This window comes from Brienomyrus brachyistius, chromosome 13 (genome assembly GCF_023856365.1).
Source record: "Brienomyrus brachyistius isolate T26 chromosome 13, BBRACH_0.4, whole genome shotgun sequence".
Lineage (NCBI taxonomy): Eukaryota > Metazoa > Chordata > Actinopteri > Osteoglossiformes > Mormyridae > Brienomyrus > Brienomyrus brachyistius.
Window position 1 is genome coordinate 11,269,838 of NC_064545.1, and position 52,814 is coordinate 11,322,651.

At 46.3% G+C, this 52,814-nt stretch overlaps 2 protein-coding genes across 2 annotated transcripts; one reads left to right on the forward strand and one right to left on the reverse strand.

Annotated features, from left to right (window-relative positions):
- Window positions 1–19,064: 19,064 nt before the first annotated feature.
- On the forward strand, window positions 19,065–22,931 carry si:dkeyp-59c12.1 (Ras-related and estrogen-regulated growth inhibitor-like protein). The gene is made up of 4 exons (XM_048972590.1): window positions 19,065–19,270; window positions 19,417–19,470; window positions 19,665–19,741; window positions 20,463–22,931. Exons 1-4 carry the CDS (start codon window positions 19,201–19,203, stop codon window positions 20,886–20,888), a joined length of 627 nt encoding a protein of 208 aa, XP_048828547.1. The 5' UTR covers window positions 19,065–19,200; the 3' UTR covers window positions 20,889–22,931.
- Window positions 22,932–25,396: 2,465 nt separating this feature from the next.
- On the reverse strand, window positions 25,397–45,371 carry plin1 (perilipin 1). Its single transcript, XM_048972574.1, has 8 exons — window positions 45,280–45,371; window positions 44,808–44,849; window positions 44,379–44,577; window positions 43,183–43,265; window positions 42,690–42,954; window positions 40,528–40,715; window positions 35,992–36,129; window positions 25,397–26,457 (listed from the first exon to the last, which is right to left on the reverse strand). The coding sequence occupies exons 2-8, from the start codon at window positions 44,835–44,837 to the stop codon at window positions 26,191–26,193; spliced, it is 1,170 nt and encodes a 389-aa protein (XP_048828531.1). The 5' UTR covers window positions 44,838–44,849; window positions 45,280–45,371; the 3' UTR covers window positions 25,397–26,190.
- Window positions 45,372–52,814: the final 7,443 nt, after the last annotated feature.

Genomic DNA, 52,814 nt, shown 5'->3' on the forward strand with positions numbered 1-52,814 from the left:
ATTTACGTAAAGATGAACAGCAGGGTGACAGTGGCGCTTCAGGGCTCGTACCTGAGGTGCGTTAGGATTGAGGGATTGCGTAGAACGGGACACAAATTCCCCCCAACCCTTGGCAGGTTCATCTAAAGCCAGCTTTGCGAAATGCTGTGTTTTAGGGAGGACAAGCACATGTGCAGGTGGTCCCATCGATCAGAGCAAGCTGGGAGGGTTTGGGGATTCGGCGGCGGCCCACCCTCTGTCTCCGGCACAAATGAAAGCCTCTGCCAAAGTGTGGAGTCAGCAGGGAAAGCAGTCACTTCTGTTTGAAGTGCAGCTTTGGTACCGTGCAAGACAGGCAGCTCCACATCCACGCGCTTTCTCTGTGCGTGCCGGGCTGGACCCATCGACAGTCGCAGCATCGCCGTGCAGCGCGCTGAAAATTGCAACATCTTAACTACTTATATGTCCATCCGTCACCAGTAAGAATTCAAAAAAATCAGGTACGTTATGAAATATCAAGCTCATAGAAGAATACAGTTGGTGTGTAACGTAGTTCTGTACAGGAAATGCAATATGCCGTTTTTTATTAACTTATTGTGAAGTTGCTTTGTGTGCAGATTCTTAGTATCTTAGATAATTCAGTCTATACATTTATCCATCCATTCTCCAGGCAGAAAAGAGGTATGAGGGACCAAGCTCAGGCAGCACAAGGCTGGGGACACCCAGGAAGGGATACCAGTGTCATGGGGAACAAAGTCAAGCACGTACATACTGGGCAAATCAGATGGCAGTTAGCCCAACTGCACATCTTTGGTCTGTGGGAGGAAACTTGTGCAACGTGGAGAATATGCAATCTCCACAAGCAGACACACACAAACACACTCATGTAATCATATCTTTTTGGGGGCTGCTCATTCATTTCTATGTAAAAAATGCTAACGCTAACTACGACAACCTTAATCCCCTACCCAGCCCTAACCCTAACCATAACTAACTGACCAAAATATAGGAGTTTTTGCATGTTTACTTTTTTCATTGCAGTCACGGATTATTATAAGATAGAGTTTTCTCTTGTGGGGACCAGGAAACTGGTTCCCATAAGGTAAAAAAAAAAAAAAACGGGTATTCATCACATTGTGGGGACATTTGGTCCCCACAAGGTAAGGTATAACTGGACCACACACACACATTGGTGTACCTATCTAAATGGAGACGTTCCTAATCCCAATCACGGCAACCTTAACCCCTACCCAGCTCTAACCTTAAGCATAAGTAACTAAACAAAATACAAGTCTTCTGGTGTTTTTACTTTCTTGAATGCATTCACAGATTTTTTATAAAATTGAGGTTATCCAAAAGGCGACCTGAAAAATGTCCCCATAAATAAGGTTAAGTAAGGTTTTACCACACTTTAGGGACATTTTGGTCCACAAATTCGATCTATACAATGTTATGACCAGTGCATATATACAGGTGAGGGTATGGAGTCACAACCCTTGGATCTGTTGGGATTAAGGGTCTCATATGGTAATGGGATTTGAAGCCATGATCTTCCTGACAATGTCTCAAACACCTCTCGCATCGAGCTCCACACTGCCCCCTAGAGGTGTGTGGCTGCAGTGCTATCCATGTTTCCCTCATTTCATTGGTGAATTTGTGCCATGCTGAAGGACACAAGCAGGATCTTCTCAGGATGATTCATCTGCCTTCATGCTCATCACTGCCCAGAATGTCCCTCCCTCCACTGGCTGCTCTGAATGTCAGGAACCTCGCATGTCTTCATGCTCAATGCGGTCGATGACTCTGGCGTTCGTCACCGAGCGCCACCATAATGGGGCTGGACGCAGCCTTTGCAAGTCTCCACCCACCCCCGAAGGCAAGTGCATTGTGGGAGATTTGACAGCTGCGTGTGAACAAGCAGGTGGCCCAGCTTGGCATTTCCTCGGTGGCCCCTAATCCAGACGTTTTTATAAGTGCTTCCTTCCTCAGTTTCATGGCAGAATAATGTCTGTATCCTCCCTTAATTCTCCCCCTGCAGCTGTTAAATTGCCGATTTAGTGCACAAGCTAGCCAATGCCAATAAATATAATGTCTCATAAAGAATTTAATTAGTGTCTATTTGCAAAGCATTGGATAAAGGATGATGATTTGTCTCAACGAATCGCTTATTTATTTCTGGATGAGACTCCCCATTTGCCTTCGGTTTGCAGTGAGCCCTGGTCCCAGATCCTCTTAACTCTGCACACGAACTGCCTGAAACAGCACCGTCTGAATTATTTTTGGTTTTTATTAGCTACACTCGTTTAATGGTAGAAGTTGACATATCTGAAAGAACGAATCAAAAGGAGGATGAATCTCCAGTCGGACAGAGAGAAATAATTACGAGAATGGTTTATGGGTGTGTCTGTGATCAATACGGCTCGTTTTTGACCGATCGCCAGGGATAAACCTACGGAGTAAGCAGGACACCGTAAACGTTAAGTGAGATCCTAAGATTAATAAGTGAATTAAGAAAATAAAGAGAACTCCAGAAGATTCTTTATGGGCCGTTTCTGCGTAACGAATGTATTTATTACATTAAGTGAGCACCTCTAGTGTAGGGCAGACTGGCCATATGGATTGCTTTGCACAGACATCGAAACCCCATGTGGGGATGGCAGGGCATGTGCAGCCCCCCCCCCCCCCCCACCATACACACACACACACACACACACACACTACTGCTGTCCAACCTCCTGCTGATTTAATATACTCACGGGTAACTGCCCAACACCAAATCAACGGAATGACCATCGTTCTACCTGAGAGCCTGAACTTCCTCTGCAATCCTGAGTGTGGCGCCGACTCGTGTTCAGATGAGCCCTGACATATGCAAGAACGGCACTGGGTCGCCACCCCCCAGCACTTTCTAAATACGCTGCTGCTGGCACTACCAGATGGAGGCATTATGCCGGTCGGCTGGGCGTATGCCAGAGGGGATGTGTGGGTGGTAGGGCGGGGCTCACCCGGCGGAAATGTGCGGCAAGGGAGCGGCAGAGGCAGCGCGGCTCAAGGTTTCGGCGCTTCCCAGAAACAGCGAATGGAACGTGACTGAACCCGTCTGTCTCTCAGCCGAATATCAGTCCATCTTTGGGGGGGCCCTGCGCATAAACTGTACTTCGAGTGGCACTAAACCACATCCTAACCGTCGGCCATGCTGTGCTTCTGAAGAACCACACCCTCTGAAGGTTTAGTCCTGTAAAGGCCGTATTCTTGCACCACGACTGAATAATCTAAGCTGAAATGGAGAACCTTGGATTGTGATGCTTGTAATATTTCCCATAAATCCCTGGGGCTCAGTGAAGACAAAACACTGTAGACTATGGCATAATCACCAGTCTTCACTAGGAACCTGCCAACACCACAAGGAAGAAAATATTTCGCTGTTCATGAAAAAAACATTATTTTTCATATATTTATTATATATATTTATTTTGCTGTATAATAACACAATCATTTTTATATCAGTCATTAAAACAAGTCAATCAGGCTGGAGTTCCCCCAACAACTGGAACATTCAGCTGTGTGGATTGAGGTTGCACACACTGCCCCTTCCGGTCACATGACCGAGGAGAGGGTGTTCCGGCCTGTCAGACTGACTCACGGCAGACATGCACACAGTCCTGTAGTAAGAGACAGTTCGGTATCGGAGTTCAGGTTCCGTTTAACCACAGATGATTGGGACGACTTTGTTTGATCATGTGTAAAACTGATGAAATCTAAATACCTTTGCAGAAGAACAACTCAGAAAACCTTTGGTAAATAATGTGTAGCAATCATCCATCCATCTATTCATCCATCCATCCATCCACTCATCTTCTAGCTGCATATCCTGGGCAGGGTCTTTAGTCGGGTGGATGGGCGTGTGGCCTAACACAGGACAATGCTTTCAATTTTAAGATCAAAAAATGTTTTGATTTATTGAATCATGATCTTTATATATTTCCTGGACTTATTAAACAAATTGTGTCATATTTATTTGTACTGTACTGTATATGTTTGAGGTAGAGGTTCGACCTCTTGGCTCTTTAATCCCTGTCCATAACTGAAACTGGAGAAAGTGCGGGGAGAACACTGTGGCGGCTGTGCGCTGACTGCCAGCACCGGCTCTGAACACACAGACACACAGACACACAGCCGCACAGCCGTCAGCGTTTACGGGCCCCGCTAACGGCAGAGCGGCTCGGCGTGTGATGGAGCTCTCAGACGCGACAGAGGCGGCGTGATGCTGCCAGTAGACACATTCATCTAAATGTCAAAATGCTCCAATAACTGATGTAAAATACAATAGCATAACACTGCAAAAAACATACAAATGGTGCTATTATCTCATTAAAGTCAAAGAAAATATGCCCTACTTTAGCATGCCGGAGAGTCATTTTTCATGTGAAGTAGGAAAAATCTGCAAAACACAATGTTAATAGCAGCCTGTCGGTGCCCTGAAACTGAAGGGATTCTCGGGCCTCCGGATTGGCCCAGTCCCCATTATTTACCTGCCCAAAGGGTGACGTAGCGGGCAGCCTGTGTCAGCATCCTGCCCTGGGGTGACAGTAACGTAGATGCAGCAGTATTCACCATAAGGGACCCTGTTCAGGGTAGGGATCCACACCTTACTGTTGGCTCAGTTTGCTCTCCCAGATATGAGAACACGGCATAACTAACGACTCTGCTGTGGTGTATTAATGAGGTGGATGGCGATATTAACTCTTAACCATGCTTTCACTGTTATTTCAATTCACTGGTCAAAGCACATGGCCTCTGCACATGCTCAGTACAAATCTCAGTAACACTTACTCAATGTATTAATTAACCAGAAACGTTAGCGTTAGTTCATCATTAATCAAACATGACAGTTCATGTATTTCATGAATGAGCTATATTAGTTAACAAATTCATTAACAATTAACTAATATAGTTCCTGCATGGAATACATGAACTGTCATGATTGACGGTTCACTACACAATCGAGTCACTATGTAACTAACCCTTAGTTACTGGTTAATTAACATGCATTAAGTCACCATGTACTACTACATTATTTGTGTCCCCTCAAAGTGTGGCCCAAATCGTATCTTCGGCACCCCGGGTGTGAGACGTGCTGCATGTGTGCCAGGTAAACTGTCACGTATCTGGTGTGACACTCATACTTTCAGACTCATGCAAGAAATCTTAGGGGAAAATCCCTATTATTCCATTATAACCGTAAAACTAGCGACATCAAAAGCATTGAGGCAGTTTACAAACCCTAAAGACTCTTTAAACGGTAATAAAAAATGCTTTTTTTTTGTTACATATATGTAAATGCATGTGCAGACTTGTCTAGAATTGAAAATCTCACTCCAGTCAGCTTACCGAAGTTCACTTCCCTGATGAAGCATCTTCAGCTAATAGGCCATGTCTGACCAGAGGGTGTCTTCTCACTGACACAGCACCACATTCCTGAAATGAACTGCAGCTAAACTAAAACATTAATTATTATTTATTAATTAATTAATAAACATTCATTCATTCAGCTGAGGCTTTCTACCAAAATGACAAATTTAGGGTGACAGAGGAGGCCTGGCCAGTCCTGGGAGCTATTGGGGTTAAGGGCCTCGCTCAGGGGCCCAATGGTGGCGTCACTCTGACAACACATGGGACCTGAACCAGCTGCCATCCAAGCACAGCCGCAGACTGCTAAGCCACAGGGGCCACAGGGGCCACAGGGGCCACATTCCACCACATAAACAGCCAGGTGCCAAATGACTATCAACTGGAAAATCCTCAGGTCTCCAAGTCAATCTCTCCCACTTTATGGCTCCCTGTCAGGTTCCAGTTTCTCATTCTTCACTGTTTCAAAGAATAAATGAGAGCAAATACCGTTTCACATCCCGTAGAGTGATTAAAGCTGTGGGACTCAGGGCTTCCAGGTTCCGGGACCCCAGAACTCTCTTCGGTGAACTTTACCACTTTCTTTCAATTTATCGCAGTCACAAGAAGGCACAAAACGCTCTGACACATTATTAAGACCCTATTCTTCACTGCACTCCAACACTGTAGGCTAAGAAAAGTAATTTCACACCACCATCTGTGCAGTGTACACTGCAAGTCTCCCTTCTATTTTAGAGATTTTTTCAATTACCTGAATTTCACATATAGGGATTGTAACATGCAGGTATTAATATCACAGCTTTGCCATTTAAACTGTCGCCTGCCAGCTACATCCTAGCCGTTTTTTTTATTATTATTCATTAGTAACCTTGGTTGCAAGTGAGTCCAAACGAATTCAGAAAACAAATCAAAATCTGTAAAACAGATCAGTGTAACGTGATCCAGGGACTGGATCAGTATGTGTGAAGTGAATCAATATGTGCAAACTGAACCTGTTTATATATAAAGTGAATCAGTATGTGCAAACTGAATCTGTTTATATATAAAGTGAATCAGTATGTGCAAACTGAATCTGTTTATATATAAAGTGAATCAGTATGTGCAAACTGAATCTGCTTGTATATAAAGTGAATCGATATGTGTAAACTGGATCTTTGCATATAAAGTGAAATCGATATGTGTAAACGGGATCTGTGTTTGTAAAGACAATCAATATGTGTGGATCAGTGTATGCAAATAGGACTTTGCAGTAGGGTGTCCTGTGGGCAGTACCTTGTACTGGAGGAAATGTAAGTTTTAGGCACCCAGCGAGCAGAAAATTTAAGTGGTTTTTCTGCTAATAAGAGCATAAGACTGTCACGTTCTGACAGCCTTTTGAGTCTTAAAGCCTCTGCTTCAGATTAAGGACCAGAACTGCTGCACTCAGAAGATAAGAAGCATTTGCCCACATATTTGACTGGCTACTTTACGATTCCTAAGCCAAAGACAGAGACTGGAGCTGGAGCTGTTAATGCCGCATGCACTGGGTGGTAGAACTGGGGCTACTGGGAGGAGGGAGTGCCACGTCAGTGGTCAGATCAGCGGAGCGCGGGCTGTTGGCAGACAAGGGACAAATGAAAGCGGGCTCAGAAATGACCGCATCTAGCCTTTGAAGACTGTGAGCTTTACATTGGTGTTTAGGAATGAGTTCTTTGAACAGCCCATAGGGGGCAGCAGAGGCTTCTCACTGCAGCAGACTCCCAGTGAGTCATGGATGAAGTCATGGCCTTTAATGGCTCAACGGCCTCTTCAGAACATCCATTTCTGTATGTCATTAGGTCACCCAGCTATGCGGGATACGGTACATCTCCCATACATTCCTTTATTTAGCAGGAGTCTTGTATTGTAACTGATGCTGATATCTTGGACTAATGTTTCAGAATTGTATTGTTCAATGATGGCAAGACAAGATCTGTACAGGCAGTATAAACTGCCCTCATCGAATTCCAGCAGAAAGCGGCACTAGCTGGGTCTGTGAGGCCAAGGGAGGAATGTCTAGTTGACCTGAGGTGTTTGACACGTTTCGCCACGTTGCCTTTACAAAACAGGTGAAATTCATGTTTTAATGTGACCTGTGTACAGTCTGTTAGCGCAATATCCAAAAAGGTATTTCCCCAGGCTATTCAGAAGGATAGCAAAATAACCGCAAAAAGATTAAATATTACAGTACCGAAACGAATATAGTACGACATTTTCAACCACGATTTATTCATAAATAATAAATGAATTTAACAAATGAATAACATGACATTGATTTCCAGCTCGAAAAATAACCGCTAGCACCATGGCTGGCTATGGTCTCATTTCCATCCATCTGGTGACCTAATTTCACACAGTCCGGAAGGAGAAGGAATGTAAACACATTGTCTGCTGAGTGCCGCAGTTTCCCTTACATGTAACGTGGAGCGAGTGTAGAACGGCCATGACATGAGTCAACCTGCTGCATGTGCTGGCCTGTCCTCCTCTGACCCTGAGGGGTGAGGAGGTGTGTTAGGGCCTTGACGGAATTTCCAGCTTCTCCTGTGGACTGCCAATGTTTCTGCTTTGAAAGCCACATTTTTCCCATGACTCAAACGATACCACTTTTTTTTTTTTTAAACTTTTTATTTCATGGTGGTACAATAACATTCCACAGGGTCTCGGTAATCTGCACTAAAATCCCTGGGTGGTCCGAGAGGCACGGGACGCCTCCCATCCGCTGCCGGGCCCAGAGATGAAAGCTCCGTGCCGGCCGGTTGTTTGCACACTGGTTATCACATACACACTGCGCTTCCAGGGAAAACACCGGACCCGGAGTCCTCAGAACCAGCACAGCACGCCAGCATTCAGCAGAATCCTATCTGCACTTCATAGCCCCCATCATCTTCTGTGGAGGTTCCTCCACCCAGAGGGCCTGAACTAAACACAAATCCCTTACATGTTCACCTACAGGACTTACATTCCATTCAGCAAACTATTCATACATAGCATAACATGTCCAACTTATCTCTCACAGGCAACTGACCGATGATTATTGCACAGGCTGGGCAATAGACAGCATTACAACAATTTTTTTAGACAGTCAGTATATACACTGTAGTCACTGGCACCAATACTGAGGGGGAAACAAAGTCGGTCAGACTCCCGCCTGACAGTCACATTCCCATGATTCTCTGGGGTGGGGATGTGCAGATGTGACCTCGAGGAGCAGACATAACAGGGTTTGCTGTGGTCTTACCTGAAAACCATCTACAGACATTTTAGGGAGCTTGATTACGTGCTGAGAGTCTCTGCAGTTGACAGGCACTGACCTGCATGCCACCCAAAGCCACAGAGAGCAGCCTGCACAGAGAGCAGCCAGCACAGAGAGCAGCCTGCACAGAGAGCAGCCAGCAGCCTGCACAGAGAGCCGCCTGCACAGAGAGCAGCCTGCACAGAGAGCAGCCAGCAGCCTGCACAGAGAGCAGCCAGCAGCCTGCACAGAGAGCAGCCAGCACAGAGAGCAGCCTGCACAGAGAGCAGCCTGCACAGGAAACAGCCTCTGTGCTTTAAAAGCAAGAATGCATTATACTACAGCATAAATGCATAAACTTCAAAAAACCAGGATATACTTAAGAAAATCTAAAATATAATGCCCTCATACTGTCTACAAGAAAACACATCCATCTATCTATCTATCTATCTATCTATCTATCTATCTATCTATCTATCTATCTATCTATCTATCTATCTATCTCTAAGCGCTACAACTGGCCCCATTTATTCCTAACGAGGTAATTAGTACAATCAGGCTCAGCTGGGCTTCATTAACTGGGGCAAACACTGGCACGTGATTGGCAATAAATCAGCACGGGAGCGCCAAGCCATCAAAGCCCTCACTGTACCCTCAAGGGGCTCACCTCCGTAATCCCAAGGGCACGATAAGGCAGAACTTCTGTCTTTTCATTGAGTGGGGTGAAGGTTAGGGTTAAGGCTCGAGTTAGGGTTAGGTTAGGTTTAAGGTTGGGACATGGAGACCAGAGACGACCAGTGGCTGACAGAGCTCATTGACAGGAGCAACACTCTGTCGGGAGGTCAGGCCTCCGTATTCAAGAAGGAGGTCAGTTTGACCAGCTTCACTCCACCCAGCACCGCTCACCTGTGCCCGGTGGGCGAGTCTGATCAGCCTACCAGCCTCCATCTGCTGGATATCCTGATATTGATATATTCTGTATTGCTCACTCTAATGATGTTGTAAAGTATCACAGCACATCCATGTAAAGCACCTTGGGACGACTCTGTTGTGAAAGGCGCAATATGAAAATTAATTGAATCGAATCGGATATCCCCCCCAGCAAACAGCAGCCCAGAACATGGGACTGACTATGACAGGCTTGATAAAACACATGTAGCATTTTGCTACACACACCAAAGGCCTGTGCCTGCTCTGAGAATCCCTCAGTGTCACCATGCCAGTCCAGCCTGTCACTGGTGTTGACCTCAAGGCAGCTGGACCATACCATTCCGACACTCTCTCCATGGGGGGGTGACAGTGGTCAGGCCCGCTCCACACGTGGTCCACCACCAGCCTCATTTTTTTCTCTCAACCAGCTGCAGGCGGTTTCTCTGACAACCTCACCCCATCCCCCAAAGAAAACGCATACTGCTGCACTCCTTCAACGATACATCCCATAATCACAGAATCATCGCAAGAGCTTTGAAGCCGACAGTCGCCGGAGCTGTAGCTGAGGTCTGTGGTGTGCAGAGTAAGCAGGAAGGTGACAGCACTGTCCCTGAGACACCCCCGTGCTCTTCGGCACGTCAGATAAGAACACAAAAGTAAACGAGAGGAAGAGAAGCAGCCCTGTCGTCCTGTTTCATTACAGCACAGACCCATATCAGGAGCTCGGTGGGTACTGCGGTGTGTGTGGAGTTTGCTGGTTCTTGTCATGATGGGGCAGGATTGATGACGATCCACTCTGCAGCTTACAAGCAAAGGAGTTCATTCGTAAACTCAGAAGAACTGGAAACGAAAAAGAAACAAAGGCAGGCAGGCAATACAAGAACTTAACGGAGGCTAAACACTCGGAACAGGTCGCATAGTGGGGAACATCCAACAGCAAGCATATTTAGCCTCGAAGTCACAATGATTAGGGATGCATGGTTCTCAGCCACATAGCCCGTTCAGCCACACGGTGGACCAGGGAACAAGGGAACCTGTGAGGGCAATGACTGGGACAGCACCTGAAAGAGCATACGGATCAGAATGCGATGAGCAGAGACCCCCTGCTGGCCAAACAGGGAACTACAGACAGGGGAAAACAGGGAATTTAGGGAGATGAAGGACAAAACGGGACAAAGCAGGGACCAATCCTGACAGTCCTAACTGGACTTGCTTTGGTTTCTTCCAGGTTTTCTTCTCACCTAATCATACAACCTCATTCCAAAAAAGTTGGGACACTGTAAAATGTCAATAGAAACATAATGCGACGATTTGCAAATCATATAAACCCATACTTCATTGAAAATAGAACAAAGACAACATAAAAATTTTGTTTATCTCACATTTAATTAGGTTAATTGGCAGTGGGTCAGTAAGATGATTGGGTATAAAAAGAGCCTCCCAGAGAGGCAGAGTCTCTGTGCAGTGAAGATGGGGAGAGGGTCCCCACTCTGTGCAGTGAAGATGGGGAGAGGTTCACCATTCTGTGCAGTGAAGATGGGGAGAGCTTCACCACTCTGTGCAGTGAAGATGGGGAGAGCTTCACCACTCTGTGCAGTGAAGATGGAGAGAAGTTCACCACTCTGTGCAGTGAAGATGGGGAGAGCTTCACCACTCTGTGCAGTGAAGATGGGGAGAGGTTCACCACTCTGTGAAAGACTGTGTGGGAAAATAGTGCAACTATTTAAGAATAATGTTCCTCAACATACTACTGCAAGGAGACTGGGAGTTTTATAATCTACGGTACATAATATATTTAAAAGATGCAGAGAATCCATATAGGTGTCAGTACGATAGGGACATGGACAAAAACCAGTGTTGGATAGCCATGATCTTTGGGTCCTCAGGCAGCACTGCATTAAAAACAGACACGATTCTACAGAGGAAACCACTGCATGGGCTCAGGAACACTTCAGAAAACCACTGTCAGTGAACAGAGAGTGTCGCTGCATCCACAAATGCAGGATGAAACTCTACCATGCAAAGAAACCATCTCTAAAGAAACGCCACCATCTTTTCTGGGTCCAAGCTCATTTAAGATGGACTGAGGCAAAATGGACAGCTGTCCTGTAGACTGATGAATCAAAATTTCAAATTATTTTTGGAAATCATGGACCCCACGTCCTCCAGGCTAAAGAGGAGAGAGACCATCCAGCTTGTTATCAGCAGACAGGTCACAAGCCGGCATCCGCGATGGTATGGGGGCGCATTAGTGCCCATGGCTCGGGTAGCCTGCACATCTGGGAAGGCAACATTAATGCTGAACGATATATACAGGTTTTGGAGCAACATGTGCTGCCATCCAGATGTCTTTTTCAAAGAAGAGGTAAGGAGCATGTACTGAGTACAGAACATTGCCTCACCCACCACATGACAAACCAACTCAGCGATGAGAACCTGAGTGCAGCCATGCAGCAGGTGATATTTCAGCTCCGAATGGACCAGTCTGAGTTTTTTTTCCAGTGGCTGGAGTGCCAATCCAACCCGCAATTTCTTCCCTCTAAGTTGGAGGATGTAGATTAACATCATGCCCAGGATGAAGCAATTGCAGGTTAAGGGCCTTTGCTCAAGGGCCCAACAGAATAGAAGCACTCCAGGCATTCACGAGATCTGAATCACCAATCTTCCAGTTGCTAGCACAGATCCCTAGCCTCAGAGCCGTCACTCTGCCCTCAGAGGAGGTTTTGTATATTTCAGCAAGACAATGCCAAACCCCATTCTGCATGTATTACAATGGCATGACTCCGTAGTAGAAGAGCCCAGGTGTTAGACTGACCTACCTGCAGTGCAGACCTGTCACCTATGGAAAACATTTGGTGCTTCGTGAAATGAACAATATGACAAAGGAGACTCCGAACTGCTAAGCAGCTGAAATCCAAGAATGGGACATGGACCAATGACTGGTCTCCTCAGTTCCCAAACGTTGTTACCAACAGTGTTGGTGAAAGAAGAGGTGATGCAGCGCAGGGGTAAACATGCGCCTGTACCAACGTTTTTGAAACGTGTTGTTGGCATCAAATTCAAATTGAGCGTATATTTGTTATAAAACAATAATCTTTCTCACTTTCAACATTTGATATGTTGCCTTTGTTCTATTCTCAATTAAACGTGAGTTTAGATGATTTGTAAATAATTTCATTCTGTTTTTATTTATGTTTCATACAGCGTCCCAACTTTTTTGGAAACGGGGTTGTTGATTGCTCTCTTTCTGGTTTCCCCGCATGCTTTGTGCCTGGGATCCTGTGATAGGCTCCTTTGTGCCTGGGATCCTGTGATAGGCTCCTTTGTGCCTGGGATCCTGTGATAGGCTCCTTTGTGCCTGGGATCCTGTGATAGGCTCCTTTGTGCCTGGGGTTTGTAGTGACAGACTCAAGGCTCACTACAGCCTTACACTGGATACGCAGCAGGGAAGATGGATGGATGGAAGAAAGAAAGGGATGGATGGATGGGCAAATCTTCAGAATTACATGTCAAATAAAATTAACAAAATTCTGGGGAATTCCTCCAGTGAAATAAATTGCTTCAATAAAATATTGTGGTGTCAGACAACCAGACCACGCAGCTTGCGATCCTGACCAGTCAACATCAGCAGGATTGGGACCCTCCATCTCCCAGTGATCCTGTGGGCCTGTAGGACAGAGGTCCAGGAATCGATTGGGTTCACGCCATCTATGCTGATGCTAGAGTGGGAGCTGTGTACCCCGGTTGAGCTAATTTTTGGCTGTCCGCCCGAACCAGAGCCAGCCACCACCTGCGGGATCTAAGGCGATGCTTGGAGGCCACCCACCGCCTCAACGGTGACCACCTGATGACAGTGGGTCTGAAGCAAAAGAGAGCATACGACACCCACTGTCGGGGGGCTCCGCTGGGTGCTGGGATGTCAGTGTGGCTGTACAATCCGTAAGAAGGGCTGCTCTCCAAAGCTGCCCACCTGCTGACAGGGACACTGTGTGGTGTTGAGTCGGCTGTCAGAGGTGGTGTATCGGGTCCGGACTGGCCCTGGGTCTCATTCAGTCATTGTGCACCGGGACAGACTGGCCCCATAGCACCCCAAGGCCCGCCTGTTCCCAGAGGCCGCTAGCAGTCCTGCTTCCGCAGCCCCTGCCAGTGGCCCAGTACCTGTGCCTGGCCCATCGTCCCCCAGCAGCACTGCTCCGCGGCGGCCAAGGAGGTTTTTGTGGCAGCAGCCGTCACACCTACAGGACTTACTGCTGGACTAAGGTGGGACTGGCTCTAGTGGTTGTTCAGCCAAGCGCCGTCTGGTCGATTTGCGCATGTCCCAGCAAGCCCCACCTGCCAGTTGTAAATAGCCCTTGTGTTGTTATCGTTATTGTCAATGGTTATATTCCTTATTGTTGCGCGTGTGTTTGCCCGTGTCTTGCGTGTATCCTGTCCGATCCTCATGTGTAATTAGTTTCCGTAAATCTCCCACCATGTGTGAATCTTAGAGTTCAGCATCTCACAACCCTGTGTTTCTTATGTGTAGTCAGTTTGGTGCTTGCTGGGTGCCTGATGCAGTCCTTTTCAGTACTACTAATAAAAGAGCTTTAATTAAACTGCATTATTCACGTGGCAACACTACTGGAGTCAATAGATACCACGATATATAGTTAGACAAATAATTATTATTTTAGATAAAGGCACGACTTGTAAAAGTGCTCCTAACCTGTCCTGCTCTGATTGTTTATAAACATGCAGTTCTGTCTTATAAAAAATAAGCCTGCACCGTTTCCACGGGAACCGCCGCGCGCCCAGTCATCCTCGCCGCTCCGTTAGCTGCCACGTGTTTATGTAAACAACTGCTTACGACAAACTGGATCAAATCGATTTAGGCCAGAGTATTCTGCTCATTTTCCGGTGATGTTCTGCTATTTCGTCACTTACAAATGAGCCAGCCGACACTACTGTAAAATCAGTAAGATTTGTAGATATTGCAGGTTCTTCTTCAACCCATATGGTAATTTTACCATTTGAATATGTCTGTAATGATTTGCCTGTCACGACCAACCCCGGGGATCCCCTAGTAACGTCAGAAGGACCTCGCCCCCGGGGAGACCCCAAGGAGGATTACCTTCCTGAGAATGGAAACTGCCCGGTTTACATGCTTCTCCACCGGCTTTCTGGTTTTCCCAGTTCTTGGACTGTCTGACCTCACAGCTGATTCTTAGCGGTTTAATCAGTGGAGCTTATTTTAGTTTGCCTGACTGGAAGCTCCGACGCGAGACCCTCATGGCCAGTCCTGAGTTTGACGGTTTATTCCTGTCAATCTACCTCGTTACTTACACCCTGTTTGGCCCTCAGATCCCGAGACTTGCCTGTTCCCCTCCGATCTCCGACACACATCGCCCAACTTCTGCCTCCCCATTGACCACCAAATACCTGCCTAAGCCCTCTGGTCTCCAGCGCATATCGCCCGACCCCGGCTGTTTGACTACGTTCTCTGTCAGTCAGCTTGAGAATAGCGCCGGGTCATTCTTCGCTCCCACAGCAATTTTTGAGAGTTTTTCCATCTGAAATAAAGCTTCTCCTGGCTCCTGATTCTTTTCTTCTCCGTACCCATAACAAAGAACTATTTCCATTGTGCTAAGGCATTAACTCTTCCTTGTCCTGGTTTAATGGCAGCTTTTTTAACCATTATACTTACCTGTCAACTGCTATATGCTTCGTTCCTGCCCTTTGAACAGTCCCTCCATGTGTGAGTCACTGCAGGTCATGCACAGGCAAAAACCGAAATGTACTCTGATGTACAGTACAAAGAGCTTTTAATGCAATACTCTAGAAAACACACCTCAAGCAAAATATTAATAGTTGGGAGACTTGTGGAGAAGCATTACATTGCATAACCTACATGTACTTTTACTCAAAGGAATTTACAACAATTATCCATCTCAGCTGTGAGGTATTTTACAGAATAATTCGAGTAAATTATTATTCTCAACTGTACTGTCAACTACAGGGTCCCTCTTGGATCTCGACCCAGGAATCTGCATGCCTACTGCGCATGCCTACTGCGCATGCCTACTGCGCATGCCTACTGCGCATGCCCTGAACTATAGCATGCAATGTGTGCAACATCACTGTCACCTCACTGGCAGACCTTTAGGCAGTAGGACATGGTCACAGGTGAAACTTTGCCGGCTCACACATATGAGCTTCGTATTCTGCTGTAAGTCAAAGGGCTGTTCCTATTTTTCCAGCTCGACCGAGAGAGAAATGTAGAATAAAAACCTGAAATACGAGAGGTGCCCTCTATATTCTTTCCAGTGGTGTATGTTAAAATATAAGGAGAGAAAAATATGAAAGAAAACTGTCCATCTTTGAAAATAGATCTGAGTCTGTCTACCTCCTTGATTTAACCTTTATACGTCTTAAGGCAACTAACCGCCAGATGGCGCACTCTACAACGAAATCCAGGTGCTTTCCTTCACACGGACCTAATTTTACAGCATCGACGTGTTATGCTAAACTGCAGGTATTTATAATTGGACACAGTATCATGCGCCTGTAAATAGCTTGGATAAAACATAAGTATTTTAAGTAGTATTTGTATTTATAGTGATAACTTAAAATATCTGAAATGGCTCACATAGGCACTACGCAGACTTTAGCTTCAAAGACATTAGTGGCGTTGACAAATGAATTTGCTGCTGGTTCGCCGTGTTCGTTTGCCCAGCTCTGATATGGGAGTATGAGATCTCCCTGACTGCATTACTCTGGCCTTTGCATGAGGTCCAGAAGTCCCTTACTCCCGATTTTCTTACCGTATATCCTTCTTAGTGTAAAGCGCCTTTTACAGGTTGGGTAAACTGCTCATTGCACATCAATCCCATGGTCCGGCTCTTAAATACGGCATTTTAATGAAATCCACTCTTTTTCATTCTAATTAGCTGCTGAGATTATGCGAGCATCACAGCATCCATTTAGTAATAACAGCGTGGATCATACATGGGACCAGACCGACGCACTGCTTCAAGCCTGAACATGACCGTATCAGGAGGCATGTTCTATCATCTTCTCGGGAAACCCCGAATTAGAACAACCAGCTATTTGGGTCTTTTTTCATAGCATTTTCATATTATTCAACTGACAGCCCACGCCGACTTTTAATGCCGAAAACCATTTTAAATTACACTGTGCATTACCAGTTAAAAGTGACGACCTATTGTCCCTTCTTTTAGCTTGAGGCAAGTATTCAAAACACGTGGCCCCAGAAACCAAATATCGTATCTTATCTGCAAAAAGACAAACAGCATGACAGTTAATATGAAATTGAAACTTTTCACTTTTCAATTCTGATCAATCCCGCTGTACAAGTTTAGCCAATTGAATGTTCAGGAGTGCATGTATGCATAAAATATTGCCCCATGAGTTATTAATATATACAGATTAATAGGCTGTGTACCTGAGCATTACTAAACGGTGATAGGATGTATGCCCTCTTCTGGAAGCTTGTAGCCATAACACTTACCATTTCTTTGATTAATCCTTCCATCCACAACCTGGATGGAATGTTCTTTGTTTTTACCAATGTTATACTGTGTCGTCCAAGCTAAACACATCAAAAATGGAAATCAGAGGGGTATTAAAAGTCGTGCTATTTTAAAACTCGATATTAAAGTTAGCATCGCGCACCTGCGCACATTCTCAGTTAATTAAAGTTGCAGTTAAATCGCTTTGGGAAACCCTATCGAATTATACTTTCTGAATTTCACTGCTCTGTATCGTAAAAAAATAATTATGGCCTGTGAACTGGCATGCATCTTTCATTAAAAGCAGCATTTTATATTCAAACGCTCAAAATCACGTAGTACATCCATATTCATATAGTTTAAAAATGTTTTCCAATTTGCGTTAAGATCATATAAATTTACTAAATAATATCGAAACGGCGTCGCAGGGTACTCGATGTATATATTGCTATCTTTAACTGTCTCACAAAAGTATTATGCAACATATATTGCAGAGAAATTATGTATGTCAGATTGCTCTTGCTGATATTTCTTGCTGATTTATTCTCTGTATTTTATGATTATTTGCTTTATTGTACGGTTTCCTTGGGTGCTAGAAAGGCGCCTTTTAAATACAATGTATTATTATTATTATTATTATTGTTATTATTATTACGTCTGTCCGCTTATATGTAACAACAAAGCACTGGCGGTATCCGGTGCTCGTGCAATAGGTGTATTGCATGGCCATTGCGCGTGCTTTTTCTCGCTGCTGTTCATCACCCCTCTATTCGATCTGCCTGCTGTCTAATATTTATAAGGAGCAGGTAAGCTTGACTCAGACCCCTTTAGTTTGGCGGAGGGGGTGTCTCTTTCTGGCAACACAAAGCAGTGTTGCTATGGTCACACAGCACGCCCGTTTTGCCTTCTGTTTAAAGGACGTGTAGCAGACGGGTTCTTTATGAGCTATATGATACAAGGCGTGCACATTTGTATGTATCTCACAGGAACTGCTTAATATATACAACATACGTATAAGCCTAAAATTATGTTTAGCCGCTCCTATCAAATATAAACATAATTGGCATTTTATTGTATTTTGAATAAAGCATCCCACCTTTTCTTACATGTAGGTATAAAAAAACCTAAATAAAATACATCACTAAATTAAGTACCGGATGAATCTCATGTCGCCTTATGTATATGCTTCCATCTAGCGGTGAAAACGAAGTAAATCCAATAAAAACAGCTCAAGCACCCTTTGATACGGGGGGAGGGGGAATGTATTAGAATACGTAACAGCCTCCCTTTCCTCTGTAAACATCAAATTAGACCTTGGCTAAGCACATTGAAAGAACTGAATCGTGTCATGATAAAACGTTTTCGCTTTCTTTCGAGGGAATTTGATTCCCCATGTGTGTTTAGCAGTTCAATATGTACTTAAACGATTTATTACCCCAATAAATCGTAATGCGCTTTACTTCGTCATTAGATACTTCAGCGATTTGTGCCTTCCGCAGGCTGAATGTAAATAGGTTTATGTTTATCTGCATAAAAATGGTGAGATCAAGAGGGAGAAATGTAGAAAAGATTCAAAACACGCAAACGAAAATGCACAGGCGTATGCATGTGGTAAATTTATGTTAGACGCAGTAGCCTGTTTTTTTTCGAATACTGATTCCTTTCTTATGAATAAATATCTATATATCATTAGAGGCCATCCCTGCAGTTGACATCTCTAGAATTCAAACGCTGTCTGAAAAAGTCAAACTGAGACATTCCCGAAATCATTCAGCTTCTTCCTGTGGAAACACAGAAGCACGTGGCACCGGTTGTTTTCAGGTAGGCGGCAGCTACCATTTACCGTTTTCCTTTATTTCAGCGTATTCGTCATATTAATTAAAACATCTAATGGCAGCAACCATACAATCTGCTCCGTATTTTTTCATATATTTTGTACAGTAAGTGATATACACTAGACAACAATCAGATGATTGTTAATATTAATTAAATTTCGTTCAAGCACCCCTCCCTCTAAAATAATGGGACGTCCCCAGAGTCGTTTCGCAAAACCTCAAGGAGGATAAATAGTGACTCTTAGTAAGTCTGGTGAGTCTGCCGTTATCCGCGGAGGTTTGCGGAGACATGACGGGACCAGCTTTGAAAATGGATGCCAATATCGTGGTCTTGGGAACAGACAACGTTGGCAAATCAGGTATTATTATTATTATTATTATTATTATTATTATTATTATCGTTGTTGTTTTTCTTTTTAACTCTGAGTGTAGTTACATGCAAACAATAATTCGTGTATATAAATATAACTCTTTTTTTACTCTGTTTACCCGTTCTCTATGTTAGCACTTATAGTCCGTTTCCTAACGAGAAGATTCATCGGAGAATATGGAGATATCGGTAAGTTCATCCAAAACTCCGTTTAATTTAAACTGCCTGCTATAGGACAGCATGACAGTGTATATTACTGTGTTGTAATACAAAACTGATATAGGAGATGTGTAGATTGTTCAATAGGGTGTTTGCCCGAATAGCCAGATTGAAATGCTAAAGCTTTTATTTGTGGCTAATGTTACTTTTACTTTACTGTCTAGAATCCATTTACAGCCACAATGTGATAGTAGACGGACGGGACATCTCCTTCAACATCTGGGATTCTCCTTTTTCACAGGTAATACATGTGAGCCTACTTACAGGGCAGGAGAAATCGTTGCAGTAGGATAATCGCCCTTAAAACGTCCTGTGGCTCCCTCGTTTACTGTTCTGCAATTCATCAAATCGGGTTGCATATATCATTGTGATGAAAGCTGCTGAGATCCCAGGATTGACCTCAGTATGGTCTTCTCTTGTTCATAACTTCAAATATAATTTTAGGGAGCCTTGTAAAATTTGTACTATTAAATTGTACTATTAAAGAGAGGATCTACATTTCCAGAGGGGAGCCTTTAACTCTGGAAATTCCTCGAAACAAAACGGCACGAGGCTCATGCCGCTGTGTTCGCTGTCACTTCAGTGCATGTGATGTGCACGGCATGCTGTCTCTCGCGCACAAACAGCAGTCACTCAGCCAGCGGCTAGACAGTGAATCCCCTGTGCGAGACTCTAAATGAGTAAGGCTGTTAAAAAGCCCTTAAAAGGCTTAAGTATTAAGTACTGTAGGTTTATGTCACATTGTAGGGGTCAGAGATTTTTACAGGCGCATTATTGATGCATATTCTTTCATATAGTTACGGTTCCAGTTTTTTTTTTTTGCTGCTATAGGGTGCTGATTATAATGTGCTGCTGTTAATCTGTCACAGAAGTTACAGGTGATCTACTTTGTTGCGCTCAGTCAGAGGGAAAGTAGCTGAATTTCATCTAGAGTGACAGTCTGTTATATCTCTTGATTGAAGGACGCATCTCGCGAGAGCTCGACGCAGGACAAGAGAATTCAGTGGGCGGATGGCTTTGTCCTGGTGTACAGCATCTGCGACCGGGTCAGCTTCAACAATGTTGCCAAGCAGCTCCAGCGTATCAAGGGCGCGAAGGACTATCTGGGGGGGGACAAGGTGCCCATTGCCATCGTGGGCAACAAGCGCGACCTTCACCACCGCCGCACTGTACCCAGCGAGGAGGGCCGCATGCTGGCGCTGGCCGCCGGATGCCAGTTCTACGAGGTGTCGGCGGCTGAGAACTACCACGGCGTGCTCATGGTGTTTCATGGCCTGCTGGAGCGGCTGCGAGAGGCCCGCAGTTTGACCAAGAAGCCGGCCGGCATCAAGGGGATCGTGAAGAGCGTGTCGGCCGTCTTCAGCAGGAAGAGGACGGACTCGGTGTGAGAGGCTTCACCCCAGGAGCTTAACAGTTGGCCTCTAAGAAGCCTGCTTTGAGTGGGATGCGCTCTCTGGACCCGCCAGGGTGTTCTGGGCGCCAGAGAGAGGGATTAAGGAAGCTCAGGTGAGCTTCAGCTTCTGCCTGTATTGAGAGTGAAAGGTCTGGGACGATCTGGCGGAGAGCAGCTCTCATTTGGTGACCTTTTACACCGCAGGGACATCGTTCTGGACAAGCGGCCTGTGATCACCCCAGTGCTTCACGCCATTGCATTTTCACACTTAGTAAGTTTACATGCACACATAAGTCGAACTACAGTTATAGCCATTTAATCAGAGGACTGTCCTTGTCACAGTATACATGCATGGGTGGGGAATCGATTTACTGACCGAAGTATGTTTGACTCTGATACAATGGGTGGCGATATGGCTCCTTTCAGCTTGTTAGTATTGGGCGTTTTCTGGTTGAGCTTTTACGTTACAGATGCAAAAAAAATAAAATGCATAACAATGGATGCATGAACAAAAGTTACAAGCTTCAGTTGTGATCTTGCCAGAAGAACAGATACAAGAAGACCAGAATAGCATAGCAGAATATTTTGTATACTAGCACGGTATTGGAAATATTTCAAATATTACAATGTGATTTTGTTGTAATAAATGTTGGGATATTTATGAAACAAAAAAGGAGTGATTTAAAAAGCGGGGGCGGCATGGTAGTGCAGTGGTTAGCACTGTTGCCTCACACCTCTGGGACCCGGGTTCGAGTCTCCGCCTGGGTCACATGTGTGTGGAGTTTGCATGTTCTCCCCATGTCATCGCGGGGTTTCCTTCAGGTACTCCGGTTTCCCCTCACAGTCCAAAAACATGCTAAGGCTAATTGGAGTTGCTAAATTGCCCATAGGTGTGCGTGTGTGAGTGTGCCCTGCGATGGGCTGGCCCCCCATCCTGGGTTGTTCCCTGCCTTGTGCCCATTGCTTCTGGGATAGGCTCCGGACCCCCGCGACCCAGTAGGATAAGTGGTTTGGAAAATGGATGGATGTATGAAAATAATTATTATTGTGTTGGAGAATGCATGCAACATTCATGTGGAGTATATGCAGAGCGTATAGGTCAGTTTGAGTCCGATTGAACGTATACATGCAGTAAATCGATTCCCAATCTCATTATTTGGGTGTTTTAGTCTGACTTCAAGAAATTCGATTTTAGTACAATTTCAGTCGGACTAACATGTTTACATGTACTTTAAAAGTCCGGTTTTAGTCAGACTAATACAATAATTTGATTTTCTTAATGTGCATGTAAACGTACTGACTGATTAGAAGGTTTAGGTGCCTTGGTGTCATCGGCTTATGGAGGGTCATTTATATGGTGATGAACCAGCCTGACAAAAAAATAAAAAAAAGAATGAAAATACTGCACCTAAAATTATGACGGTTTCTATGGATTTTACCACCTGGGAAGACCTCCGCTATAACATGCAAAGTGTCCTTTAAAAATGGGGTCAGATAGTCTGGGGACAAGTGACACTCACCAGAACGACATTAAACAAAACAATCCCACCTTCTGCTCCAACATGCCTCCTTGGAGTGAAGGAACAGCCCCCAGCTACTGCCCCAGTAGTTCTGTTCACTGTTACCAGGCCACAGAAATATTTAGTCTTTTTATAGCAGTGATACAGCAGCTCCCCACTGCCAGGCCGAGTACAACACTGCTTATTGTTCCTTTGCCTGGGAGGACGGCGCTTTCCAGTTTGGCCCAGTGGCCCAGGTCAGCTTCCCCGACGCAGACTACGGCGTAAATGCAGGTTTAAGTCCCGCAGTCACCAGGACGTGTTGGCTAAGTGGTAATGGTGATTTTCAGAAAATTCTAGAAGAAAAAAAAAATGAAATCAGCAAGCACTTTCTGCTCAGTATTTAATACTTAGGTGGTAGACAAAACAACAGGGAATGTAATTTATATGTCTGTTGTACAGTTTTACCATGCCTTGTGCATTTGAAAATAGATTTGTTAAGTATGTCTCAGTAAAGCTGAATAAACATGTGAAGCCTCTTTGTGTCGTACTTTATTTATATATCTGCAGTAGACTCTTGTTCCTTTACATTTTTCCCACCACGTGTACCATCATGCCCAGCCTCTCGCAATACAAACCAGTCTCAAACCCTATCCTGAATAGTTCTAGAATACAGATTCATAACACGGCTCATTCTGACAGTTTGCTCTGTTACTAGGCTATCAGTCTACATAGGGAAATGGCTTCTTTTAAAAAATTTTTTTAAAAAAGCCAATAAATTGTCAAACATTACTGTGCTGTAAAGTTTGACTCATAGTCAAAGAGCTGTTCCCTTCTTGGGGTAAGACGGCTCCATGAAGACTGAATAATATTTACGACTTTGGTGAATGTGCACTTGGCCATAAAAAGCCTTTATTAATAGCCTCCGGTGTCTGTTTAAATTAAGACGGAGCACTCATGAACTTGGCTGAAAGAGCTGAGCTTGCTGACAGATCATCAGAGACTGTGCGCACAACACAGACCTTCTCCTTTCTGGGCGGAGGAATTGTGGGTAATCGGCAGCACAGAATCGCTCCTGGAGTTATTTATGGATGTAAAATTTTTGTGCGTCAGCACAGAATAATTCATTTTATTTTTCCGTCGTGCCTTTCCCAGCAAAGTGCTCCGCAGTACTTCAGAAAGAATCAAAAATGTTATCACCATAACAGAACGATAGTGAACATTAATAGTGAACAAAACAAACAGAAGAGGAAATATTTCAAAAGTAATGTGTGCGGCTTTATTTATAGGTCAGCTCTTTATTCAGCCCTCTACCCACCCATAGCACTGCCAGGGGTCTGTCAGGTTAAAGACATGAGCTCAGCTGATAAGAAGGGAGAAAGCCAGCGGGTCTGGTCAGATGCCGATACCAAAACCAGGTACAGGGGAGGACGACACGAAAGGCAGAACAGATGCCAATAGCCAACCCGGGTACAGGGGAGAAGGACAGGGTGGGTCAGTACGGGTGCCTGACCCTGGAACAGGGAACCGGGACACAGTTGGTGAGTAAGCATACTGAGCAACACCCAACCCGTGTATAGGAGAGTAGGACACAGTGGGTGAGTGCACATGCCAACCGATACCCAATCAGGGTACAGGGAACTTGGAAATGGTAGGTGAGTGCGCATGCTGACGATACCCGACCTGGGTACAGGGGAGAGGAACGCGATGGGAGTGTGCGCATACCGATCAATATCTTATCCAGGTACAGGGGATTGGGGCATGGTGGGTGAGTGCAAGTGACTGTGCATGCCCGTTGGTACCCGAGCCAGGTACAGGGGAACTGGACACAGTAGGTGAGTGCGGACACTGATACCCAACCTGTGTACAGGAGAGAGGAACATGGCAGGGAGTTTGATACCCGACCCGGGAGTGGGACATGATCGGTGAGTGCAGGCGCCAATACCTGACCCAGGTACAGGGTAGAGGGACACGGAAGGCGAGTACAGATGCTGCTACCTTACCCGGATACAGGGGAGTGGGACACAGCAGGTTAGTGTGATAATGAGCCAATACCCGACCTGGGTACTGGGGAGCGGGACATGGCGGGTGAGTGCCTGTGCTGACCAATATCTGATCCAGGAACAGGAAACCGGGACATGGCTGGTGAGTGCGGACGCCGATCAATACCCGGCCTGGGTACAGTGAAGCGGGACATGGCCGGTGAGTGCGGACGCTGATCAATACCCGGCCTGGGTACAGAGAAGCGGGATATGGCCGGTGAGTGCGGACGACGATCAATAACCCGGCCTGGGTACAGAGAAGCGGGATATGGCCGGTGAGTGTGGACGACGATCAATAACCCGGCCTGGGTACAGAGAAGCGGGACATGGCCGGTGAGTGCGGACGACGATCAATAACCCGGCCTGGGTACAGAGAAGCGGGACATGGCCGGTGAGTGCGGACAACGATCAATAACCCGGCCTGGGTACAGTGAAGCGGGACATGGCCGGTGAGTGCGGACGACGATCAATAACCTGGCCTGGGTACAGAGAAGCGGGATATGGCTGGTGAGTGCGGACGCCGATCAATACCCGGCCTGGGTACAGTGAAGCGGGACATGGCTGGTGAGTGCGGACGACGATCAATAACCCGGCCCGGGTACAGTGATGTGGGACATGGTGGGAGATTCAGGGTGGATCCCGATACATGAAACAAAAAACAGTTTCATGTACATAACCAGCAGTCTTATTCTACAGTGCAGCTTTAAATACTAAGGGTGAGAGGGCATCCCTCACATGCCGAAATACTGGAAGCCAGCCTGTGATCCCAGCGAATGTTTCACACTTAAACCTGTTGATCATTTCAGAAATGCAGGGTTTGTAAGTCGACAGGATGAGTCGTCTTGCACTCGACACGCAATTTATTAACGTTTTAAATCCTAAAAGGAAAAACTTTGTGTACAGCTGTAAACCTTTTTTTACACAATGAAATGAACATTAAAGGGAAGTGCAGTTTAGCCAAATAAGTGTAAAAAAGATTTTATTTCCCAGATGAACCAATACAGAGTGATTTCGTAAGCTGTGTGTTCACTTGTCGAATACAACACCGAAGCGTTACCGCTCACGCGGACTTATCACCAGCCCCTCGCTCACGTTCTGCTCCCTTGGAGAGACCAGACACCCCTCCCACACTGTGAACATACATAACATTGACAAAAAAAAAAAGTGCAAAAGCCCCCCCACCCCCCAGACAATCCCTCCCCAGGAAAATTAGACCCCATTATTCCAACTCACATGTCATTGTTAGTTTTCTTTAGTGGGTGGTGAGATTGGTGAAAGGTGCAAGCTAACTAACAGCCAAACACAGGTTGTTCGTAGTCACAGAAGCACTCTTTCGTAAATATTTCACCACAATTCATAAGCATTAATACATCGCCGTGCCTCTGCTTGGGTATCATGTGCGGCCGGCTGGTGCGTCCCTTCATCAGTAACGTTGCACGTTCCCTTGACGCGCTACATTTCGCTAACCGTTTAGCATAGCAGGTGCAGAAGCTACCCCTGTCAGCTCTCCCCCAGCAGCCATCATTCTACTCAAACCTCGAAACCCCCACCCCCCACAACGGGCACTGCAGGGGTGCCCAGATAGAATCCTTTTTTTTTTTTTTTTTTAACCTTAAACCCAACACCATGCCTCCTCCTGTCAGACCTGCAGAACAAAGCACAGCTACAGCAAAGCCAGGTACAGATGGATCCCTGTAGCCTCGAGCAATCACCCCCCCCCCCCATCCTGGCCCATGCCCCATCCCCCAGAGGATCTTCATTCCTTCTTGGCCACGGTGTGCGAGGTGGGGGGGGGCATGCTGGTAGAGCGGGGACCACCCTGTGACCCTTTCGACTCGGGCGCCTTCTGCTGGTGGGACTGGCGCGTGGCGTCATAAGGCCTGGCTGGTCCCTCTTCGCCAGCCGGGCCTCCTGCGTCATCTTTCTGCTCCTGGGCACTGCCGTTGGACACCTGATTACGGGGCACGTTGCCCTTGCTGGGGGGGACCGCTTCTGCCCCCTCCTCTGCGCTTGGCCCAGGGGGCTGTGGAACACAAACACTTTGCTGTCATGACAGGAATGCAAGGGAGTGTGGGGGGGGGGCTATTACCCCCAAGGGCCATCCATCTTCCATAATTATAGTAAGCCTGGAGATTTGGCCCAGGAAGGACAGGGGGGCACAGGGCAAGGAGCACAGGAAAGACAGGGAGCCCAGGAATGACTGGGCACAGGAAGGACAGGGCACAGGGTGGGGGGCAGAAAGCACAGCCACAGCAGTGTAACACTGTAGTGCTGGGCACCTGTGTGTGTAGCTGTAGAAAGGAGTAAGTCGACAGCAGCAGCAGACAATGGCCAACAGGGCCAGAGCAGGGGAGTGTCCACAGTGTGGGTGGGGCCAGGGCAGGGGTGGTGCCTGTACTCCAGCAGCTCATCCTGTGCGCCCAGACGAATCCGCCGCTACGCACACTTCTGCCCACAAATAGCCCCTCCAGATCCAGCGGGTGCCGTTCTGACCAGAACACGGAAAACTCATTTCCGTGGCGGCGAGCCGTGCCTTTGTGATGGAGGAGCGTGTTATTAAAAAGAGCAGCAGAATTCCAGCAGGTAGCTAGGAGACTGAGCGGGCCCGAGGGCGTACCACGTCCGGCCACAGCGTGACCAGACAGCGTGACCCACATGGGACCTGACGGGCCAGGTCAAGCCCCCCACCAAAGCCCAAGGAGGATCCCGGGCGCAACCAGTCCCAGGCCGCCACTGCCGCGTGCCAGACCGACTGGAGTCACTGGGGTCAGAGGTCAAAGCGGGGCATGGGGGACGCATATGTTTAGGGTGAGGGTTCGAGTCTTTAAAGGATCAGCAAGGGGCCTCACTGCTTACATGGCTTGAGTGTAAAGCGGAACAAAAGTAGCTTATTAGCTTATCACACCCGAACAGGCAGTCTGACCCTGTCATGAAAACACATGTGCACCCTTTTCTTTGAGTTCGTCAGTGTTCACACTCAGACCAAGTCCTCCATTTACCTCCTCCTCCCCCCCCCACCCCACCCCTCCCTGCACAATAAACCAACCAACAAGAACACAAAAGGGTAACATTTGCTTTGGTCAGCCATTCAGACGGCTTCTTGCTTTGCCCCCCTCGCCACACCTTGAGATGGCGTTGGCCCATGTGCGTGTAAAGGAGCACAGGGCCCCCCCCCCACGACCCGGCCCTCCACCCGCTTTACACCTGCAGGTAGGGGCCATCAGCCTCATCTCATCGTTCCACATGGCTGCCCCAGTGGAGCCCTGCTGGGTTGGAGCAGGTCGAGCGTGCAGCCCGTCAAACGCTGCCCCCCCACCTCATAACACCCCCGGCCTTCGTGAATCACGCAGCAGGAGAAACAAAAAAGGCCACGGAGTCTGAATACCATCCCGCTTTGCTTGCTCGCGAGCTCCGCCCCCCTCTTGCTATGCGTGATCCGCAGCCAAGACCGACAGCTGGACCGAGGATCGTGCACAAGGCAGGCAGGCTCCTTCACACGGCAGACAAAAACAAGCCAGACGTGAGCCGGGGTGACCTTCCACTCACGAGCCGCCGGACCATCCCATCCGGCAGGAAATTACAAAATCAGATGGTGTTTTTCCCCCGAAACACCAGAGACCGGCCCTGTCCGGCTACCCCGTCATGTGCGGATTTGCTAAACCGACACCAATTGGGTGTCAGCCTGTGAATTTTCTTACAAGGCGGAGAACACCTACACCTTTACCAGTAAATGTGTGTATTCATAAGCTGCTGTAGGAATATCAGTGCAGAGCTCAGCGGTGAGGAATTCTGGAAAGATCTAATTTACATGGAGGGGGAAGAGAAAACCGAACAAAACAAGTAGAACGGATTTATTTCAGAGTAAATGACCAACATCATGCAGGAGGACACATGTGAGGAGCTGCCCTGTAATCCATGGAAGACTCTGGACCAAACACCTGTGTGGGGCTTGTGTGCCGTCTTTCCGACAACGCCGACCAACCGCATGGAGCAGCGGCGAGGCCTAGCATCCGCCCGCAAACTGCTCCATCGGCCACGGAACACCATCTAAAACAAAACCCCCGCGACTGAAAATAATCTCACCCTGTGGTCTTCCAAGCGCCGCGTGAGCAGTATCGATCGGATCCCCGTAAACGACAGCAGGGTCACGGAAGATAAAACGACCCACTGATTAATGCACTCGTTTGCCCTGCCTTATTAAATACAGAGGCACCATAACTTCATCACGAGGAGAGAGTGACTGCATTTGCCTGCGGGGGATTGAAAACTGGAAGAGAACTGCGAGCTGGGCTCAGCCTGGTAGGCAAACAAGCACAACCTTTTGTCTGGACACAACCCAGCTTCTCCTGTCCCCATCTGCCCCTCCAGGAGGCCTCCACCATGTTGGGGGGGGGGCATGGACTTACCGTTTGTGAGGCCCAGGCAGGGTGAAGGCATCACTCCAATCTGCAGTCAGGTCAGCGTAAGAGACCATCACACAAGTTCACATTTTCGTGGCAGTTTTGGCATCAATATAAACTCATCCCAGGACATGGTGTCCATTAGTATGACAATGCCACACCGGGAAGCTTGGCAGTGCAGCCAGAAGAGGGCGCCATCTCGTTCAGCCAGCTGCCCTTCAACGCAATTCCTTCTGGGGAGGGCAAATGGAGCTTCTCCATCCAATTCCTAGCTGCTTCTCCTGAAATCCATCCTAGGTAGCATGGGGCACAAGGCTGGGGGGGTGGGGGTGGATACACCCGGTGCCCACCTCCCACACCAATTTGCTACATGCAATACACAAGCTGACACCATCAGCAAATTTAGAGGCACCAGTTAGGCTAACTGCATGTCTTCAAACTGCAGGAGTAAGCTGAGGACCCAGAGGAGGCCTGCCTCACACAGGAAGGCCTGCCTCACACAGGAAGGACACGCCAACTCCCCCCAAGAGTGGGGGCTGGATTCGAATCCATAACTCTGGAGATACAAGGCTACAATATGATCCGCTGAGAAATCCAAACAAGTTTAAACCAGTCAAAACCAGGACAGAAAACTAGAAAACAACCGTATTTGGGAGCCTCGTCGTAACCGTAAGATCAGCACAGCATGGCAGACTACCAGAGCTCAGCTAAGGATTATAAAACTCAGAGCGTAATTACAGACTCAACGAGCTCAAGTGAATTGAAATATGCTGACAGCCGGTGGATAGACAAGCGGCCCAGGCCCCTCCCCCCCCGCCCCCGCCCGCTGGCAGACAGCTGTGTCTCATTAAGGTAAACAATGCCACTACAGTGGAAATAGGTACTTTCCCCGAGTACCGTACAAAGGCACAGTGCGGCCGACTCAAGTCTTGTAGACGGTCCGTCAAGCCCCCAGAGAGAAAGGGCCTCAAACGCCGACCGAACACACAGCACAGCGCACTGCCAAGCGGACTCAGCGCCCTCCTATTAGAGCGCGCTAACCTCTAACTACGCACGGTTCAGCCGAATAGTCTAGAAAAAGTAGCTTCAGCTACACTGGCAAGGCAAGAGGCTAAACTAGAAACATTCTGAAGGTACATACACACATTCGCCTCCCCACAGGAATTCTAATTCCTAGGATAAACGATGGTGGTGTTTTAATCTAAAGTTATTTTACTACCACTGTGCTGTGACTCAAAACAACATTTCAGGCTACATCTCATAGAATGCATGAAAATTGGGCTCCCCCCCCCCCCCCCCCAACTCGAGCCACTTAAGGCGACGGATGCCCGTCTTGAAGCGAAATTTCAAGCCTCCCACAAAGGATTCTGCACGGTCGGCTGGGGGCCTGGTATGTGTGAACTGTCAAAGCCCAACAGCGAGCAAACCCACTTGCCAACACAGCTGGAGCGCCATTAACCGCCGAGGAATTCCGGCCTTCCTGCATCGGCGCTGCCCCCCCACCCGCCACCCCAGCAGCAGTCCCCCACAGCGCACTCCCCCGTCGCGGAGTCTCGCCGCTGTTTGGTCACGCTCTTTGCTCGTGCGCAATGCCCGGATTCGACGATTGCACGGAAACCTCCTTGTGGGATGCGTCTGCAGGTTCTGAGAGCGTGACTCGAACCTGCGGCACGCCTTATCGAGCAGGACGGCTACGTTCCTGCGTTTGGGCCGTGACTATCTGATGGGGCGGCTTGGTGGACACCTTTCCAAATGAGGCCTGTAAGTTTAAAGGCCCAGCAGTGGTGTGACAGGACGTACACCGGGTCCATGCAGGAGGCCAGACACGTTACCAGAGCTTGATGCCACAAGGACATCGACCCAGAAGCTCTGCAGGAAAAAAAACACTCAACAGGATACAACTGTCTCTGCATTAATACTGCTTCACACCTCTTCCCATCACACGTGTGCCACAGTCACCCCCCAATTCCCAAGGGCTGCGTCAATCCACCCCCCCGCTTGTAGAAACCCAGTTCTCCCAGCCACAAAGTGAGTGTTTGATGCTGCATATTGAGTGATTCATGCATCCTAGAACATAAGCTACTTAAGGCCTCAATTAACATGTTATATTAATTACTGTGAAAACCAGGGTATCTGATCAGAGTATTGACTTCAAAATAGCCTCCATCATCGTCAGTCTCCGCTTTGACAAGCGCACGCATTTTCTCACGTGGATTTTCCTGTGCCATAATTATGCGTGACACGAGTCCGAGGTGCACAGAGCTTTACAAATGATAAAGCACAAGTTTAAGATTTATATACAAAAATCACTCTTGGACCGAATTACCTGCAGTTATTAATTCTGCAGCCCCATAAAACAGACGGATGCCAAAAGGATTCAGAGTCAGTGGGGGCATTTTTCACATTCCTAGACTGATGAAAATTAGCAGTGGAACTTATTTTGTGCAGATGATGGATGGTGACCTGTGCTCATGCTGTGCAAAGGGCTCTGTGTGGCCTGCCTACTGCCTGTATCCATTATACCTGTGCTCATGTTGTGCAAAGGACTGTGTGGCCTGCCTACTGCCTGTGTCCATTACACCTGTGCTCATGCTTTGCAAAGGGCTCTGTGTGGCCTGCCTACTGCCTGTGTCCAATACACCTGTGCTCATGCTTTGCAAAGGGCTCTGTGTGGCCTGCCTACTGCCTGTGTCCATTACACCTGTGCTCGCGCTGTGTAAAGGGCTCTGTGTGGCCTGCCTACTGCCTGTGTCCATTACACCTGTGCTCGCGCTGTGTAAAGGGCTCTGTGTGACCTGCCTACTGCCTGTGTCCATTACACCTGTGCTCGCGCTGTGTAAAGGGCTCTGTGTGACCTGCCTACTGCCTGTGTCCATGTGCAGGAAGACAGCCTCACCTTCATAAACTAGCACCAGTTAATAAATGTAGCTGGTTTCAAAGTCAGCTTTTTGTATAGAAAGAGTAAAACCAATAAAAAGCTAAAACTACAGAAATGATTGGCTTTTCAGGGATAAATATTTACACCCCGGCTGCTCTTGCCCCAAACTCTTATCCGAATCACGTCTCAGGCCACCTATCTGCAGAGGAACATCATCCCTGGGACACTAAAGTGACTGGTCATCCCCATCACTGTCGCCAAGGTTACACACTAACATGCATCTCCATGGCTTTAGAATGAGTGATACAGGAGGCCCCTTATTAACCATGTAATGTAGGATATTCAATGAGGCACCAGTCTTCTTATTAGGCTACACTGCCTGTGGATCATAGCTGAACACACTGACATTCCTGTGTTCTTATACGAGAGCGTTCACAGCACTGACAGTGGGCGCCCACATCGCTGTTCCTACACTGATACCTGACATGGTCTACAGGAAGACCAATGCTACTCTGATGTCACGATCTCTCATTCTGCCAAATCGATAACGGTGCAGAGTAATTTAATGCATGAGAAATATGGCTGGGTAAATTACCCCCCCCCCTCCCCCTCCCCACACAATTTCCCCCCAGTCCAGATGATGATCCATCCACAGCCACGAGCCTCGTACGTTCATGCAGCCTTAGCACACAAACTACCACAATGCCGAGAGAATGACAAAGCATCACACACAACTGGCAATGTGCATAATGCATGACATTACATAGATATACATAATGCACATTTTTATATACATGCTACTTTGCTGACTGTATTATGCTCTAAAATGAGTTCAATATTTTCTACAGGATCTTTATCTATCCTTTGGTACAAATACTAAGTCAGCTTTATGTACCGTGTTTATCCACATGTGTTTTACTGGGGTATGGGAAAGTTACCTCAAAGCAGCAAATTAGGATCCAGATTAAGCTTCCAGTCTCCACTGGAGGAACCCCAAACCAAACTGGAAGTATTCAATTGTACACTCATGTCGACCAATGGGACCTTAAGCTGCCAGTTACCAATAGACGACACAAAGATATTCAGTACATTTTCAGGCCGTCTCTGGTTACGAGGGGGGGGGGGAAACCACTCCACACAAAGTGAAAAATAAAGGAGGATTTAAGCAAAAACGTTCAGCCGTTTCAACTCGACCCCTCACAGCTTGTACAGCTGGATTTCACTTTGTTTTTGCGACATGAGAGTACATGAGCAGTCCATGGCCTCTAGCTCAAAACCCTGTACCCTTCACACTGAAGCACAGGGCTCAGCCGAGCTCTCTGAGCCGTCGAGCCTTCCCATCCTGCAGCTCCAGCTGTTGCCTCCAGGAATCGGCAAAGCCCAGCTGTGAGTTAACTGCGTTGCTAGGGAACTGGGATGACTGGGGGACTGGCATGTGAGAGGGTACACATGCAGGACCCACGTGCACGGTCCGGCAGACCGATCGATGCACGTGGCAGGCTAATCGAATAACGTAGGTTCGAGACTGAGGTGGAGGTGTGACTCACCGGGCTGTATTAGGACACACTCAGTGGAGCGTGCTTCCTGACAACAGCTAGTGCTTCCTGCAGGGTGACCACGCCTTCCTTGGCCATGTCAAAGGTCACAGCCAGGGCACTTTTCACACCAACCACTGTAGTGATGCAAGTGCTTTGGAGCCGCTGTGCCAAGCCATTAACCAGACTAGGTGACAGAAATCACTCTGGAAACAAGCAATTGCCAATTAACAACACAAATACATGCACAGGCAGAGCCGCCCTGCACAATACAGGAGGGATCCTGACCTCCGACCGTTCAGAAGAGGCTCTCCACCATCTTTCACCTTCGGACCTGACCAACACTTGCATCTCAGTCTGTAGAACATCTCCCAGAGCACTCCAAATAATACCCACACCACCAGCCGCTCCAAGACGGCGAGTTTCTATAATCACCCTTTAAAACAAGAAGGCCTGATTAAAAAGCCGTCGTCGTGGTAACGTTTGAAGTCATTGCGCGGCGGGCCCACAGCAGGATTTTAATCTGCACATGCACACACCCGAAAATGTCAAAACACGATACCAAGAAAAGTATTACAATCCAATACCATCGATACAGTATAAAGAAACCTGAATCGCGGTTTTGTTTGCAGTAAAAACTACAAGCATTTGTAAACCCATGTCACTATATCTAAAAAAAAAAACCATTGCATTGTCAGTCAAAAAAGAATAATATTAAGTAGCAGCCATTGTAATCGAGCTGTAACGTTCAGCGATATTCATGATACTTAAACATTAGTTTACTGTATATTATAAATCCAATACACTACTTTTACACGCCTTCTTTATCTTGTGTCTCCAAGCACAAACACTAACAATCGCACAAATCAAAGTCTGCGTGAATGATCAGCGCTAATCAACATGACGTCACCAGACCGCATGTTGCCAAACGCAGGAAATAAAGCACATTACGTCGCTGCTTCAGCTGCAACAGGCTCATACAAAGTAATATTTAAATTATTTCACCTATATCACTCACCTATAAATCGCAAAAAGTTTTAGTGCGTTGCATGTCGGTCCTTTAAATGGTTGGCTAACCCCATGGCTGTTGCCCCTTTGGCGACGCTCTGCCATGACAAACCCAGCATGCAGGCCTGCGTATGTCCTGTGTTTCACAGTCCTCATTCAACACAAACCCAAAGTGTTTCCAGGTGCCACTCTGACTACGGCTTTCATCGATTAAATGCAGAGGTGAAAGCTATGATGTTTCTGACCTAGTCACCCTAACACCCCCGTGAGAGAGGCCACACTCGGGCCTAGGCATGAGCCTGCAAGTCTCAGTGGTCAGAACGATCAGGAAGTGCAGGCTGTAGAATCGATACCGTGAAAAAATGAGTACAGTTTTAGATGTGACAGAATACTTTTGATATTTTTGACAACACTAATTGACAGCATCTTGGCGTGTGCCCCATTCAATTGAACACTCATCAAAAGGCAGGCAGGTGGATTACGGCTAACGAGCGGCAGGTGTGTCTGGAATGTTCCTTAAAGAAACCTTGCACTCGCATGTAGGGTCGGAACACGCCGTGCGAAACATGCCTCCTGGAAGGATGTCCTTCGACCCTCTCTTCAGTTAGAGATTAAGTGAGGGTACTGTTTCACTATACTTACTTCCGTTCAGCTGAGGACAGCATGAGCAGTACCCTACTAGCGAGCTCACTCCATAACCCTCTGTTGTAAGACTTGGTGCCTTTTTGAGAGCTTAAGGCCATAAGGGTACATAAGTGTTGATCTGTAGGTTTCTCTCTCCCTCACACACACACACACACACACACACACACACACACCTCATCCCCCTCTACAGAGACCACATGGATGTTGTGCTCCTGGGTTCCTGCTTGCGTCAGAGCGAACAACTAACCTGACAGTTATACGCAACACCACAGAGTAACACAGGAGTAGACATTTCAGGTCCAGAAAGTAAAAACCTCGGCCAAGATTTTGTTTCAACACGCCAGTTGAACTCTCCAGAGATAGTGTTGGTCCAGAAGTAAAAAGGGATTGGTTAACATTAGTGCAACATCAGTCAACGAGAACATCACAGAAGAATGTCCAGTACAACACCATTCATGAGGTTCGCCTCTGAATTACCTTTGGTAATTACAAAAGTAATCTTGTGCGATATAATTCTCTTCTTTTGACAAGGAGACAACCATGAAAGATCATGTTTACAGTTGACAGGCATTAACAGTCTACAGACCCAACTACAGCTACTGTACAATTTGCCGATTAAAAATGCAGGACGTTACTCTGGACTGTTCTCAGCCAAAATCGAGTGGGTGAGTTTCCCCTTTATCAAGAGGGTTCATAGTATTACACCATTTAATCAAGATCTAGTGGCGTCCTCAGCTTTGTTCCTTATGCTATGGGAGACAGGGTAACAGGACCAGGAGCCTATTTTAGATGAGCAGTAGGAAGATTGATGGATGGATGGATAGTGTGTGAGCTCTACGATGGTGGAGCATCCAATCCCGGGGGTTCCCTTTGGCTTTTACTTCGGCACTAGAGAGGTGCAACATTATGGAAGATGGATGGAATTGAGTACAAAGATATCAAAGCCAACTAGCATGCATGGTTTACATCAGAGCAACCACAAACACCCACAACCCCTGTAGTGCTCTGGTCCTCCACCAGGCACGAAACCATAAACCATAAAGTTTCACCAAAAACTCATGGATACCACCTCCCCAAACCCCACAGCTAACCTTCAGCAGCTCGCCCTCCTTCTTCCTCTTCTCCTTGTTGCTTTGTTTCACCGTCCCAGCTACCAGGCCCACCACTGAGTTCTGGAGGCCAAGAGCCAAGACCCCAGCCTTCTCCAGGTTCCTCCAGGTGAAACCAGCCTGCCGACACAGAGTCAGGAGGTCGTTTAGAATGACTGCTGTACGCTGCCATCTTAAAAAAAAAAAAAAACACCCTGTCTGGCACAGGGTTGCAAGAATGAATGTTCTACCCCATCAAGGGTGGAAAGCTGAGGTTCAGAAAATACAAATCCAGGCCAAGATTTTGTTTCAACCAACCAACTGAGCAAAAAGAACCACAACGTACTCAACTGGCTGGTTGAAACAGTCTGGATTCGTGCTTTCTGGACCTGAAATTTCCACTTCTGCGACCCATAATGCTATGGTCAGGGGTTCCATACACAGCACTATGCTAGTTAAACTGTGGGTAACGGTGCCTATAATGTAGAAGCATCAGAGGTAGAAGGACATGGTTTAAAGGAACCACGGGAGTATTCAAAGTATCTAATAATCTATGTCAATATCTACAGAGGCACATCATCCACAGTAGGAACATGGAACTGTGCATGTCATCAACATCCCATAATACTGCTGTATTTCCAACATGGGCTGATCACCTGCTCACAGTATTGATCATAGATATCGATCCAGCAAGCGTGAGGGTGACCTGTTCTGACAGGAGCAGAAAAGAAAGAGGTTTATCCCCACTAGCATGCTAACATGCTCACTCCATAGACAAACACACTGTCTATCCGGTTAAAAGGCACCACTTAAAACGTCCACCAATTAAGCTAGATTATGGCAAGTCATAATTCTGAACACTAAAGTGACCGATCCCAGAGTTCCCCAGGAGACACATTCAGGAGCCGTCTGTGACACGTGTAACTTGATACGCCGGCCGCTCCAGGTGCACGGCCTGCCCACAGAGTGCTGTGCGCAGCAGACTCGTTAGCACGTTAGCGGTGGGAGATTTACACGCAGCCAGCGCAGCTGCCTATTTCGCTCTGCGCCCAGACGGACAAACAGCTTGACTGATAAGCTGCGGCGGTCCGGTGAAAGACCCCTTAGACTCCCAGAAAAGGAACAAACGGCTCCTAACCTGGCCATACGTTTAGGCAGAGACTGACGTCAAGTCCTTTGTGCTGTGAAGATACATGTGTTTAGTGCTACTGGGCTATATTTGGATTTTTATAGATGTTATTCAGGAAGACATGAAATCAGACTATAAAAAGGTATACGAGTGCCTGGGTAATTGGTCTGAGTGCACAAAACATAAAGCCTAAGATTTTAGCTGATCAGCATCTTGCTTTTATAATCATACTGACCCACTTCAGAAAATAAGCAATTTGACAGATATACACTCCCTAAACAAAGGACACTTCACCTCCAACTCAAGGCGGAGACCCACATAGGCACAGAACCATACAGCTTTCATTATTCTGGTGATGCTATGAACTCTATTGGTACATGGGTTTGCAGACAGCTTTCGGAACATGGCAGTCATTACTTTAGGCTTTTTATGAATTAGATGCCAGATAAACGATATCCCTTCAATTCATGCCAATACTAAGGCCTCGGTCCATTCAGCAGCAACAGTTGAGAAGATCACTGGGACCTCCCTGCTCTCCACCGATGGCATTTTCATGAAACGTCGCACCCATAAGGCCTCCAGCATCGTGGAGGATGCCTCCCACCCTTCCCAGGTTCTCTGCCCCCCCTTCTGGCAGAAGGTACCGGAACATCCGGTCCAGCTCTGCCAGACTCCATAGCAGCTTCATCCCCATGGCCACCCAGAACCTGAACTCCATCCACCAGCACTTTGTAACTTTATTGCCATTTGCACTACGGTGACCAGATAATCCACGACAGGGAGGAAACGTTCAGCTGCTTCTTTTACAAACTACTGAAAGGCTCCTGTGCTTGGCTAAATATTGCAGTTTTTATGCTTTGACTGGTTTGTTTTCTTGATTGAGAGACTCATCCAGCTGTTACACATTAAATCACGCATGATTATTGGAGACTGGCCAATCAGCACACAGCAATAGCTGTGTTTAAGTGAAATCCAGGTCCTTTTATTTGCAATATTAGTTTACACATCCTGTTTTAGTTCCAAGTGTCGTTCCTGACGAGCATTATCTGCCACTGTTAGTAGCACTCATTCATTCCTCAGATATTCATTTTTCACTGATGCATTTAAATGCTGCTCCCATCACTGCCTATTGTAGATATTCCAGCACTGTTTACATCTGTATTGTATCTTAATGTTGTCATTCTTTGGTTTTCCTGTGCCCGTCCTGTCTACACATGCAGGGCCATGGACCTCTGTACATAGTGTACTGAACATGGCTGGTGTGCCAAAGCTACACTTGGCCACATTCCTCGAACAGCATCTCGCTATATGTTTCTGCACATATGACAGTAGCTAATGGCCTTTCACATTTACATTGTTTATTCATTTAGCATGGACACCTTTGTCCAAATGACATACAGATATCAGAGCCAATTAGATGGTTGGACTGAGCTTGCAGTGAACGACCAGTATTAGTTCGTATTGGAGGAAGAGCTATATAGTACATTACAATACAAGTGTAAAAACCTACCAACAGGGTGACAATCACAAGCAAGTGAAAAAACGAGAGAGTGTTCAGGATACATATTTAGTTAATGACTGGCAGACATACGAAGACAAAGAATGAGCTGACCTACTTAAGGGGTGGGGGGGGGGGGCACACACCTCCTGTACTGAAGTCAGTTGTGACCTTGACAAGAGCACCTACTGTAATCCCTGATCGCTAATGTTTATAATCGACAGCAGTCCTGAATAAACATGCACAAGTGTATAAAACTGGAAATCTGGGAGATGCTATTCCTCTTTATAGAAATGATTACCGAGGGTTGAACGAGTTGTGAGGAAGAGCATACGAACCCCACTAAACAGCCCCTGGGTTTACAATTTATTGCCACAGAACCTTCTACAGGAACAAGACTGTGTAGAGAGCCCCCGCCCCCCATTTGAGGAATGGCCGAGTCCTCAGCACAGCGCCTAAACCTTCTCTAAATAAAACAAGCCACTACTTGGCTATACTGAGCTACTGCATCTCCAGGAGAGTCCAGAAAGCAGGGGGGAGGGTTAGATCACATCGGAACACTTATCTGTGGGTTGGTTCTATCTTATTCAGTTGTTCTCACTGACATAATCTTTAGAGCTCATTTTAAATTCTCAGCGAAGCGTAACGGACCATTGCTATCCAAATGGAGAAGAAACAACAACATGAGCGAAAGGGGGGAATAAAAAATAACTTTAAAAAAAATAAAAAAATAAAAAACTCACAGGCATAAACTAGGCCTAAGTATCCAAACCAAGTTTCCTTGATACTTCGGAGAGCTTCATATTCATTGCACAGATATCCGAGATATTTATCATCTTACTAATTAAACAGCTAAACTCGTTCACCCTAATTACAATAAATATTAATGAACATTTGTCCTAGATTAGGTTTGTTTATCAAATCAATTATTCATGCCACATGCTGTGGTAATGTTTCAAAAATATTATCAGGCATACTGTTAGCAAGTTTACAGGCTGTTTACAATCTCCTGCCCCACGGACAGAATGGATCTACAACATTCTGGTTGGCATCCAAGACGGCAAGACCTGATAAATCTGTAAATAAACATTAAGATTCTACACGCAAGACGCCTCATTTGGAAAAAAAGCTGCTGAAATGGCTTCTATTTTCTCTGCATTAAAATGTAAAGGTTTCACACTCAGAATAATTACGTTTACACGAGCAGAGACCAGTTACAGTTTGAATTCCCAGTAACAGTCTTCAGGCACAATACTGGAAACCAGATGAGGTCTTTGGTTATCCTGGTCTGAGAAAAAAACATTTGAAACAGTGTCCCAAATTTAACCTTAACTAAAAAAAAGTTAAAAAAAAAAAAAATACACTCATACTAAGCACCACAGGGGGTACAGCAGTCCACAAGAACACACACACGTGCATGCACGCGCACAGACAGACTAATGGATACTTAGAGAACATGCACAATGCGCATGTGCGCTCTCACACACACACACAAGCAGGATTCATTCCCGCAGGCTTGATGGTGTGAGGTAACAGCACTAATATCTGAGCCACCACAGTCTTAAAATGTCTTACGTCTTGCGACAGTTACCCTAAATCATTGATTCTCAACCCGGCCCTTGGAACCACCCGACATTTTTACTCCCTCCCAGGGTTCTTGGAAGTTTGGTGCAGGTGTGTTGGGAGCTGGGAGGGAGCAAAAAAGTGGAATGTCTGGGTGTCCATGGGTTGAGAAACACTACACTAAATTAACATTCAAAACTTAAATAAAACCTTAAAAAGCTTAAATACATAGAAGACTAAAAAAGGACATTTATCCCAAGGAAAGGTTCTGTGTGTTCAAGTCACAGGCCATTACATGAACCTTAATGCAGCCATGGAGGGGAAACACCGATGACACGGCAGGACTCACCAACGGGGAAACCCCCGGAATGCTGAGGGCCAGGTTGCGCCCGTGAGCACCAGTGTGCTGGATTCCCCGTGCCGTCCTGTCATACGCACGCCGGCCGACGACGGCAAGGAGGGAACCCAGCCGCTTGTAGTTGGGCTGGAAGGTGTCGTCGCTAGTGTCAGACTCCGGCTGCCAGGACATTTCCTTCTCTGAAAGGAGAGGGAGCAGGAGGCTAAGGAGGAGCTGAGAAGGAGGTGAAAAGTAGGTGAACAGCTCTCCCAAAAATGCAGCGTTTCTCCCATGGATACCGCAGGAAGGCGGCCAACACATCACCCACAAACTAATACATTACGCCACTTCATTACAGGAATCTACCCATCAGAATTCAGTCAGCAAGCCCCCCCTCGATGGGGGAACGGAGATCAGAATTTCGTAGCTCTGAAAGCCATATTATCATTGATAAACTGCTTCAATAGGGGCTTTATGGCTGGACAGCGCCCAGAAAGCTCTGGGGCAGAGGTGGGGCTCGCGCCCTCTCCTGGCCTGATGGCGCTGGCAGTGTGACAGAGGTCCAGCCAGCCTGTCCTGGCACGCGGGGCCCCCGGAGGAGGGCACGGGTGCGAGCAGCCACTGGCGCGATGGAGGCAGACAGACACTCATCTGGCCCCAGACACAACGCAGCCTCTCCTCAGTCGCCCTCCTGCTACTACCCCCGGCCTGCTTCCCACCCCGCCAGTCACCCCTAGCCTGCTGCCCTGGCATTAAGCTCCTCGTTATAGGGGCAAAATGTGTCATGACCAAGGGGGCTGAAACAGTAAATAAAGGGTATTAGGGTAACACTTGGTAAGACCCCCCCCCCGCACATGCCACAAATCCCATTTTTAGCTTAAAAAAAAAAAGCCGAGCAGCAGCAGTCTGGACCTGGAGGGAGGTCAGGATCACCTGCCTGTACGCACCATCTAGACAAGCCAAAAATCACCTGAAGAAAGACAACTTTCTACATTATGACAAAAATCAAAGTCGACCACAAGCTTATTTTACTTATGTTCGAGTAAATAATTTCCCTATACAAAAAGTCACGTCACATTCTTTAAAAATTATTTTAGGCCTCAAACTTCTTTAATTAGTGTTTAAAAATTGCAAAATAAGGCGGCAAGTGTTATAACCATGTGAAGAACACGGCAGTATAAGGAACCTGGGAACGGTGTCACACGGAGAATGTTGCCAGGCTGTGTTGTGTCTAAAACGCTTATCGGCTGAACTCCAGCTGGTTGGCAGAGATAAGAGCGGGAGGAGAGAAACGCCATGTGAGACACAGCAGAATTACGGCCCCCGAGGAAGCAGAGTGAAAGTACGGCTACAGCCACCACCTGACTGCTACTTGGACCGGTTTCAGGCTAATAGAGGCTAATGGTGGTACACTGCCTTCATACTTATGTTACCGACTACATAAATATTGTATTATTACTGCACCTTTGATACAAGCATATTCCACCAGACCAACAGAAATTCAGATTTAAAATAAGCAAAAATAGGAGTCATTGTTTAAGACTTAACAGACAAGTGCCAGATTTCAGAAAACAGCCCCCCCCCCCGGCACCTGGAGTGAATGACGCACGTTTATATTACTGGGGAGTTCGGTTTACCCACACCAGTTATCCCATTCACCCTGGAACTGTGATCTTACAAGCAGCTCTCAGGTACAAACAGTTTCACTCAGAAATTCTAACATTTACTGCTACATGAGACTCTAAAATCTTGCTGCAATTTACTGCCCTTATTATCGTCAAAAGCCTAAAGGCACATTTTCTACTGGAGCTCTGAGAATATGATTATATACTAAAAATTTACTTAAGAAACTATTAACATGCGGTGATGTATTAACTTAAATGTGGTGTAACAGGAAAAAGATTTTATGCTATTCAAATTCACATCGCTGTACATCACCTGAATGGAACAGTAGTTATTGACATTAATAGCAATTGCGCCCTCTGCTGCTCAAAAATTATATCACCGAACTTCACAAATGCAACACATTTACAGGTATACCTGAAGGTGGGAACTGGTTTCAAATATGCCAAGAGGTTGAGAGATTATTTATATGCAATCGTGTTTTTAATGGTTCAGCACACCAGCGAGGCATTTTAAGAATACAGACTGAGTAAAACGGACACTTGTATTACCCATTTCCTCTGCAGACGCAGGCAGGATGTAGCTGACGAGGTGCTCGGTCAGGGTAAGGGCGGCGTCGGCCCCCTCCCCAGCTAGCCGCACGGGGGCGCTGTTCAGCACGTAATTCACCCCACCGCTCACGGCACTCCAGGTGAGCTGGTAGCCGCTGGAGGCGACGCCCAAGGCCTTGTCCGAGGTACTAGCGAAGGGCCTGGAGATACCCTCGCGGGCAGACTGCACGGTGGAGGTCACCATCTCCGCGATGCCAGCGGCCAGCTGAGAGACGCGAGGGAGGGGCATTGAGTCACCACAGTGCAGATACCCACCCCACCCGAAGCGGGACAGAGTTACATGTGGCATTTCACAGGACAATTGCTCAAACTGGCTCCTCCCAATAAATAAAAAAGGTTCAAAGTAAAATTAAGACAGACAGAATTAAAGCAGCAGTGAAAAAAAGACGGATACAAAGAAGTGTGAGCGAATGCAGGTAAAAGCGCCCCCTACTTTATCGGGGGGGTACTGCAGAGCTGGTATCTTCTCCTCCAGTCGATCGAGCCCTTTGCAGGCCAGGACATCGACAGCTGAAACTGAGATGACGACCAACACAGAAATCAGAGAACATCCTGAAGAAAATACAGATATCACCTCTGGGAGGCTGGGCTATGCACCAGAAATACATTAAGCACCAGGGGAGCGTTTCCCAAAACCACAGCTGGACCTTTTGGAAATCGTACCCCAGAACATTAAACACAGCAAGTGTCTTACTGTGCAAGGTGCAAAGAGCTCCACATCCCCACCCCAGGACCAGTCCTACAATGCCAAGGAGCGTGGGGACATGGGCAAGGTCACAGGGCGTCTACAAAGCTAAGACTCACACCAAAGGAGGAAGACAACACGTCCACCAACAGGCTTGTGTTCGATGAAAGACCCCCCCACAGGGACATAAATACTGCTGCTGAGATCTGGCAGTCACCCTCTCCTTACTGATTACACAGAAATTAAGCAGCCATTCATAATTCTTAACCTTTAGTTCAGTCCCGAATTGTGAAACCTCTGATTCACAATCGCAAGGTTTCCACACATCACCCAGAAATGGACGCCAAAGTATTCTGGTGGCCAGAGAAGCGTTTTGCAACGTCCAGCGATGACTTAATCTGCAGCAAAGTTCACAGGAACGATTCTCGGCCCTAGATCAGTCTCCCGTGTTTACCGTGCTGATGTACCACAGGCTGAAGAGGGTACAAATCACCCAGAACGAAGCAGCGATTTAACACAAAATGTCGTTTCTACTGTCATCTGTGGTAACTTACAATTAAAGCATCTCCATTTTATTTGGAAGATAATGAAATAAAAACATCCTCAGTAGACAGGTAAATTGAATCACTAATGGTTTTCCTAAAACACCCTCTCCTTCAGCATTGGCTTTAGTGATTTCACTGCTCGGCACTACCGACCTGTGATCCCATCAACCCAGGGTCCTGAAGCTACCATTAGTTGAGAGACACCTTTTCATCTCCTGCACATCACTGTGACCCACTAAGTATTTAATGAGACGGCACAGCCTTCATTGAGATACATAGTACAATTTATAACTTATTATTACAGTGTTATTGTTGTAGTAGAAGAATAACCACTGTTAACCCTGCGTTCCTGACGCCAAGTTTGACACCGTAGCTACGACCCTTATATGTGCAACTCACTGTGCGGCTCCAGCCTGTGGATGGCTGGCTGGATGGTCCACACGGCCAGGCTGCCCGCCTTTCTGGCCCCGCGCTCGTAGACCCCGCAGACGGTGCAGATGAGCGGGTGCGTCTGCTTCGTGCTGCTGTAGGTTTCCTGGAGGACCTGGCGGGTGGCGCTGACCATGGGCAGCTGAAGGAGGCGGACGAGCACGCCACCCTGCGGCATCCAGGAGCGTCGGAACGACAAACGCCACCCGTGAGAAAGGATTATTATTACTGACAGCGATAACATCAATAATGATAATAAAAACAAATGACAGTAATCGATTATTAAGCATAATAATAAAATTACCGCTATAAGTAAATGGAACACAGTAGTACAAAACAAACATAACATTGCGAACTATGAATACAGAATAAAGATCATGTTAATCACCAAGTCTGTACCTGGGTGGAGTCTTCTGGTCCAGGTGCCATAGTTCAATTAATCTACAATTACAACCGTCGGAACATAGTCAATATTAAGACACTTTGCCTTGTTTATTAAGAACAAACGAAAGACCCATCGGCAAAATGAAAATCGACTCAGATGCACCGACACATCGTCGACAAATCTACGCAGCCTCTATTTCAATGGCATTGCCTAAGACACCAAAAGTTAGCTTCCCATTTAACAAAAATTCATTATACTAAATGTTATATTGCCGTATTTCCGGTTTTGCCTTCAACGGTTAATGAGTCTGGGCCTTTTTAAAAGAAATAAATGAATAAGTGACTTGAACACCTTCAACACAATATCATATAATTGAAAGAAAATATAGTCAGAAGGAACCGTAATCAGTTCCTGTGTAAATGAGCAAAGTGGTACGCGGGAATCACTCGGTGAAACTTTAAAAATGTTATATAACTGACCACTCACCTTTCACCTGAACTTCAGCAGGATGCAGCACTACTGATTCTTAATTGAGAGAAGATCGGACCGTAAAATCCCATCTTTACACCCCGCCCCTCCGCCACGCCCATTGACTCCACCCTTAACACGTCAGCCGGCACCGGCGCCGCCCAACCCGGCGGGGGGAGTGAAGTCTAGCCGGCCGCGGACACCCGCAGGAAAAGGTTTGTTATGAAACCGCACGCAAAACGACAGTGCTTCCATTATAAAGGACTATGCATTTTAGTACAGGGCCAATGTGACTGATGTTACTGTGATTGACAGTATCTTCTCTTGATGTCGCGCTGAGTTCGAAGCTGCTTAACAGATTTATCACCATATTGATTTGTTATCCACAAGAGGGCAGGATGTCCTTTCATCAGAGAAGGTGGTGCAGACACTTAGTGAATCCTGGGAACCATCACAGTTTTTCAGAACTACAGGTCGTCGTCGACTTACGACCTATCCAACTTACAACTGATCGACTTCTCGACCGTTCAGAGACCGCAGATATGCGGCCACGACTGCGCCGCGTCTGGCAGCGCCAGTGCTGTCAGAGTGTATGACAGTATCCGCCCCACCTGCAGGCAGCAATCAACTAAGGAAATGGTGATAAAATTATAAAAAAAACAATGTGACTTAAAGATGATGTAACTTTATACAGTATACTATAAATATGATCAGGGGTGCCAATAACTAGGCTAAAATGCACAGCGATTTCTTGTCATAACTGCGCGGCCCTGCATATAATTTTTTTCATATAAAATAAAGGGCCGAATTACTACCGGTCAGTCGGAAACGAACGCGGTCTTATTTAGTCGACAACAACGTATTGTTTATGAAAAGTACAATGATCAACAGGTTTTGTAAACAGGTTTTCCTTCTTATGCCAAAAGTTCACTTAATTAGACTTTTTTTGAAAATTAATTATTTTCAAATAATATGCCATTGTCGAGTGTCTGTGCTGTAATAGTAATGCATCCTAAACAAACAAAGCTATTTCCACATTTCTCCCATTTTCCACGACATATCTGTGTGAGCTGAGCTTTTCAACCCTGACTCATATAAAAACTAAAAAAAAAAAGAGACTGAGGGCTGTTGAGGAAGAGTGTGACAGACAGACAGACTGTGTGTGTCTGTCTGTCTGTCTTCAATTCCTGCCAGGATTTCAGCTTTGTGTTCATCAAGACAGGCCCAGGTTTCACACTGAGTGAGTTTGAATAAATTGATTGACTATTTTCTCATTATTAGGCTACAGAGTGTCATTTTGGTTGATGGTGTGGCGCGGGATTTTTTCAGTGTAAAAAAAATGTACTGTGGCTCAAAAAAAGGTTGAAATACACTGATCTAGTTTTATACATAAAGCGGGGACGGGGGGCGGTACTGAGCCCACTACCCAATAATCCAAATCCTTAATGAACCGGAACAGCGAAAGAACCAGCTCAGGGGTCAAACTCTTGCTTCACCTCCATGCTCTCAAAGGACTCATACGAGTTCAGTGACATATGGGTATTTGCTTACGCGTTTTAGCTGAGGTCATTGACCAATGTTGAAACCACAGGAAATGTGCAACACCGCACTTGGCCGATCGCTATTGACTTTGCAAACACATATGAGTGTCATTGTTAAAATAAGCACCAGGGGGCAGCCTCTCCCCAGTAACCATTTGGAATGCGTGGAATACAACTGGGTATATGAAATGATCTGAGGTGTCCTGTTACCTCAGACCTTCAGGTTTGTGGGATTCCTGGATGAATAATATTTGGCCCTTGTTCTCCACACAAGTGTAAGCGCCATATTGTCTGTCAAAGTTTATCCATTGTAGTAAAGACTAAGTAATACCTGTAAGGGAAGGAAACTCTAAAGCACTATACAAGGGTTTGGTGTCCAAAGATGATAAAATAGAGAAAATATACCTGTGTGGCTCGTGATTTACTTTGCAGACAACTTAGACAAACAAACTTCCTTTTTTTTTTTTGGAGAAAACACAGTCGGCAATCTGATCGCAGACACAGTGGTGTACTGTAAATCGCTGTCACGTTCGGTCCCCTCAAACACCCATGTGGCAAGATCGTTTAGCTGTGAATATATCGAACGAGACTTCTAATTTGATCTAACGAACTGCGATATTTTTTTTTAAAGGCTAATTACTGTGTACCTTCTCCGCAGACTTTAATGTGATGGAAGCTAATTTCCCCTTTTTCTTCTAGTCGGTTTCTGAAAGGTCATTAATATATTGTCTTTTAATTTCCCGGTTGTCAGTTTGTCCTATGACCATGCAAGGCAGCCATCTCCGCTCAATAAACACGCTTCTCTGAGAGATACAGAATGGCAGAGTGACGTAAACAGTCATTCATTCAAAGGGTCACCACTTAATCCCAAATTTATGACGGGGGTGGGGGCGTAAATAGGCAGGAATCTAATTTGAGTTTCTGCCATCTGAAGGAAATAATGTTCACAGTATCTCCCCGCAGCTGTTGTGTCTGACAGCTTTATAAAAGCAAAATGGATGCATCACAAGAAAAAAAAAAAACACTTTGCAAACATGACATGGAGAGATTAATATACATTCCAGCTGCCTTTGACTGGCACTCAGTAATTATCATGTTGAACAGAATTTGCTCTTGTATGAATACAGCTTTAGAAATGGGTTGTAATTGAAATGTTGTGTTTTCAAATGACTCTTTCTCTTATGATTTATTACTATAATAGTCCTATCGTTGGCTTCATATGACCAACAAAATTTAGTACAATAATGCAAACTGAACTGTGCGAGCACTGGAGAAAAATGCAGCAATTTAATATTGAGGAAAATTAAATACACTTAATAAAAGCATAATCTGAGTACTTCTGTTTCCTTCCTTTTTGAAACTGCTGGCCTCGAGACGCAGATCAGAGCAGGGCAGAGCAGGGCAGAGCAGAGCAGGGCAGAGCAGAGCACACCGGCCTGCTTCTCACTGTGGCTGATCCAGCTGAATATTCTGATCCTGCACGCTGTCCCACACGTGCTCGTCGGTGGTGTCTGGGGTGCCGCCTCTCCATTACACAAACCTAAGAGTCCGCAGACTCGTTTGATGTCACATGAGTTACAACCACAACATTCTGTGCAGCTGCGAGCCGCCTCCTCTCTGTGACGGAAGCCGTCGGCAGGTCGGGGTCCCTTGGAGCGTCTTGCCGTTATGAACCCATCTGTCATGACTATGCGAGCGACGGTCCCCTGCCAGAAGTGCAGCCAGACCGACAGAGCCGCCCTTTAATTACCGTGAATGATAATGCTCATAAGGCTGCCCCCCCATCAGCCAAATGATGGCCATTTATCACACACTCCCCTTTAGCTCCTGTCAGGAAGGACAGAAACACAGTGACCATGATTCTGAAGCTCGGCCATGTTTATTAGTTCCTCTTCTTCGCTGCTTTATTAAGCATATATTGCCTTTTCATTAACTCATCTCTCTCTCTCTCTCTCTCTCTCTCTCTCTGTCTGTCTCTGTCTCTGTCTTACTCTCTCTCTCTCTGATAAGAACAAAGTGCCAGATTATGATTTTGAGAAAAACAAAGATATAGACTGAAATTTCCCATCCTTGACAAATCAGCTGTAGGGCAGTTGGTCCAGAAAATTAACCGCTAATACCAAAAAAAGACAATGAGAATATGTATTAATGCATGCATGTAAAAGATTACTCTTACAGATAATGCTAAGAAAATGAGAATAAATAATAAAAGACAAAGATAACAAAGGAGGAGGAATGTTGATAATGACCTTGTTCGTAAAGCTGATTGGCCAACTTTTTCAAGACACAGAGAGCCCGCAGAGGTCCGTCAGAGTGCTGGGGAGCCTCCTGGAAGTCAGAGGAGATCCCCACGTTCTCCTTTGCCAAATCATGTACATTATACTGCAGAAGATGCCCCTTAATGCAGAAGAAACTCCAAATGCCTTTTCAGAGGAGTACAGCCAGGTGGCAGAAAGTCTCTCAGTTTAAGGTGTGTGGTCACATGATCACAAGATCGCATCCCCTGAGGTGAGCCGAGTTTCTGCTTTGAAACAGTTTGAGCTCACAGCTGGGCAGTTGTTAACCCTGGAAGAGTGTGTCCACTGGAGCAAGGAAAATGCACATCAAACCATCAACTGAAACGCGGAAATTTCGTATTCCATCCATCTGTCTTCCTACTGCTTATCTTGGACAAACTTATTCTGTGGAAAACCTTGGATGGGAAATTTAAATAACCCTGTTATTGGAAAACAGACAACCTGTAGGAAAACCGGAATGAAGATGCAAACTCCACAATACTCAACAGTGTTAAGAACATTGTGGTCCCATATTGAATCACACTAAACTTAAATGGTGTGGATCTGTGTTCATTGCATATGGGAAAAAGATTTTACTAATGAGAAAAGATTTTACTGTTTGAACTCAGCTGTGTAGTTGCAAATACCCAGTCGTGCAAAGCATTGTGTGATATTTTGAATTTGAACCCCAAAGACTCTGCTTCAGTTGGCATCCTGTGAATGTGAAGCATCTAGGCTTTCAGCAGTAATTGGATAATATGGACTTTGAGCCTGTTTGTTTGTGATGCGCCATTTATTTCCATTCTGAATCATACTAAATTCCCTGGATGCATGACTTCTCTTTCAGCCAGAGGAACTTTTATTTTAATCACAGTGGAAATAAACACTGATCAGAAAAAAAAGCTCAGAAAGTGAGGATGTGTCAGTCTCACAGTCATTGTTTCCCAGCTGTGAAGAGCACGTCAGCAAAAGGAGGCTCATCTGAATGGGGTCTGTTCAGTCCCCCGGAGAGCTCTGAGTTAGTCAGATTGCCTGAACGGCCTGATGAAAATGCCACACGCTGGTTTCCATGGGAGCCGAAAGTAAACTTTAATTTGGTGACCAAAGAATGAATCTACTAGTAAATAAAATCTACGAAGATATCAAATTCAATTTGAGGAGTTTTGGATTCTGGACACAGGAGCTATAGGTAGATCTTAGAATAAGAAAAGGTTTGGCTCCTCTCAGCATGCAAAATCATAAAAATATGAAATCCTTCAGCGTTTCCCGGAAGCAGTCTCAAGGTGGCGCCACTGAACCCTGAGAACTAGCTTGCTACAGGGATTTGTCAGTAGAAGCACTGGGTAGCTTGTAGGGACCATATTAAAAGTTTTGAATCTCTCATATAAACCTTGTTCATACTACGGAGGTGGTCTGGCCCGGTGACACGGGGAGATGTTCTTCAGTTCCCGAATCTCTGAATCTGACAGCTGTGCACGGAGTAACACTTAATTACTGCATCAGATGTTTGAGGTGCTGCCCAGTGCTGCGTCTGCTTAAAGAGGCTTCAGAAAGCATTAGAGTGTTTACACCAGAGACCTTCTGAGCTCCCGCAAGCAGACTGGCTGGTTAAGGTTTAAATTTAGAGGCAAGACATCATGGTAGCTGTAATGAAACTGTAGCATGTTGATGTGGTACAAGAAAGAGTAAAAAAAAAGTGGATTAGACAGTCAAACATGAAATGACGCTTTTCATACAAGTATTTTAATGCAAATTCTGCCATGGCATAACATTTTAGGTTTCACCAAGGAGACTCTTTTCCCAGTAATCATTTCTTGAAAAGTACAGCACACCCGAGCTGAATTTTGCCAAGAAATATTTCATTCTGTGCCGCGAAACGACTTCCCACGGTGCTTTGTGGCCACAGTGGTTGAGAACACAAATGAGATGCCACACGTCAGGTGTGAATTTAAAGATATGTGCTTTTGTAGAATATCAACATAATATTGATACTGTATGACTGCTGGATATGAATGATCACAAAGAGGAAGTTAAGGGAGGCATAAAAAAGACAATTTCCCCACGGGGATTAATAAAGTATCAATTATTATTATTATTATTATTTTTATTATTATTAATATTATTTGGAATTATATATACAGGCTTATTGGATGGTGTGCTGGTGGTTGCGCTATTTATAGGATAATGTATAACCTGGTTGCATCTGTGCCCATGTGAGATCGAATCCCATAGCGGCCAAAGTGATCATATCAACACAGCACATGTTTAGTTCAGCGGCATCAATCTGCATGCCTGGACGGTTGTAAGTTCATGTCCCATAACTGGCAGAGTAATCCTGAGGCTGCTGGGTGCTTGAACAAGGTCCTAATTAACCACGACTGCTCCTGCCGTGCTGGCTGACCCTCCATGTACATCACTTTGGACAGAAGTGTCTTCTAAATTAATAAATGTACATGCCTCATGTGTCTGGGGTTGGCAGTTTGGGTCCTATTTCTGCTGTGTGTGTGTGTGTGTGTGTGTGTGTGTGTGTGTGTGGTTTCCTCCAGCTGTCCAAAGTCAGGCAGATCTGTGCCTGGTGGTAGATTGGCTTCCAGTCTGATGTGGGTCTGGGCTGAGCAGACCTGCCTCTGTCCTCTATCCAGGAGGTGGAGCTGGAGGTTGGCTGTATTTGCCCATGTAATTCTTTAATATGAAAAGCCTAATAAAGTGAATAGCAATAAACACACCTTCTGATTTGTATTCACTGACACTGAATAATAGATCCTCAGCAGTTGTCCAAACATGACCACAGAGGCAAGGCGGACCCTGCCAAAATGATCATTTAAATAAATGATTAGATGGATAAATATGTGCGGAAAGTATGCGCACTGCATTTTCCCCACAATCTAAAAACATGCATTTAGGTCAAATGGTGTCTTTCAAACATATTTCCTGTGTGAATACTTAAGTGCGCGGCCAGTAATGGGTTGGCGTCCCATCCAGGATGTCCCCTGTGCAGTGCATGCTGGGATAGGCCTAAGGCTCACCACAACTCTGTACGGTTTAAGTGGTTATGCCAAATGCAATATATGTAGCTGTATAGCTTCTGTGTAATATGGGTTCAAGGGAGAAGCACTGGAGATCCCTCGTCTGACTCGCCAGACTCATCTCTCAGACAAAGTGAGGATATGCACGTGTGAGACGGAAACCGTGGCAACGCTGGTGATCCAGCATACAGAGGACCACCAGGTACGATCTGTGACGGCAAGAGAGGACAGGATGCTGGGCTGGGATTACGAGGTGGGGCGGGGTGGAATACAACTCTGCAGAGGGCACCCTGCCCTCATCTGCGGCGGAGACAGACGTCACTGCAGCCGCCGTCGTCGAGGTCAGGTTGCTTGGCGCCGTCGCCGTGGAGTGACTCCAAAGGGAAGTGGGCCATCAGCCGGTTTTAATTTCAGGAGTCGTCCCTGCTATTCTGGTCTTTGTTGCTTTCTCTTTGGCTCCCTTCTCCTCCCAGGCGGGTAGGAACCCAAAAGCGAAGGTCGTGCCTCTTGAGGTAGCTGTGAATTACACCGGAAATCGATGCGTCGCTCGGGGGCTGACGTGCGGCTACAGGTCAGAGTGAGCTGACGGGAGGGAGGCTGAGCGGCAGAGGAAGCAGGCTGTCATCGTCCCTTCAGTGACACCCAGAGCGTCGCCCTCCCAGCACATACAGTACTGCCTGCGCGTGAGGACCCACTACCAGAATAAGAAG

Coding starts and splice junctions, on each gene's coding strand:
- plin1 (XM_048972574.1), bottom strand. CDS start 44,837: ATGGCACCTGGACCAGAAGACTCCACCCAG. Junction 44,578..44,807: donor GACCAGAAGACTCCACCCAG/GTACAGACTTGG, acceptor TGGATGCCGCAG/GGTGGCGTGCTCGTCCGCCT. Junction 26,458..35,991: donor AGGAGGGCGAGCTGCTGAAG/GTTAGCTGTGGG, acceptor TGTGTTCCACAG/CCCCCTGGGCCAAGCGCAGA.
- si:dkeyp-59c12.1 (XM_048972590.1), top strand. CDS start 19,201: ATGACGGGACCAGCTTTGAAAATGGATGCCAATATCGTGGTCTTGGGA. Junction 19,271..19,416: donor AGACAACGTTGGCAAATCAG/GTATTATTATTA, acceptor TCTCTATGTTAG/CACTTATAGTCCGTTTCCTA. Junction 19,742..20,462: donor GGGATTCTCCTTTTTCACAG/GTAATACATGTG, acceptor TCTTGATTGAAG/GACGCATCTCGCGAGAGCTC.